Source organism: Bombina bombina, chromosome 1 (assembly GCF_027579735.1).
Source record: "Bombina bombina isolate aBomBom1 chromosome 1, aBomBom1.pri, whole genome shotgun sequence".
Classification (NCBI taxonomy): domain Eukaryota; kingdom Metazoa; phylum Chordata; class Amphibia; order Anura; family Bombinatoridae; genus Bombina; species Bombina bombina.
This window is the reverse complement of record NC_069499.1, coordinates 760,163,071-760,235,159: the sequence shown is the minus strand read 5'-3', so window position 1 is coordinate 760,235,159 and position 72,089 is coordinate 760,163,071.

Below are 72,089 nucleotides of genomic sequence, written 5' to 3'. Positions count from 1 at the left end.
GGTGGTTATGTGAAATCTGATGGTATGTCAGCCATTTGTTGTGGTCAAGATGTAATACATCCATAACTTCTTGCTTAGTTTTAAGCTTTCCATTTTGTAGGACCTTGTGCCAAGACCGGCTTTGGTGTATTGTTGGCATGTTCTGAGCTTCTGTGTTAAGTGGAGTGGTGGGTTGGATGTCGTGGGGTAGAAGGGTCAGTGGGGACTGTAGGGATGAGATAGATTTATGTGACCTCAAAATGTTATGCCATAACCTGAATGTTTCTTGGACAGTAAGTGGGTCGTTTGGCCGGACAGAACCAGCAAGTCCCTGACGTACTTGAGACCAGCATTGGTCTCCTAGTTGTGTAACTCCACAAAGTTTGGTTTCTAAGGATACCCATTCTTTATGGGCAGCATGTTTGCACCAGTCTACAATCCTGGACATATAGATTGCATATTTATATAGCTGGAGGTTTGGCACTCCCAAACCCCCTTGTAATTTATTACGGTATAATGTCTGAGTAGCAACTCTTGGGCGTTTATTGTTCCATAGGAAGGATCTGTATCTGTTGTAATGACTTATCTGGAATGGGGATGGGAAGGGTTTGAAGGAGATAGAGAATCTTTGGCAGAATAATCATTTTTATAGAATTAATTCTGCCCAGCCAAGATAGGGGCTTTTGTTTCCAGGAGGCCAGGGTAGATATGATATGTGTCTTGAGGGGTTCAAAATTTAATGGAATTATTTTATGCAAATGGGGGGTAATATAGACACCTAAATACTTGAGTGCCATGGGTTGTTGCTTAAATTGATGTGTCATCAGGTGCTGTAGCTCGCATTGTGGGGTTCCTACATTTATAAATTCAGATTTGGAGTAGTTTATACGAAAATATGACATCTTCCCAAAGCTATGTAATGTTGACATGAGTGCGGGCACCGAGGTTTCTAAATTTGTGAGAGTTAAGATGACGTCATCCGCATAAAAGGAGGTCTTGTATTCTGTGTGATCTATAGTAATACCTCTAATCCTTGGGTTGCATCTGATGTATGTGGCCAGGACCTCCATTGCCAAAATGAACAACGTGGGGGATAAGGGGCAACCCTGTCTGGTTCCATTCTCAATAGTGAATGGTTCAGATACATAGTAATTTAACTTAATCCTGGCTGTTGGGTTGTTATAAAGGGCAAAAATTTTGGTGAGGAATTCTGTGTCAATTCCAAATCTGAGAAGTGTATGCTTCAGGAAGGACCAGTTTAAACGGTCAAATGCTTTCTCAGCATCCATAGAGAGAATTACAGCGGGAATATTGTGTTTGCTAGCATATTCTATGAGATTGATGATTTTCGTAGAGTTATCCCTAGCCTCTCTGTGCGGGGTGAATCCTACCTGGTTTAGGTTTATTAGATGTGGAAGGACATTATTTAAGCGGGTGGACAGGATTTTAGCATATAGTTTGATATCCACATTTAACAAGGAAATGGGACGGAAATTTGAGGGGGTTGTGGCTGGCTTGCCTGGTTTAGGCAGAAACACAACATGGGCTTCTAACATTGAGGGTGGGAATTTTGCCCCTTGGCTTATCTCGTTGAAGAGCGTTGCCAAGTGTGGGGTTAGGTAGTCTTGAAAAATTTTGTAATATTTCGCTGAGAACCCATCTGGTCCTGGGCTTTTTCCATTTTTCAGTGTTTGTATAGCCTTTTTGATTTCTGGGATAGTGAAGGGTGAGTTAAGTTGTGTTAATTGCGTTGCAGTTAATTTGGGTAGCGGGCAATTTTTAATGTATCCGTCTAGTTCACCATTAAAACTGGGTAAGTCAGAAGTAGGGGACAGGTTGTATAGATCTGAGTAATAGGAGTGGAACGCCTGAAGGATTGTTGGTGTAGTGGTTAGGGGTGGTTTATTTGAGGGTTTTAATTCATAGATATGTGATTTAAGTTTCCTCTTTTTTAAAGCCCTCGCTAGGTATTTACCTCCTCTGTTGTTCTCATAATGAAAAAGGCTATTTGTTTTATGTGAGAGGTTCTGGTATTCCATTTGGAGGAAGTCATCTAGAGCTTGTCTGGTTTTTGTTATTTCAGTCAGAATACTTTCGTCTAGTGGGGAGTGTTTGTGTGAGTGTTCCAGTTCTGACAGTCTAGTGGTCAGATTGTCATATTCTACCCTTTGGGCGCGTCTCGTTTGGGCTTTTAGTTTTATAAATTCTCCTCTGAGCAGGCATTTATGTGCCTCCCAAACCGCGAACTGGTTGGGGGTTGAGGGAACATTTATCTGAAAATATTCCTCTATGGTTTTATTCAATTTATCGACTAAGTCCACTTTGTTAAGTAATGCGTCATCTAACTTCCATAAGAATGGTATGTCTGTATGTTCTGGCCATGAGATGTGTAGTGAGACCACTGAGTGGTCCGACCAAGCTGTAGGGGAGATTGAACATCTCTTCACCTGTGTAAGACCTTTTTGGTTAGTGAGGAAATAATCAATCCTGCTATGGGACTTGTTAGGATGGGAATAGAATGTATAGTCCTTGGTATTGGGATGTTGGAGTCTCCATATGTCGTATAGTTTATAAAGTTTAAATTGTTTCCAGAAATATGTGTGGAATTTAGTCTTATGAGTAAGGCGGGGGTTATTACTATCTAAGTGTGGTTGGAAATGTAGATTGAAGTCTCCGCCTATATATATTGGTCCAATTGAGATGTCTAAAATACGACTGAATAACCTTGTAAAAAAGGGTTTTGGATTATTGTTGGGAGCATATAAATTAATAAGAGTGACTGGTCTTCCATAAAGGAGGCCCACCAAGCCTAGGAATCGGCCCTCATTATCTGATTCTTGTTTGAGTAAGGTAAAAGGTATGTTTTTTTTCAGTAAAATGCTAACGCCACATTTTTTAGAGGGGCCGGTGCTGTGAAAGTGTTGTGAGTACGTTTGTCCTAAGTATTTTGGTGTGTGTCCCTTTCTAAAATGGGTTTCTTGTAGGAAAAGTACATCGGCCTGTCATTTTGAGATATCCGAAAGGGCCTTTGATCGCTTACATGGGGAATTAAGACCCTTGGCATTCTGGGAGAAAAGAACTAAGGAGTGTGACATTCTAGAATTATGGCTAGACATTGTCTTGATAAAGTTTCCCTGTACATTTACAATTGTCTAGACTTATCAAACAAGCATTGGCTGTAGAAAAAGTAGAAAAACATTTCCAAACAGTAACATAATCTGAGCATGTATTATCTTCATACACACAATCATAATAAATAACATGACTATGCAAAAAAACAGTATTAACATATTGTGTAATGAAAAACTGTAACATTATTAGAGTAAACAAATCTCTAAGTCTGAAATCAGACATAAAAAGAGATATAATATTGAAAAGGGGGGGAATACAATCATAAGGTCCTATATTTTTATTAAATTAAAGTCCTTGCTCATCCTAGACTAGGAATGAGGCGTAGTTATAAGTGTCCTGGGGTCTGTGTGAACACTAAACAGGGGCATCACATTGCTTCATGTAACGTCCAACAGTTTCATAATGAATGAGTATATAGATAACCTGTCTCGATGTAGCTATCTTAGGATCAGAGTCCAGCACATGTCCAGTAAAGTGGACATAAAATTAGATAAAGCAATGAGCTACAATATCTGTCCATAGATACGGGTGTTAAAAGAGATATCCAGTGTTTCTTTAATCCTCTTCGGAATCAGAGGGTTGGTTAGCCCTAGGTGAGGGTTGCTGTTGTCCGGGTTTTCCTGTTGCTGATGGTGTTTTATCTGTTTTGGACATCTTGATTTGCCATTTTGCAGGGTTAACATTTGATCTTTTGTTGGCTCTCTGTTGTTCTGTCGTTAGCGGTACTAAGTCCAGTGAATGATCAATGCCCAGGTCCTTGCTGAAGGCATTCATATCCTCGGTATTGTTGCATATCAGTCTTTTATTGTCTTGTATGACCATGAGGTGTGTGAGGAAGCCCCATCTATACGGTATCTTCTTGCTACGGAGTAATGTTGTCAGAGGAGTGAATTCTTTCCCTCTCTGCAACGTTCTCGTTGAGAGGTTTGGTAAATTTGTATAACGTTACCCCTGAATCTCACAGGTTGTTGTCGACGGGACTGGTTAAGGAGCATTTCTTTTTCAAGGAAATTCTTAAGTCTGATAATAATATCTCGGGGTGGGGCCCTGTCTGGAGGCCGAGGTCGTAGAGCCCTGTGGGCTCTAACCCATAAAATATCTTCTGGATATGCTTTTTCTTTGATAGCAGAGAAGAGGGCTTGTAAATATTCTGGGAAGTCCCTAGGCAGGATGGACTCAGGAATACCTCTTAGACGTACATTTTTCCTACTGCTCCTGTTTTCTAAATCGTCAATTTTGTCTAATAAAGCTTCAATATTTTCCTGGTGTGCAGTAGAACTTTTCTCTATACGGGTAATATCTTCCCTGATTTCTTCGGTATCTGCTTCTAGCATTTCAACTCTAGAGCCCATGGATTTAATTTCTTGCTTGAGTTCTGTGAGTTTAGTGTTAGGTTTTTTAAGGGGGGTTTGGGTTAGATTAGGGGTATGTATGTTTTTTTTTCAGGCAAAAGAGCTGATTTCTTTGGGGCATGCCTCTATGGTAATAGAGCTGTTAACTTTTTATTTTAGAATAGGGTAGGGCATTTTTTATTTTGGGGGGCTTTGTTATTTTTTTAGGGGGCTTAGAGTAGGTGTAATTAGTTTAAAATTTTTGTAATCTTTTATTTTTTTTTAATTTCGTGTTTTTTTTTTTTATAATTTAGTTTAGCATATTTAATTGTAGGTAATTGTAGGTAATTGTAGTTAATTTATTTAATTTATTTATTGATAGTGTAGTGTTAGGTTTAATTGTAACTTAGGTTAGGATTTATTTTACAGGTAATTTTGTAATTATTTTAACTAGGTAGCTATTAAATAGTTAATAACTATTTAATAGCTATTGTACCTAGTTAAAATAAATACAAAGTTGCCTGTAAAATAAATATAAATCCTAAAATAGCTACGATATAATTATTCATTATATTGTAGCTATATTAGGGTTTATTTTACAGGTAAGTATTTAGCTTTAAATAGGATTAATTTATTTAAAAATAAATAATTTATTCAGTTAAATTAAAATTATATTTAATTTAGGGGGGTGTTAGGGTTAGGGTTAGACTTAGCTTTAGGGGTTAATACATTTATTAGAGTAGCAGCGAGGTCCGGTCGACAGATTAGGGGTTAATACTTGAAGTTAGGTGTCAACGATGTTAGGGAGGGCAGATTAGGGGTTAATACTATTTATTATAGGGTTTGCGAGGCGGGAGTGAGGCGGTTTAGGGGCTAATACATTTATTATAGTAGCGGCGAGGTCCGGTCGGCAGATTAGTGGTTAATAAGTGTAGGTAGGTAGCGGCGACATTGGGGAGGGCAGATTAGGGGTTAATAAATATTATGTAGGTGTCGGCGGTGTTAGGGGCAGCAGTTTAGGGGTTTATAGGGATAATGTAGTTGGCGGCGGTGTCCGGTCGGCAGATTAGGGGTTAAAAAAAAAGAGTGGCGGCGATGTGGGGGGACCTTGGTTTAGGGGTACATAGGTAGTTTATGGGTGTTAGTGTACTTTAGAGCACAGTAGTTAAGAGCTTTATAAACTGACGTTAGCCCATAAAGCTCTTAACTCCTGACTTTTTTCTGCGGCTGGAGTCTTGTTGGTAGAGGTGTAACGCTCTCTTCAGCCAAGACTCTAAATACCAGCGTTAGGAAGATCCCATTGAAAAGATAGGATACACAATTGGCGTAAGGGGATCTGCGGTATGGAAAAGTCGCGGCTGGAAAGTGAGCGTTAGACCCTTTCCTGACTGACTCTAAATACCAGCGGGCGGTAAAAAGCAGCGTTTGGACCCCTTAACGCTGGTTTTGACGGCTAACGCAGAACTCTAAATCTAGGCGTAAGGCTTTATGTGCCATTATAGAAGTAGTATATTTTTCTATTTAACGATATAGGTATTATATGAATACAAGATAAGTCTTTTGAAAGTTATTAATAATCTAGCATTCTAATTAGTGTCTTCAGCTAACTTCATAGCGCTTCTCAAATATAAATTTCTTATGAAGAGTTTGACATCTATTTCTTATTTTGTTTTATTTCCCATATTATTATTGTTTAAAACTAAATACTTACCTGTAAAATAAACCCTAACATAGCTACAATATAACGAATAGTTACATTGTAGCTAGCTTAGGGTTTATTTTTATTTTACAGGCAAGTTTGTATTTATTTTAACTAGGTAGAATAGTTAGTAAATAGTTATTAACTATTTAATAACTACCTAGTTAAATACATACAAATTTACCTGTAAAATAAAACCTAACCTGTCTTACACTAACACCTAACCTTACACTACAATTAAATAAATTAACTAAATTAAATACAATTAACTAAATTACAAAAAAACCCCCACTAAATTACACAAAATAAAAAACTAATTAAGGATTTTTAAACTAATTACACCTAATCTAATAGCCCTATCAAAATAAAAAATCCCCCCCAAAATAAAAAAAAAACACTAGCCTAAACTAAACTACCAATAGCCCTTAAACTGGCTTTTTGCGGGGCATTTCCCCAAAGAAATTAGCTCTTTTACCTGTAAAAAAAATACAAACAACCCCCCAACAGTAAAACCCACCGCCCACACAACCAACCCCCCAAATAAAACCCTAACTAAAAAACCTAAAGCTCCCCATTGCCCTGAAAAGGGCATTTGGATGGGCATTGCCTTTAAAAGGGCATCTAGCTCTTTTGCAGCCCAAAGCCCTAACCTAAAAATAAAACACACCCAATAAACCCTTAAAAAAACCTAACACTAACCCCCGAAGATCCACTTACAGTTTTGAAATCCGGACATCCATCGTCAACGAAGCCAGAAGAAGTCCTCAATGAAGCGGCAAGAAGTCCTCAATAAGGCTGGGAGAAGTCCTCATCCAAGCCGGGAGAAGTTGTCCTCCAGATGGGCAGAAGTCTTCATCCAGACGACATCTTCTATCTTCATCCATCCGGCGCAGAGCGGGTCCATCTTTAAGATATCTGGTGCAGAGCATCCTCTTCTTACGTCGACTCCTGACGAATGAAGGTTCCTTTAAGTGACGTCATCCAAGATGGCGTCCCTTAGATTCCGATTGGCTCATAGAATTCTATCAGCCAATCGGAATTAAGGTTGAAAAAATCCTATTGGCTGATGCAATCAGCCAATAGGATTGAACTTCAATCCTATTGGCTGATCCATTCAGCCAAAAGGATTGAGCTCGCATTCTATTGGCTGATTTTTCAACCTTAATTCCGATTGGCTGATAGAATTCTATCAGCCAATCGGAATCTAAGTGACGCCATCTCGGATGACGTCACTTAATGGAACCTTCATTTGTCGGGAGTCGTCGTAAGAAGAGGATGCGCCGGATGGATGAAGATAGAAGGTGCCATCTGGATGAAGACTTCTGCCCATCTGGAGGATCAGCTTGGATGAAGACTTCTCCCGGCTTCATTGAGGACTTCTTGCCGCTTCGTTGAGGACTTATCCCGGCTTTGTTGATGATGGATGTCCGGTCTTCAAAACTGTAAGTGGATCTTCGGGGGTTAGTGTTAGGTTTTTTTTAAGGGTTTATTGGGTGGGTTTTAGTTTTAGATTAGGGTTTGGGCAGCAATAGAGTTAAATGCCCTTTTAAGGGCAATGCCCATCCAAATGCCCTTTTCAGGGCAATGGGGAGCTTAGGTTTTTTTAGTTAGGGTTTTATTTGGGGGGTTGGTTGTGTGGGTGGTGGGTTTTACTGTTGGGGGGTTGTTTTTATTTTTTTTGCAGGTAAAAGAGCTGATTTCTTTGGGGCAATGCCCTGCAAAAGGCCCTTTAAAAGGCTATTGGTAGTTTAGTTTAGGCTAGGGTTTTTTTTTATTTTGGGGGGGCTTTTTTTATTTTGCTAGGGCTATTAGATTAGGTGTAATTAGTTTAAATATCTTGTAATTTGTTTTTTATTTTGTGTAAATTAGTGTTTTGTTTTTTTGTAATTTAGTTAATTGTATTTAATTTAGGTAATTTATTTAATTGTAGTGTAAGGTTAGGTGTTAGTGTAAGACAGGTTAGGTTTTATTTTACAGGTAAATTTGTATTTATTTTAGCTAGGTAGTTATTAAATAGTTAATAACTATCTAGTAACTATCCTAAATAGTTAAAATAAATACAAACTTGCCTGTAAAATAAAAATAAACCCTAAGCTAGATACAATGTAACTATTAGTTAGTTGTAGCTAGCTTAGGGTTTATTTTAAAGGTATTTAGTTTTAAATAGGAATTATTTAGTTATTAATAGTAGTTTTTTTTTAAAAATTATATTTTAGTTAGTGGGTGTTAGGGTTAGGGTTACACTTAGGTTTAGGGGGTTAATAACTTTAGTATAGTGGCGCGACGGTGGGGGCGGCAGATTAGGGGTTAATAAATGTAGATAGGTGGCGGCGATGTTAGGGGCGGCAGATTAGGGGTTAATAAATGTAGATAGGTGGCGGCGATGTTAGGGGCGGCATATTAGGGGTTAATAAATGTAGATAGGTGGCAGCGATGTTAGGGGCGGCAGATTATGGTTAATAAATGTAGGTAGGTGGCGGTGATGTTAGGGGTGGCAGATTAGGGGTTAATAATATTTAACTAATGTTTGTGATGCGGGAGTGCGGCGGTTTAGGGGTTAATATGTTTATTATAGTGGCGGTGAAGTCCGGAACGGCAGATTATGGGTTTATAAGTATAATGTAGGTGTCGGCAATGTCGGGGGTGGCAGATTAGGGGTTAATAAGTGTAAGATTAGGGGTGTTTAGACTCAGGGTTCATGTTAGGGTGTTAGGTGTAAACATACATTTTGTTTCCCCATAGGAATCAATGGGGCTGCGTTACTGAGCTTTACGCTGATTTATTGCAGGTGTTAGACTTTTTCTCAGCTGGCTCTCCCCATTGATGTCTATGGGGAAATCGTGCACGAGCACATACAACCAGCTCACCGTTGACTTAAGCAGCGCTGGTATTGGAGTGCGGTATGGAGCACAAGTTTGCTCTATGCTCACTTCTTGTCTTTTAACGCCGGGTTCTTATAAACCTGTAATACCAACGCTGTAGGTAAGTGAGTGGTAACAATAACGTGCAAGTTAGCACCGCACCCCTCATAACGCAAAACTCGTAATCTAGCCAATTATTTTTTGTTTACTATCCCTTTAAGCAGCAATCATCAGACTGCTACTTCTTACCCAGCTCTTAGTTGGCCATGCATGAGCAGGGGGCAGCATTGCGGAAGCAGCCACTTGTACAATATTAAATGCGGGCAGCGTGTTGCTTCCCACTGGCCACAATGTTGAGTGGACAGGTTTTCGCAAGTGAACCTTGTCCCTTCTGGCTTTGCTAAATCTCACCTTTATGTTCTCTTGAGAAAAATTACACTGAATATATAGAGCAAATAAAAATGTTTCCATATTAATAGTATAAATAGAAACAAATAATAAACTACTAACCTGGTAGTATCTAACCTCCAATGCTTTCTGTTTATTTTGTCACTTTGTTTAAATTAAACAAAAATATTATACTCAAAAATAAATAATAAAATAGATAAATAAATAATAAATAAATAAAGCAAATACCACTCACACCACCTAAAAGGAGAAAAAAAGACAACCTATTTTATTAGATAAACACACAATGATATAGAATAAATAATAAACATGTCTCAAGTGTTACGATGTTTAAACTGCTGGAATCATGAAATCCTCTTGCTTGATTATTGTTTTGTGACATTAGGGTTAGAAGAAATCTAATGAAGGGGAGGACAGTCAAACTTGTTTCTGGTATTGAATAATTCAGTTGCTAATACATTGTGATAGAACTAAAAAAATGGAAAAGAGCAACATATTTTGTCAGGAAATAAGATATGGCTGAGATAATGTATACCTTAAAGGGACAGTATACACCAATTTTCATATAACTGCATGTAATAGACACTAAGAATATGCACAGATATTGATCTAAAAATCCAGTATAAAACCTTTTAAAACCGTACTTAAAATCTCCCAGTTTAGCGCTGTTGATGAGGTTAGGTTGGGACACCCAGTGAAAAGGAACTGAGTAAACGAAAATAGCAGACACTCCCCACCTTCCCCCTTCCCTGCAAATGAAAAGACAGATAACATTAACAGCCAGCAGGAATCTGTAAATGCGAGTATACATCTGGCACTGTGGGCTTGGTTAGGAGTCTGAAAATCAGCACAATGTTCTTAAAAACCAAGCAAAACTATACATTTTTATAAAAACACTACCAGATGGGCTATATATATGGATTATCTGCAAAACATTCATTTTACCAAATCTAATCTACAAGAGCACTAAATATTACGTATATCCAAAGGTGTGGACACTCTTCTCCAGTATTTGCTTGATAGGTTTCCCATTTGGTAAAATGAATGTTAAAGAAAATGTCTGTGCAATCTTAATAAAAGCAGTTCAAATGTTTATGTATAAAAGACAACACACTGGATAACTGGAACTCACTTTACACACAGTAAGATTAAAAGCATAGACTGAAGAGATAGTTAGAGCATTTTGGCCAAATGGTGATATGTCCAGGTGTCATGTCAAGACCTTTCTTTGCTGTTTTTTTCCAGTGACTCAGGCATTTCCCCCCATACAGGCCTGGGTGTAAAATCCAATAGACGGATCACATCTAAGGGGCATATTTAACAATGTGCGAGCAGACAGGATACAAAGTAGCGTATCATGTCCGCTACACATCAACAAATGCCGACAGCATACGCTGTCTGCATTTATCATTGCACCAGCAGTTTTTGTGAACTGCATGTGCAATGCCGCCCCCTGCTGATTCGCAGCAGATCGGCCGCTAGCAGGGGGTGTCAATCAACCTGATCGTATTCGATCAGGTTAATTTTTGTCCCCCATCTCAGAGCAGGCGGACACGTTATGGAGCAGCGGTCTTTAGAAACAAGGGGCCTCAAGCTCCATATGAGTTTGATAAATATGCCCCTAAATATCACATAACACACAATAGACAAAACTCTGTCCATGAATGAGTACCAGTTAGTGTGTTTTGTAGTGCGTGTGTGTTAGATATTTGCCGTATTCCCTAGTGTATTGTACACCCAGCCTGCTCATGGAAAATTTGCTTGCGTAAGAGGAGGTGCTGCCCAGGTGTGGGAGATTTACGCAATTTATTTTATATGTGTGTATAATATATTTATTTTATATGTGTGTGTGTATATATTTATTTTATATGTGTGTATAATATATTTATTTTATATGTGTGTGTGTGTATATTTATTTTATATGTGTGTGTGTATATATTTATTTTATATGTGTGTATAATATATTTATTTTATATGTGTGTGTATAATATATTTATTTTATATGTGTGTATAATATATTTATTTTATATGTGTGTGTGTATATATTTATTTTATATGTGTGTATAATATATTTATTTTATATGTGTGTATAATATATTTATTTTATATGTGTGTATAATATATTTATTTTATATGTGTGTATAATATATTTATTTTATATGTGTGTATAATATATTTATTTTATATGTGTGTATAATATATTTATTTTATATGTGTGTAAATATATTTATTTTATATGTGTGTATAATATATTTATTTTATATGTGTGTATAATATATTTATTTTATATGTGTGTATAATATATTTATTTTGCTTGTGGAATATCGTTTCTATAGAACTGAGCACTTGTGTGACATTATCAGATGGCTTCAAATGATCGTTAATCTATTTGGCGTTATGTGATAATAGCAAAAGGTGGACAATGGATTCATGAAAATGAATATGCTCTTAACTCCTGACTTTTTTCTGCGGCTGGAGTCTTGTTGGTAGAGGTGTAACGCTCTCTTCAGCCAAGACTCTAAATACCAGCGTTAGGAAGATCCCATTGAAAAGATAGGATACACAATTGGCGTAAGGGGATCTGCGGTATGGAAAAGTCGCGGCTGGAAAGTGAGCGTTAGACCCTTTCCTGACTGACTCTAAATACCAGCGGGCGGTAAAAAGCAGCGTTTGGACCCCTTAACGCTGGTTTTGACGGCTAACGCAGAACTCTAAATCTAGGCGTAAGGCTTTATGTGCCATTATAGAAGTAGTATATTTTTCTATTTAACAATATAGGTATTATATGAATACAAGATAAGTCTTTTGAAAGTTATTAATAATCTAGCATTCTAATTAGTGTCTTCAGCTAACTTCATAGCGCTTCTCAAATATACATTTCTTATGAAGAGTTTGACATCTATTTCTTATTTTGTTTTATTTCCCATATTATTATTGTTTAAAACTAAATACTTACCTGTAAAATAAACCCTAACATAGCTACAATATAACGAATAGTTACATTGTAGCTAGCTTAGGGTTTATTTTTATTTTACAGGCAAGTTTGTATTTATTTTAACTAGGTAGAATAGTTAGTAAATAGTTATTAACTATTTAATAACTACCTAGTTAAATACATACAAATTTACCTGTAAAATAAAACCTAACCTGTCTTACACTAACACCTAACCTTACACTACAATTAAATAAATTAACTAAATTAAATACAATTAACTAAATTACAAAAAAACCCCCACTAAATTACACAAAATAAAAAACTAATTAAGGATTTTTAAACTAATTACACCTAATCTAATAGCCCTATCAAAATAAAAAATCCCCCCCAAAATAAAAAAAAAACACTAGCCTAAACTAAACTACCAATAGCCCTTAAACTGGCTTTTTGCGGGGCATTTCCCCAAAGAAATTAGCTCTTTTACCTGTAAAAAAAATACAAACAACCCCCCAACAGTAAAACCCACCGCCCACACAACCAACCCCCCAAATAAAACCCTAACTAAAAAACCTAAAGCTCCCCATTGCCCTGAAAAGGGCATTTGGATGGGCATTGCCTTTAAAAGGGCATCTAGCTCTTTTGCAGCCCAAAGCCCTAACCTAAAAATAAAACACACCCAATAAACCCTTAAAAAAACCTAACACTAACCCCCGAAGATCCACTTACAGTTTTGAAATCCGGACATCCATCGTCAACGAAGCCAGAAGAAGTCCTCAATGAAGCGGCAAGAAGTCCTCAATAAGGCTGGGAGAAGTCCTCATCCAAGCCGGGAGAAGTTGTCCTCCAGATGGGCAGAAGTCTTCATCCAGACGACATCTTCTATCTTCATCCATCCGGCGCAGAGCGGGTCCATCTTTAAGATATCTGGTGCAGAGCATCCTCTTCTTACGTCGACTCCTGACGAATGAAGGTTCCTTTAAGTGACGTCATCCAAGATGGCGTCCCTTAGATTCCGATTGGCTCATAGAATTCTATCAGCCAATCGGAATTAAGGTTGAAAAAATCCTATTGGCTGATGCAATCAGCCAATAGGATTGAACTTCAATCCTATTGGCTGATCCATTCAGCCAAAAGGATTGAGCTCGCATTCTATTGGCTGATTTTTCAACCTTAATTCCGATTGGCTGATAGAATTCTATCAGCCAATCGGAATCTAAGTGACGCCATCTCGGATGACGTCACTTAATGGAACCTTCATTTGTCGGGAGTCGTCGTAAGAAGAGGATGCGCCGGATGGATGAAGATAGAAGGTGCCATCTGGATGAAGACTTCTGCCCATCTGGAGGATCAGCTTGGATGAAGACTTCTCCCGGCTTCATTGAGGACTTCTTGCCGCTTCGTTGAGGACTTATCCCGGCTTTGTTGATGATGGATGTCCGGTCTTCAAAACTGTAAGTGGATCTTCGGGGGTTAGTGTTAGGTTTTTTTTAAGGGTTTATTGGGTGGGTTTTAGTTTTAGATTAGGGTTTGGGCAGCAATAGAGTTAAATGCCCTTTTAAGGGCAATGCCCATCCAAATGCCCTTTTCAGGGCAATGGGGAGCTTAGGTTTTTTTAGTTAGGGTTTTATTTGGGGGGTTGGTTGTGTGGGTGGTGGGTTTTACTGTTGGGGGGTTGTTTTTATTTTTTTTGCAGGTAAAAGAGCTGATTTCTTTGGGGCAATGCCCTGCAAAAGGCCCTTTAAAAGGCTATTGGTAGTTTAGTTTAGGCTAGGGTTTTTTTTTATTTTGGGGGGGCTTTTTTTATTTTGCTAGGGCTATTAGATTAGGTGTAATTAGTTTAAATATCTTGTAATTTGTTTTTTATTTTGTGTAAATTAGTGTTTTGTTTTTTTGTAATTTAGTTAATTGTATTTAATTTAGGTAATTTATTTAATTGTAGTGTAAGGTTAGGTGTTAGTGTAAGACAGGTTAGGTTTTATTTTACAGGTAAATTTGTATTTATTTTAGCTAGGTAGTTATTAAATAGTTAATAACTATCTAGTAACTATCCTAAATAGTTAAAATAAATACAAACTTGCCTGTAAAATAAAAATAAACCCTAAGCTAGATACAATGTAACTATTAGTTAGTTGTAGCTAGCTTAGGGTTTATTTTAAAGGTATTTAGTTTTAAATAGGAATTATTTAGTTATTAATAGTAGTTTTTTTTTAAAAATTATATTTTAGTTAGTGGGTGTTAGGGTTACACTTAGGTTTAGGGGGTTAATAACTTTAGTATAGTGGCGCGACGGTGGGGGCGGCAGATTAGGGGTTAATAAATGTAGATAGGTGGCGGCGATGTTAGGGGCGGCAGATTAGGGGTTAATAAATGTAGATAGGTGGCGGCGATGTTAGGGGCGGCATATTAGGGGTTAATAAATGTAGATAGGTGGCGGCGATGTTAGGGGCGGCAGATTATGGTTAATAAATGTAGGTAGGTGGCGGTGATGTTAGGGGTGGCAGATTAGGGGTTAATAATATTTAACTAATGTTTGTGATGCGGGAGTGCGGCGGTTTAGGGGTTAATATGTTTATTATAGTGGCGGTGATGTCCGGAACGGCAGATTATGGGTTTATAAGTATAATGTAGGTGTCGGCAATGTCGGGGGTGGCAGATTAGGGGTTAATAAGTGTAAGATTAGGGGTGTTTAGACTCAGGGTTCATGTTAGGGTGTTAGGTGTAAACATACATTTTGTTTCCCCATAGGAATCAATGGGGCTGCGTTACTGAGCTTTACGCTGATTTATTGCAGGTGTTAGACTTTTTCTCAGCTGGCTCTCCCCATTGATGTCTATGGGGAAATCGTGCACGAGCACATACAACCAGCTCACCGTTGACTTAAGCAGCGCTGGTATTGGAGTGCGGTATGGAGCACAAGTTTGCTCTATGCTCACTTCTTGTCTTTTAACGCCGGGTTCTTATAAACCTGTAATACCAACGCTGTAGGTAAGTGAGTGGTAACAATAACGTGCAAGTTAGCACCGCACCCCTCATAACGCAAAACTCGTAATCTAGCCAATTATTTTTTGTTTACTATCCCTTTAAGCAGCAATCATCAGACTGCTACTTCTTACCCAGCTCTTAGTTGGCCATGCATGAGCAGGGGGCAGCATTGCGGAAGCAGCCACTTGTACAATATTAAATGCGGGCAGCGTGTTGCTTCCCACTGGCCACAATGTTGAGTGGACAGGTTTTCGCAAGTGAACCTTGTCCCTTCTGGCTTTGCTAAATCTCACCTTTATGTTCTCTTGAGAAAAATTACACTGAATATATAGAGCAAATAAAAATGTTTCCATATTAATAGTATAAATAGAAACAAATAATAAACTACTAACCTGGTAGTATCTAACCTCCAATGCTTTCTGTTTATTTTGTCACTTTGTTTAAATTAAACAAAAATATTATACTCAAAAATAAATAATAAAATAGATAAATAAATAATAAATAAATAAAGCAAATACCACTCACACCACCTAAAAGGAGAAAAAAAGACAACCTATTTTATTAGATAAACACACAATGATATAGAATAAATAATAAACATGTCTCAAGTGTTACGATGTTTAAACTGCTGGAATCATGAAATCCTCTTGCTTGATTATTGTTTTGTGACATTAGGGTTAGAAGAAATCTAATGAAGGGGAGGACAGTCAAACTTGTTTCTGGTATTGAATAATTCAGTTGCTAATACATTGTGATAGAACTAAAAAAATGGAAAAGAGCAACATATTTTGTCAGGAAATAAGATATGGCTGAGATAATGTATACCTTAAAGGGACAGTATACACCAATTTTCATATAACTGCATGTAATAGACACTAAGAATATGCACAGATATTGATCTAAAAATCCAGTATAAAACCTTTTAAAACCGTACTTAAAATCTCCCAGTTTAGCGCTGTTGATGAGGTTAGGTTGGGACACCCAGTGAAAAGGAACTGAGTAAACGAAAATAGCAGACACTCCCCACCTTCCCCCTTCCCTGCAAATGAAAAGACAGATAACATTAACAGCCAGCAGGAATCTGTAAATGCGAGTATACATCTGGCACTGTGGGCTTGGTTAGGAGTCTGAAAATCAGCACAATGTTCTTAAAAACCAAGCAAAACTATACATTTTTATAAAAACACTACCAGATGGGCTATATATATGGATTATCTGCAAAACATTCATTTTACCAAATCTAATCTACAAGAGCACTAAATATTACGTATATCCAAAGGTGTGGACACTCTTCTCCAGTATTTGCTTGATAGGTTTCCCATTTGGTAAAATGAATGTTAAAGAAAATGTCTGTGCAATCTTAATAAAAGCAGTTCAAATGTTTATGTATAAAAGACAACACACTGGATAACTGGAACTCACTTTACACACAGTAAGATTAAAAGCATAGACTGAAGAGATAGTTAGAGCATTTTGGCCAAATGGTGATATGTCCAGGTGTCATGTCAAGACCTTTCTTTGCTGTTTTTTTCCAGTGACTCAGGCATTTCCCCCCATACAGGCCTGGGTGTAAAATCCAATAGACGGATCACATCTAAGGGGCATATTTAACAATGTGCGAGCAGACAGGATACAAAGTAGCGTATCATGTCCGCTACACATCAACAAATGCCGACAGCATACGCTGTCTGCATTTATCATTGCACCAGCAGTTTTTGTGAACTGCATGTGCAATGCCGCCCCCTGCTGATTCGCAGCAGATCGGCCGCTAGCAGGGGGTGTCAATCAACCTGATCGTATTCGATCAGGTTAATTTTTGTCCCCCATCTCAGAGCAGGCGGACACGTTATGGAGCAGCGGTCTTTAGAAACAAGGGGCCTCAAGCTCCATATGAGTTTGATAAATATGCCCCTAAATATCACATAACACACAATAGACAAAACTCTGTCCATGAATGAGTACCAGTTAGTGTGTTTTGTAGTGCGTGTGTGTTAGATATTTGCCGTATTCCCTAGTGTATTGTACACCCAGCCTGCTCATGGAAAATTTGCTTGCGTAAGAGGAGGTGCTGCCCAGGTGTGGGAGATTTACGCAATTTATTTTATATGTGTGTATAATATATTTATTTTATATGTGTGTGTGTATATATTTATTTTATATGTGTGTATAATATATTTATTTTATATGTGTGTGTGTGTATATTTATTTTATATGTGTGTGTGTATATATTTATTTTATATGTGTGTATAATATATTTATTTTATATGTGTGTGTATAATATATTTATTTTATATGTGTGTATAATATATTTATTTTATATGTGTGTGTGTATATATTTATTTTATATGTGTGTATAATATATTTATTTTATATGTGTGTATAATATATTTATTTTATATGTGTGTATAATATATTTATTTTATATGTGTGTATAATATATTAATTTTATATGTGTGTATAATATATTTATTTTATATGTGTGTATAATATATTTATTTTATATGTGTGTATAATATATTTATTTTATATGTGTGTATAATATATTTATTTTATATGTGTGTATAATATATTTATTTTATATGTGTGTATAATATATTTATTTTATATGTGTGTATAATATATTTATTTTATATGTGTGTATAATATATTTATTTTGCTTGTGGAATATCGTTTCTATAGAACTGAGCACTTGTGTGACATTATCAGATGGCTTCAAATGATCGTTAATCTATTTGGCGTTATGTGATAATAGCAAAAGGTGGACAATGGATTCATGAAAATGAATATGTTTCTATTTTTATTTTTTGTATAATAAAACATCTGTTAAATAATATTACACACCTCTTGCTTTATGTTTTTGTGTTTGTGCTTGTACAAAGCTCCCTAGGAGGGCAAAAAGCCAGTTTTGTAACCTGTAAATACTGTAATTCAAATAACTGGTTTAGGCCATTTGCAGCATTTTGAGAACATGTTACAGAGCGTGGGACAAAGCCCAGTTTTCACACAAAAGCAAGAAGTGTTTAATGTCACTTTACAGTGATAGTAAATCATATAGATTTACTGCTTAACAGTGGAACCGTTATCATATAAACATGTAAACCGCTATATTCATTTTTATAATTGTGACTTTATATGTTACATTTTTTTTTTATTTTACCCACTGTTGCTCTTCCCTGTGCCCTTTCATTTCCCTTTTCTCTAGTGCAGTGATGTAGAGAGTGGTCCTCCCGGTCTCTACATAGTAGGTAATGCATGCTCCCGATAAATACCTAACTTTATAGCAATCATTTATAAGTGGCATCTCTTACTGAAAAGCCATTGTCATTAATCTCACAGCGAATTGGACTCTTCTTCACGGGGACTTCCATTAGGTATAAAAAGTGCATGCATCAGGTTTACATGAACGAGCACAGAAAGAACTGTGGGGCCACTGATCATACAGCTTAGCACATGCGTGTTACTGTGTGACAAGCCCGCACATAGGAAAAAGAAAGCTGTGTAGCTAAGCAGCTGATTGGGTATCAAACAATTGAAGAATGATGGGGGCTGTAAGAAGTAAGTTTGAAATAAGATTAAATTTAAAACCTTTAGAATTATTGGGAAAAAATATTTATAATTGTTCACACATTATTCTTTACAAATATGATTCACAGAGCCACTAACTTTACTATCACTTTAAGAGCTAGATTACAAGTAGAGAGCTAAATATTGCTTACCTGCAAGCAATATTAGAGCTCCACTTTGTAATACCAGCGCACAATATGGTATTACAAGTAAATCGCAATGCGAACGCGAGTTTGTGTTCGCATTGCGCACATGAGAGTGTTCTTTCATAGGCTCCTATGGGATCCTTTGTTCTGATGCCCTCGTGCAGTGAAGGGGGTAAGTAGCGCAGCATTTTTAAATTTACATGTGTATGCATATATAGATATATATATATATTTGTGTTAATATGTGTATATACACATATTAACACATAAATTTATATGCATATAAGCATATACATATATTTATATTGCGGTCTATGAGAACACATAGTTCCTATAGACCGCAATGTAAAAGCACTTTTCAGTGCCTTTTTTTTTTTTTTTAAACATCCCACTCCCACCAACTTTAAAGCCCCAAAACTGCCTAGTGCAGTTTTTTTTTACCTCTATTTTAAAGGCATTTCGGGCACTTTTAGAAAATTAACCAGAGATCTGATCCCTAGTTGATTTTCGGAGCGCTTATTTATACGGGAATCTTGTGGTAGCAATAACCAGCCACTTGTAATGGCTGGTTAATTTAGCGCTCCACTTGTAATCTAGCCCCAAGTGTTTTGAGAGAACTGCTATATACATAGTTTTGCAGTAGAGTGATAAATATCTGATAATATAATGTAGTCCAAGAGTGCTAAAAATAGACAGGTGAGTTGTGATCACATGGCATTTAAAAATGGATTCCCAAACCTCAATAATCCATCACAGACTATTAATATAACTATCAGCAACACTGAAATAGACTGCAGCAAGTTTTGCCATGGGCTCACATCGTTCTGCAACATGAGAAGCATCTGTGGCAAGGAAAATGTTAAAGTTTTTATTGATTACCTTGTTTATGGCTGTTTTCCATAGGTATAGAGATTTTAACAGCGATTGTACTCTTTCTTAGAAAAACTCAAAATATGATGCAAAGATCCTTCTCTGTGATAATGAAGGTGGCAATTGCAGGACAAATGCTATATCCGGTTTGTAATCATTTTGCCTCCATGGGGCCTATCTATCAAGCTCCGTACAGAGCTTGAGGGCCCGTGTTTCTGGCGAGCCTGCAGGCTCGCCAGAAATAGCAGCTAAAGACCACTGCTCCATAACCTGTCCACCTGCTCTGATGAGGCGGACAGGAATCGACGGAATTCAACCCGATCAAGTGTGATCGGGTTGATTGACACCCTCCTGCTGGCGGCCAATTGGCCACCAATCTGCAGGGGGCAGCGTTGCACCAGCAACTCACAAGAGCTGCTGGTGCAATGCTGAATACGGAGAGCATATTGCTATCAGGTCCGACAGACATTTCATAAATAGGCCTCTAAGTGTCGTTTGAAGGCAAACTCTGCTGATTGGTCAGAAAGTTTAGCTGTCCACGTATAAAGCTCAGGTTGAACTGGCTGCTCAGAATAAATATTAGGATATACAAAAAATGTTTAATTCCTCCGCTACTGGGAATTTCAGAGAAAAACTTGTTCAAAGTACCAGATGATTTTTAGCATTTTTGCTATACCTCCATTTAAACAGAAATAGAGCCTTTTTATTTTTATTTATTTACATATGAAAATTATATATATGTTAAAGTAGAAGGTACTGATCTAGGCCCATTTTGGTATATTTTATGCCACTATTTTGCCACCAAATATGATCATACAAAAAATTGTTAACTTTTTTGCAAACTTTGGGTTTCTCACTGAAATTATTTACATATAACTACTGCAGTCATAAGAAAAATGGTTATAAAAGCTTTTCTAGGATCCCCTTGTTAAAAAATAGACATACATGGCTTTGCAATTTTTTTTTTGGCAATTGTAGCTTGTAAGGTTAATTGTTGCTGTAGTATCGAGATTACACTCCCACACGACACCTCCTACCCCCTGATCCCTATGTGATCCCTCCCAAACAGCTCTCTTCCCTCTCCGCCCCCCCCCCCCCCCCCCCCGGTCACCACCATCTTAGTTACTGGCAGACAGTCAGTTAAAAAAAAAAATGTTTATAATTATGTTTTTTTAATTTATATATATATATATATATATATATATATATATATATATATATATATATATATATATATATATATATATACACATTTGTAGTGTAGTGGCCCCCCACCAAAATCTTTTTTTTTTTTTTTAGCATAGAGTCCCCCCCTCCCCCCCCCCCGTATTTTCATAGTGTAGGGCCCCATTCCTTCCTCTCCCCTGCCTTATAGTTTTTTTATAAGGCAGGGGAGAGGCCCACCCGTCTCCTTCCTTCCCTACCACCACTCTCAGCAGTGCCAATAGAGGATTGTTAGAGACCATATGAAGGTAGATACCTGCAGCCCACCAAAAGCAAGTCCTGGTTGTTACTTCACAACCTATACTGCTTGGGCTTCTTGAAGGTCCCATATAGATCTACGTTATCTGGTACAATGAGCTATGTACCTCATGTCGTAGCTCTACATAGAATTGACACAAGAGGTTAAATGAGTAAGGATGATTTAATTTTATGATTCTTTTTGTGTGTCACTGATTTGACTTCACGGCTGTCAGGTAGATTTTATTTTTCTGCTTACTCTGCATGCAAGTGTCGCTTCAACTGACTTCACTAACACATATATTTCTAAATTGCAGACCCTTTTTTAAATTGTACGTGTTGAAGACAAAAATATGTCAAAGATGCAAGTAAGTCAAAAACATGAAACGTTGCACACACATGATGTAATTCTTTATTATTGTTATTATTTTATTTTATATTCAGGGGAGGAAGACTATACTCCTGATATGTATCTTGGTGGTAAATTATTATTTTATTATTATTATTGTTTATTACGCAGTGCTATGATTGCTCTCTCTCCTTTCTGAGTAAAGTTTATATAGTCTGTGGTAGAATTGATTACATGTATATGCTTCTGTTGTTGGGTCTTCAACTCATTTTGGATTGGGTGAGGTAAGTGATTAAATATATGTCTGATTATTTCCTAAGTGGCTTTGCCAATAGTTTACCAGATTTGTTTCCTGCTCTGTAATACTTTTGTTTTGGAAATAACTGCTTCTTCTGAGTTTCAGTTTGAAGGTAAGTGGTTAATTTAGCTTGACAGTCATTCAGTTGTTTAAGGATATCTTCGTCTAAGAAGTTAAGTTTGTGGAGATAGTCTAGGTGGGAAATTTAATGGAAAAGTGTAGTATATGCAATTCTGTTTTGTTTATATAGTCCTAATTTTGGTCAGTTCCCTGTCATACAGCTTGTGTGTGCTTTCCATATAGTGCCCACATCTAGCTCTGGGATGTTGTTAATGGTAAAATCTGTTGTCTAGATCTTTAATTATTTTAGTAATAGAAAGTAATTCAACCTCCAGTTATAAGTCATTAAAGGTGCTGAAGGACACTGAAATATACTGTGGACAAGTGAGTGGACTAACCATGATGTATGTATGATTTAGGACTTGATAATGAAAGATAAAGCTATGTGACCAATCCATATATAATCCAACCAACAGTGTCCTTTGTGTGAGTGCAAGAAACGTGTAGTCTTTGAGGGTGTAAACATCTCCAGGAGTCATTAAGCTGCAAGGTTTTGACATTTTGCCATATACTTTCAATGAATATTGGAATTAGAGGTATCAAAAATTGGATCAAGTGGTATATAGAGGCCTCTGGTTCCATGACAAAAGTCCACATAAAAAATTCCACACAGAAAAAAAAAAAACACTGTCATAAATGCTCACCTGAAAAATACCCACAGGCAAAACTGCTCACATGAGAAATACGGACAACTGCTCACGCAAAAAAATATGCACATAGAATAATTCTCACATTATTTTGAGTTTAAAAAAACTAATTATTTGATATTTCAAAATGTATAATATCATATCTTCTCATTGTTTTACCTAGATGACCAGCCAGTGTCAATCTGTGGTAAGCCAGTTCCCTCCGCAGTCATCAAACAGCAACCAAACACTGAAATTACTGTAGTGGAGTAAGGGATTTCACAATGCCCATAATTCCCTATAACAATTTGTAGTTTTAGGCGACTGTTCAAGGGCTGCATCATGATGATTCCATATTCTTATTGGAAACTGGGGATCTCTACCTGCTGCACACTCAATGTATGTGGAAAATAAATACTTGAGCACCTCACTCCCTATCCTCATCTGGAAATGTGGTGGCAAGCTTATTAAAGACATTCCTGGGACAATGGTTAATGCAGCAAAAGATTTCAGCTGGAGTTTTATTTTGATATCAGTTTTAAATTCTCTCTTCAAACCAACATTGCAGAGTTTCTTTATGAGACTCTGACACAGATGGAAATAGCACTCTTGGAATGGCAATACTCACTGCATTCATGCAAACCTTCTCAAAATCTACTAAAACTTTTTGAGGCACCAGATTTGGAACCAACAGCTTTATGATTTCAAAAATTCTATTATAAGTATCCAAGTTCTTTTTCTGTAACAGAATGTAAATATATGGTGAATATGAGTTACCCACCTCGGCATGCCACGTATACAGTTGGTAAAACATGTTTGGAACTTTATCAAAGGTGCCATCTCCATAGATTGTATATTTGTTGAATTTGACCAATAGTTCTTTATAACCTTAAACCATAATTATATCTGGATCATCCACACCTGAATCATGAAGCATTAAGTAAAAGTTCACTTTGGGTAAAAACAAAAAACAAAAAAGTCCAGGGTTATAACTTTCTGGAAATATGTACAATTAGAAATAAAGCTTGGTAACAACGATATGCACATTAGATATAAATATGCAGTTACAGAGGCTAAACTATGTGAAAAAAGAGAAGTATATTTATTGCAAACCACAGGCAGCTTGAACCCAAAGCTCCCCCGGGAGCAGCATCTTAGTTTATCCTAGTGTCAGCATTTCAGTTTCACTTTCGAAAGGATAAAAATATTATAATAATATAATTCTGTTTAAACATTCTTACATGTAACCATTTGTCCTTGTGAGCAATTTTCTGTGTGGGTATTTTTCGTATGAGCATTTATTTATTTTTTCTGTGAGGAATTTTCCTTTGGTCTTAATTCATGTCTGCATTTATCTGGTCAACCCAAAGTGACTAACAATAATACAAAATAAAAAAGTAACCAACATAGGCACACACAAACATATATGCAGCTTTTATGCAGCTTATCTGCAAAACGCTGACTATAAAATATCACATGACCATATCTATGTAAAAAATGAACATATTTTACCTCAAATTTTCTTCAGCTCACCAGAGTAAGTGCTCTGTGTATAGTTATCATTCAGCTACTGTCATCTGCATCGTGAAAAAAAAAAGAATCAGCATCAAAATTGCTAAGCTCACATTATGCTTTAATGTGATTTTGTGGGATTTCACCATAATCTCACAAGATTTCACATTAAAGTTCCCTAAACTGAGGAGTGAAATAAAGTGACTGTACTCGCACATGCCAGATGCATGCTTCCTTGCAAGTCCTAGGACTAGCATCCTGATTGGATATAGAAACAAAAAGAAAGTGAGTGCACACGCTGCTCTAAGTATAGAAATTTAATAGAGTGCAAATAACGCAAGATATAAAGCACTTACAATGTGTATAAGGATAAAAGCTTGTAAAAAGAAATCAAACTGGAAATCCACACATTTACAAGTCCCACAGGGTACCTCTGTTCTATGAGCCATCCGATCTTGTGAGTTGGTTCCTTCCACACGATTAATCAACCAAAGGGATCTTCCTATACAGCCACTACAGGACCTTAACCTGAAGAAGAAGAATATAGTGCTGGTGGCTGTTAGTTCCAGCGTTGAAGTCCCGTTGCTCACAGTCTTCAACGTGAGTCACACTCTAGGCCAGTAGGGGTCAAAAGTTCTCTCTACACATTTCGTCTGGTCACGGTCAGACTTTGTCAAGAGTGAAGGAAGGGGCATATCCCCTACAGGTATAAATAGTATCCACCGCTAAAAGCTCATTGGTTATATTACATATTACATGTTTCTAGCACCCTTAATACCTTAGCGCCAGTACGTGATTGCTTAGATTCATCCTGATTGGATGTGGCTATTGAGGAGATTTTTAGGTAAATTAACTTCTTTTTCATATAGAGAATTTCATGTGATATTTTCTAGTCAGCCTTTTAAAGCTATGCTACAATGCTTTGAAGCAATTTCCATTCGGGTAACATTTCCCGTAAAAGCACCATTTGTTCATGGTATAAGTTAATCTAACAGGAGCAGAGATATGTTTAAATCCCATAATGAAATCAACAGAATTACAGAATATATATTATGCTTCATACATTCTTTATTATTCTGTGATCTAGCTGTTTTTTCTTCTCCTTTGTATTTACTTCTTTACAGCAGGTGACTTTTAGCAGCGTATTTACATGCACCATTCCTAGCTATAATTTACACCTCAATGTGTATGTAAATTGCACACCTGGAATTGCTTTTAAAGCACACACACAATTTAAAAATGGCATGAACACACAATGCACCACCTGCAGGTTCCTTTCTGCAGGTCTGTAACTATCAGGTTTCTTGATGATGTCACAGTCTTTGGGAAAAATCAGCATGAGTTGTTTGTTAGCCACAGCAAGAAAAAAACAGCAAGCGTAGTAGTATAAGCTTTATGCAAAATGCCAATATTGTACACGTGTAAGACAGTTATAGATTTCTACAGCAGAATAATGGAAACATTGCAAGACCCCATAATTGCATTTTTAAGAACAACTTAAGGCATTTGGGAAATCTTTTTTTAAATGGATTATCAACAAGGAATGCTGAGTCGTTAAAACACCATTAAATCCCAAAGATCGACCTAATTATTGTTAATAAGGCATTAAAACTGTAATAACCTAGAGCCACTTACAGAGGTACCACAGCAGAAAATGAAAGAGAGTTACAGTTTCTTCTTGTGTTTATTTCGTTTATTCTAATGTGTAAAGGGTAGTTTATGGAAACTCAAAAAAATTACCCGCAAAAGAAGAAATCTAAGATACATTTCAAATTAGGTCAAATATTTTACAGTGTATAGAGAAGAGTGATGTCAATACAAAACAAATGAAACACACTGGACTTAGGGTTGCCACCTCGGCCATGTTTTCCTGGACACTTACTCATGCTGTAGGGTGTGAAGGGAGGAACATGTATTGTGCTGTTCATCAGCACTATTCATGTGATGTCCAGAGGCACAATACGTGTTCCGTCTGCTTACCTTGCAGTATGTGTAACTCATAAGTGTCCAGTAAAACATGGCCGAAGTGGCAATCCTAACTGGACTAAGGAGAAAAAATTCACCCTATTCAAAAACAAAAAAAACATTTTTTTGAGCTTTTGATCTCGGCTGCACCTTCCACGACAATTAACCTTAACCTTTACAATTATCCATTTCCCTGAGTCAAAACTCCTTATTTTTGTAAGCTATCAAATGTGAACCTGCTTGTTGCAAGTTATGATGTTATGTGTGTTATCCAACCGCAATTATAGTTTTAGCCCTCAAAACTTGTTAGTTTGAGGTAAATGATATACCCTGCTCTGATGAGAATAGTCATGTGCGAGCAATAGACGGCACTGCACATGGATTTCATTGTGCAATATTAAATGCAGGCAGAAGATGTACATTATAAGCTGCCAGCTTTCTGCAATAATGTCTAATTTAATAAATCTGGGCCAAAGTTGGCCTATCCTTAAAGAATTTAGCCACTTAAAGGCAACCAAATTTTCAGTGCTTATTATTTTTATTTTAACTCTAATTGATTGAGCAATTAGCCTTTATATCTGTTTGGTGATGCAGTTTCCTAATGTCATCCAATATGGAGGGAGTAATACCAGTTTGCTTTGTTCATGTGCACAACCAAGTTACATATAAAAACTATTTGGAGTACTCAGTAATAAGTAGGTAAGTATAGAAGGGGACCATTTAAATGTGGAATTCAACATGTGAAAAATGCCCCAATAAATGTGTTGTTAAAGGGACAGCTTACACTTTAGTCATCTTAAAGTCTTACCTTAGATCAAGCTGCAAATAACACTCCTGCACCTTTTCTATATCATGCAGCAGGAATAGGAAAACGTTATTATAAAATAAATATAGTTTCTGGCCACTTTGAATGGCTACCAAGCTCTGAAATACTGTTGATGTTCCTAATGAATTGGGATGTGAAGATACACGCCTTTCAAATCCACAGTATTCATGAATTGTCCCTGGAGGACAAGGAGGAGGATAAATCTGATTGTTTCCATCTTGAAGAAGGGAACCCTGAAGAATTTGTTTAGACATTTTAAATCCAGAATGGGACAACACATTCCTTCCTTTTTTGGGACAACAAAAATATTTGAGTAGAAACTTTTTCCCATCTCTCCTAAAGGAACTGGAACAATCACAACCATAATCTGTAGATATGAAACGCACTGGAGAAAGGTCAGTCTCTTTTCTGGCCTCTTTGATGCCCAGGACAAATAAAACTGCCTCTTGGAGGCCGAGACCTGAAACCTATCCTGTAGCCATGGGAAAGAATTTCCTATACCCAAGGGTCCTGGACAGACTGGCCCAAACCCCCTGAAATGGAGATGCCGCTGGCTTGGGGGCTGATCCTTCATGTGGATTTGGAGTCAGGAACTAACTTCATGGACTGCTTGTTCTTGTTCCAGACTGGATTTGGTTTCCTCTAGAACGTTCAGGCTTGGTTGAAGAGTTTCTCTGTGCTTTATTCTGATGAAAGGACCAAAACCTTCTTACTGATCTGCTTTAATGTCTAGACTTTTTGTCCCAAGGAAGGAAAGCTCCATTTTCTACAGTGATGGTCGAAATAATGGAATATCCGGGGGCAAACACGGTCTTTCCTTTAAAGACAAAGGATAGTAATCCAGATTTTGAGATCATATCCAGAGACTAGGATTTCAGCCAAAGTGCCATTCTGCCTAGAACCACCAGACTGGTATTTAGCATTGATGCATACAATTTGTATAATTGCATCACAATGGAAAGAGTTAGCTATTTTAAGCCCCTGAATGCGACCCCAGATCGCCTCTAAGGGAGATTCAACCATAATCAACTTAGATAAAGAATCACACCAAAAGGCTGCAGCGCCTTCTATGGCAGCAATGCTTACTGCTGGTTGAAACAGCAGACCCCATTGCAGGAAAGTCTTCATAATATATCCTTCTAGTTTTCTATCCATTGGGTGCTTGAAAGCATTACTATTCTCTAGTGGAATGGTGGTTCTCTTAGCTAGGGTAGAGATAGCTCCATCAACCTTTGGAATGGTGTTCCACAAGTCTAGGGGAAAACTAGGAATAGGGAATAACTTTTAAAGGAGGATGAAGGAGCAAAAGAAATCCCAGACTTCTCCCCTTCTTTGGAAATGATAACAGCTATCAGAGAAGGGACAGGAAAGACTTTAGGAGTCCATGGCTTGATCTTAAAAATTATGGCTAATTTCTGTACCGGTTTGTCCTCAGTCAGTTTAGACTGCATTATTCCCAAAGTACTCAGAACTTCCTTAAGCAAATACTTAAGATGTTCCATTTTGAACCTAAAGCGAGAAATCCTCATTGTCCTTGTCAACATCCTTAGATGGATCAGAGGAAAATAGTTCACCCTCTGAACTAGGCAGTGATTCTTCACCATTCGAGTCCTGCAATTGTCAACAACAAATCCAGCAGAACTACTGTTCCTCGGCTCAGAAGAACAATGCTTAAGCTTTCTTTTGCATTTGCCAGAGGGTTGCATAGCTCCCAAAGCCGCAGACCTCACAGATTGTAATTGAGATGTGAAATCTGGAGAAAGAGAGGATATGTCACCCTGAGATGTTGGGACAGGTTTGTTTTGCCCAAGATCTTGAGTCTGAGGTGTAGTGTGCAGGAGAGCACACTACCGTAGACTGATTGCTAGAGCCTGCAAACGAAGTGATCGGGTCAACGCATACTAAAGTATTCTGTGAGCTAGGACCCGCAGAGTGAGACTGTAGAACAGACGTCAAGCAAGTACTGCAAAGCTGAGCTAGATGACACACTGGGCAAGATTACAAGTCACGCGGTATGGGTTTTCCATGCACAAAATGGTCCTTTCACAATCAATAACCATTGTGCACATATTACAAGTCTTGAAATGGCTTGATTGCGCGCACAATCACCTTTTACACAACAATCCTTTTCGCGCTTGAAGAGCTGTAGTTAACAGTTTTCTACAACATAAAAATTTCACAATACACTTCAAAAATACATTACAAAGTACAGCTACACTCATATTAACACTGTCTAATAAAAATTATTTAAAAAACATATTGCACCCACAAGTTATAAGGGCTAAAAGATATGAGATCTCGGGTGTCAGAAAAAAAAGCAGATGCAGGGATTTTACATTGACATACATACAAATACATAGAGAAACATGGATTTATATGTATAAACATAAGTTTAACTATGGAGATAATGAAAATATTTCACATTACAATCTTATGCACATTAAACAATATCTCAGATGGATTTTCAAAGAGATATTCGCATATAGATCTCAAGATATCTAGACATATATCTTCATATACATGTCTCGGTATAAATAGATATATCAGTCTAAAAATCATCACATACAGTTAAATATTTATTTATAAATAAATAGAAGATATTCCGTTATGAAAACATTTTCGCAATATGAAATGTTCGCATTTTCATGTCGATGTTTCTAGGAGAATACTTCATGGGCTTTGCACAACAGATTAGGGTTTTTGTGGGGGTTTTTTCTATTTGTCTTCTCCATTGACTTCTTTGGGGAATACGTTAACACACATGATTTGGCTGCTTATATTACGAGGGTTAACATGTGCAAAATAAGTTATTTTGCAACTTGTAATACCTGCGCAACCCAAAATGTGAAAAAGCCATAACGCGTGCAGTGTTTTCGCAACTGATTTACCGTGCCACTTGTAATCTTGCCCACTATGTTTAATTTACATAGCAGACATTTCTTGTTGTCAATAAGGACCTCTATGTGATTCCCTTCAGAAGCCACAACATTTTGTCCAACAGCCCCTGACTGCTCCATCGTACCTCTCACTCACAGCACCAGGAAAATATATTTAACCAATCCTGTACATATAGAAAAAGAGGTGAGTGACAATCAGGGAGACTCACTGGAATGCCTCCTGATAAAATTAAAAAGTGAGTGGCACCATTAAAAAAAATCTAAAGTCTAAAGACCGCTGCTCCATAACCCTGTCCAACCTGCTCTGATCAGGTGGACAGGAATAGCCGCAATTCAACACGATCGAATACACCTCCCTGCTGGCGGCCGATTGGTGGCAAGTCTGCAGGGGGCGGCGTTGCACCAGCAGCTCTTGTGAGCTGCTGTTGCAATGCTGAATAGGAAGAGCGTATTGCTCTCCTCATTCAGTGAAGTCTTGCGGACCTGATCCGCACTGTAGGATCAGGTCCGCAAGACCTTTCTTAAATAGGCCCCCAATCCTCAAAAAAATTCTTTACTGAGACCCAGAAATGCTCCGGTTAGGAGTCTTACCACCTCCTGCAGAGCCTTCAACGCAGTCAATCTTTTATGATCCGATGCACTGCTGAAACTTTCCTGCAGCTGGAAAATTCTGTTAACCTCCAAGCCGCTACAGGACAGATCGATAAAAGGTGCGATTCTACCCAAGTTTCTCCAGTGACGGCCGTGCTAGCACTGGTCCCCCTATAGCCGCATGATTGCTAGAGACTGCTTGAAAAGTGCTCTGGTGCTAAAAGTAAGCAGTCCGGAGTGCAGGCTGTGCTCATAAAGAACTATATTGTCCCATCACTGAGCCTCTGATGGTCTAAAACAGTACACAGTACCACCAGAACACATGCACACAGAGCATCTGAGATGTAGGCACTAGCCATTTAGCAGGGGAGCCCATGAACATACAAAGTGCAGATCCATCACTCACACTGAGCCCAAACTGAACTGCACAAGAAGGAATCCCCCAATGGAAACTAGGCAACTCAACATCACATAAATCCTGCAACATGAAACAGAGCATTAGTCCCCTGTAACTGACAGGTCAGGACCAGTATATGGAAGAAAAAGCATCACTGGCATACAGTGGGAGGCTACTGAACTTACCTACGACACCCCAGGACTGCTGAGACACTCGACAATACTGGAGAGATAAACAAAGGATAGCAAGAACTCCCTTAACCCTCTCTTCTAGGAACTATCCATTGAGGGTTTCAGTAGGAATAAAATTCTTTGCAGAGTAACTCTATCTTTGTCTACATCCTAGATGAGGCAAAGAACTACTGGGAGGGATGGAGAAGTTGGAGAGATAGTTAAATGCTCTAGTTGGGCTGTCTTTGCCTCCTCCTGGTGGCCTGGTGATGTAATCGTGGACTCACACTACCATTAGAAAAAAAGTACTTTTCATAACAGAAGTACAGTAAATTTGATTTTTTTTTCTTTTTTAAATTGTATCATCTATCCAAATCATGAAAATTTAAATTTTGAGTTCCATTAAACTAAGCAACCCGAAACCATACACAACCTTATAGCAAGCTCAATGTACCTAAAATAATATATCACATTAAATGTCACTATTATTTTTATTATTGTTATTTGTTTACATCATATAAATTATTTGATAACCGTGTTAAATTTTGATATGACTCACTGAGGAATGCACAAAAACTTCCTCCTTACTTTTGTCTAAAAAGAAAATGTTTACATCATAAATTTCCTAGTGTTTCTAGCATCATTAAATTCTATTCAGAGCATAGACTTTATTTTTCTGACTTCTCTGTGTTAATTTCCTGTAGATGTGAAATCACCTTCATTAACACATGAGCTCATTAATCCATAGTGACAACACAATTATATGCAATCACTAGATTGTAATGTTTTATAGATTACTGTGGTTAATAGACAAACGCACATTGACATTTTCTCTCATATTGTTGGACATGCTTTTCTCCCTTTAAGGATGCTTGCTATGATTATTATTATTATTATTTAGATATTGTGCTTGAAGATTTTCATATTTAAAAAAAAACAGATGGTTAAAGCAGATCTTCTTTTTTTACCAGCCCAGCATAAAAAAAATAAATACCAATAAAAAACGACAAACTAAAGAAATAAATAAATAAAAAGAATACGATGTCTGGATTTCCATATGCTCAGAAAAGAGGACTTTAATTTTTTACCTCAAGTTGCACAGTTTCATGTTGATCGCTTAATACATAACAATTCATAGAAAACGCTTTGAAAGAAACTAACACATGTTGTGTTTTAAGAACTATAAACAGTTTGTAATATTTGCAAACTGATGACTTTATATTTGGACAGGTATATTAGCACTTGTCGATTCACAGAGGTTCTGAATCTTTTTTTTTTTTTTTTAGAAATACCTAAATACAAGTGTTTAGTTGATGTGTTATTTACAGTGTTTTTAGGCTGTGCAAACAGTCGACTAGATTACGAGTTGTGCGTTAGGCTTAAAAAGCAGCGTTAAGAGGTCCTAACGCTGCTTTTTAACGCCCGCTGGTATTACGAGTCTTGAAGTTACAGGCTCACCACTCACTTTTTTGGCTAGACTTGGAAATACCGCAAATCCACTTATGTAAATTGCGTATCCTCTTTTTTCAATGGGACTTGCATAGCGCCGGTATTACGAGTCTGCCAAAAAGTGAGCGGTAGACCCTCTCCTGTCAACACTGGTACCGCATTTTAAAGTCAGTAGTTAAGAGTTTTACACTACAACGCCGTAGCATAAAACTCTTAACTAAAGTGCTAAAAAGTACACTAACACCCATAAACTACCTATTAACCCCTAAACCGAGGCCCTCCCGCATTGCAAACACTAAAATAAAATTTTTGACCCCTAATCTGCCGAACCGGACATCGCCGCCACTATAATAAATATATTAACCCCTAAACCGCTGCACTCCCGCCTTGCAAACATTAGCTAAATATTATTAACCCCTAATCTGCCGTCCCTAACATTGCCGACACTTACCTACATTTATTAACCCCTAATCTGCCGCCCCCAACGTCGCCGCCACTATACTAAAGTTATTAACCCCTAAATCTAAGTCTAACCCTAACACCCCCTAACTTAAATATAATTAAAAGAAATCTAAATAAAAATTCCTATCATTACCTAAATTATTCCTATTTAAAAATAAATACTTACCTATAAAATAAACCCTAAGCTAGCAACAATATAACTAATAGTTACATTGTAGCTATCTAAGGTTTTATGTTTATTTTACAGGCAAGTTTGTATTTATTTTAACTAGGTAGAATAGTTAATAAATAGTTATTAACTATTTAATAACTACCTAGCTAAAATAAAGACAAATTTACCTGTAAAATAAAACCTAACTTAAGTTATACTAACACCTAACACTACACTATAATTAAATTAATTCCCTAAATTAAATACAATTAAATAAAATTATCTAGTACAAGTACAAAAAAAACAAAACACTAAATTACAGAAAATAAGAAACAAATTACAAGATTTTTAAACTAATTACAACTAATCTAATCCCCCTAACAAAATAAAAAAGCACCCCCAAAATAAAAAAAGCCCTACCCTTCACTAAATTACAAATAGCCCTTAAAAGGGCCTTTTGCAGGGAATTGCCCCAAAGTAATCAGCTCTTTTACCTGTAAAAAAATTACAAATCCCCCCTCAACATTAAAACCCACCACCCACACAACCAACCCTACTCTAAAACACACCCAATACCCACTTAAAAAAACCTAACACTAAGTCTTCATCCAACCGGGCCGAAGTCCTCAACGAAGCCGGGAGAAGTCTTCATCCAAGCCGGGCGAAGTGGTCCTCCAGACGGGCAGAAGTCTTCATCCAGACGGCATCTTCTATCTTCATCCATCCGGCGCGGAGCGGGTCCATCTTCAAGACATCTGATGCGGAGCATCCTCTTTCTTCCGACGGCTACCACTGAATGAAGGTTCCTTTAAATGACGTCATCCATGATGGCGTCCCTTCAATTCCGATTGGCTGATAGAATTCTATCAGCCAATCGGAATTAAGGTAGAAAAAATCCTATTGGCTGATTGGATCAGCCAATAGGATTGAAGTTCAATCCTATTGGCTGATCCAATCCGCCAATAGGATTAAGCTGGCATTCTATTGGCTGTTCCAATCAGCCAATAGAATGCCAGCTCAATCCTATTGGCTGATTGGATCAGCCAATAGGATTGAACTTCAATCCTATTGGCTGATTGCATCAGCCAATAGGGGGCGCGATCCGATAAAGATCGTAGTTTGCGGCGCAAGCGAGGGAATCCCCGCCGCCCACAGTTTCAGCTTGCAACTCGAGCTATCCTATATACGGCGCCGTCAGAGGTTAAAGTGCTGTAAGTCTGACAAACCAGCGATGTCCAGAAATCTGCGTAAGTACAAATTTCTGGAGTTGCCAGTGACTTACGGCACTTTAGAAACTGCCGGCGCCTACAAAACCTGACTAAAGTTATTAAATCTCCCGTACTGTCTAACACGCCTCCCAAACATAGCCCGACACGTCTAACCCTCTATCCGCTATCCCCCCTCACTATCCTAACAATAAAACATGTATTAACCCCTAAACCGCCGCTCCCGGACCCCGCCGCCACCTAATAAAGTTATTAACCCCTAAACCGCCGCTCCCGGACCCTGCCGCCAGCTATATTAAATCTATAACCCCCTAATGTGAGCCCCTACCCCGTCGCCATCTACCTTACCTACCCCCTAAAGTGAGCCCCTACCCCGCCGCCATCTATCTTACCTACCCCCTAAAGTGAGCCCCTACCCCGCCGCCATCTACCTTACCTACCCCCTAAAGTGAGCCCCTACCCCGCCGCCATCTATCTTACCTACCCCCTAAAGTGAGCTTCTACCCCGCCGCCATCTATTTTAAAAATATTAACCCGTAATTTAATCCCCCTACACTGCCGCCGCCTATATTAAACACATTAACCCCTAATCTAATCCCCCTACTCCGCCGCCAGCTATATTAACTATATTAACCCTAATTATATTAGGGTTAATCTAGTTAATATAGTTATTATATTATATATATTAACTATATTAACCCTAATTATATTAGGGTTAATATAGTTAATATCGTTATTATATTATATATATATTAAGTATAATAACCCTATCTAACTCTAACATCCCTAACTAAATTCTTATTAAAATAAATCTAATTAATATTAATGTTATTAATTAAAATATTCCTATTTAAATCTAAATACTTACCTATAAAATAAACCCTAAGATAGCTACAATGTAATTAATAATTACATTCTAACTATTTTAGGGTTTATATTTATTTTACAGGTAACTTGGTATTTATTTTAACTAGGTACAATAGCTATTAAATAGTTAATAACTATTTAATAGCTACCTAGTTAAAATAATTACCAATTTACCTGTAAAATAAATACTAACCTAAGTTACAATTAAACCTAACACTACACTATCAATAAATCGGATTGAACTTGAATCTGATTGGCTGATTCAATCAGCCAATCAGATTTTTCTACCTTAATTCCGATTGGCTGATAGAATCCTATCAGCTAATCGGAATTCGACGGACGCCATCTTGGATGACGTCATTTAAAGGTACCTCATTCTACGTTCAGTCTTCGTTCAGGATGGATGCTCCGCGGTGGAGGAGCGAAGAAAGAAGATTGAAGATGCCGCTTTGCTTGAAGACATCAACGGATGGAAGAAGACTTCACTGCCGCTTGATTGAAGACATCGCCCGGATCGGATGAAGAGTTCTGCCCGGCTGGGTGAAGACAAGGTAGGGAGATCTTCAGGGGGGTAGTGTTAGGTTTTTTTTAAGGGGGGTTTGGGTGGGTTTAGAATAGGGGTATGTGGGTGGTGGGTTGTAATGTTGGGGGGGTATTGTATGTTTATTTCAATGCAAAAGAGCTGTTTTCTTTGGGGCATGCCCCGCAAAAGGCCCTTTTAAGGGCTGGTAAGGTAAAACTTTTTTAATTTAGAATAAGGTAGGGAATTTTTTTTATTTTGGGGGGCTTTATTATTTTATTAGGGGGCTTAGAATAGGTGTAATTAGCTTAAAAATCTTGTAATATTTTTTTTATTTTTTGTAATTTAGTGTTTGTTTTTTTTGTAATTTATTTTATTTTATTTTATTGTATTTTAGTTTAGATATTTGTAGTTTATTTATTTTATTGATAGTGTAGGTGTATTTGTAACTTAGGTTAGGATTTATTTTACAGGTAAATTGATAATTATTTTAACTAGGTAGCTATTAAATAGTTATTAAGTATTTAATAGCTATTGTACCTAGTTAAAATAAATACCAAGTTACCTGTAAAATAAATATAAACCCTAAAATAGTTAGAATGTAATTATTAATTACATTTTAGCTGTCTTAGGGTTTATTTTATAGGTATGTATTTAGATTTAAATAGGAATATTTTATTTAATAACATTAATATTAATTAGATTTATTTTAATAAGAATTTAGTTAGGGATGTTAGAGTTAGATAGGGTTATTATACTTAATATATATATAATATAATAACGATATTAACTATATTAACCCTAATATAATTAGGGTTAATATAGTTAATATAGCTGGCGGCGGTGTAGGGGGATTAGATTAGGGGTTAATGTGTTTAATATAGGCGGCGGCGGTGTAGGGGGATTAGATTAGGGGTTAATATTTTTAAAATAGATGGCGGCGGGGTAGGAGCTCTCTTTAGGGGGTAGGTAAGATAGATGGCGGTGGGGTAGGGGCTCACTTTAGGGGGTAGGTAAGGTAGATGGCGGCGGGGTAGGGGCTCACTTTAAGGGGTAGGTCAGATAGATGGCGGCGGGGTAGGGGCTCACTTTAGGGGGTTGGTTAGGTAGATGGCGGCGGGGTCCGAGAGTGGCAGTTTAGGGGTTTATAACTTTATTAGGGATTGCGGCGGGGGATCGCGGTTGACAGGTAGATAGACATTGCGCATGCGTTAGGTGTTAGGTTTTATTTAGCAGGTAGTTTAGGGAGTTACGGTGCTCCAATAGACAGCGTAAGGCTTACTACGGCTGCATTTTGTGGCGAGGTGAAAATGGAGTAAGATTTCTCCATTTTCGCCACGTAAGTCCTTACGCTGTATATTGGATACCAAACTGCGCTGGTTTGGTATACCTGCCTATGGCCCAAAAAACTACGGGCAAAGGCAGAAATATACGGGCGTAACTTCTAGGTTAAGCCATATATAGGATACCAAACCAGCGCAAATTTCGGCGTCGCCGGCTTTTGCGGGCGACGCTGCATATCGGATCGGGCCCAGGATTTTTTCTACCTTAATTCCGATTGGCTGATAGAACTCTATTAGCCAATCGGAATTGAAGGGACGCCATCATGGATAAAAGAGCTGATTACTTTGGGGCAATGCCCCGCAAAAGGCCCTTTTAACCCCTTAAGGACCAGCGACGTACCCTGTATGTCGCTGGCCTTTTTTTGGGAGTTGATTGTTTTATAACGTGGTCTTGCCACCAGCGTTGAGACTGCTCTATTCCACAAAGCCTTCTGGAGGGAGGGCATTAATAGCGTGTTCTTGCTAGACTTGTGCTATTATGTCCTGAAAAAACCCTTAACGACCAGTGACATACAGGGTACATTGTGGTCATTAAGGGGTTAAGGGCTATTTGTAATTTAGTGTAGGGTAGGGCATTTTTATTTTGGGGGAGCTTTTTATTTTGTTAGGGGGATTAGATTAGGTGTAATTAGTTTAAAAATCTTGTAATTTGTTTATTATTTTCTGTAATTTAGTGTTTGTTTGTTTTTGTACTTTAGCTAATTTTATTTAATTGTATTTAATTGTATTTAATATAGGGAATTAATTTAATTATAGTGTAGTGTTAGGTATTAGTGTAACTTAGGTTAGGTTTTATTTTACAGGTAAATTTGTCTTTATTTTAGCTAGGTAGTTATTAAATAGTTAATAACTATTTAGCAACTATTCTACCTAGTTAAAATAAATACAAACTTGCCTGTAAAATAAAAATAAAACCTAAGATAGCTACAATGTAACTATTAGTTATATTGTAGTTAGCTTAGGGTTTATTTTATAGGTAAGTATTTAGTTTTAAATTTTCTTTAGATTTATTTAAATTATATTTAAGTTGGGGGGGTTAGGGTTAGACTTGTAGGGGTTAATAACTTTAATATAGTGGCGGCAACATTGGGGGCAGCAGATTAGGGGTTAAAAAAGTGTAGGTAGGTGGCAGCGACATTGGGGGCGGCAGATTAGGGGTTAATAAATATAATGTAGGTGGCGGCGGTGTCCGGAGTGGCAGATTAGGGGTTAATAGTTATAATGTAGGTGTCGGCAATGTCGAGGGCGTCAGATTAGGGTTAATATGTGTAAGATTAGGGGTGTTTAGACTCGGGTTCATGTTAGGGTGTTAGGTGTAAACATAAATTTTATTTCCCCATAGGAATCAATGGGGCTGCGTTAAGGAGTTTTACGCTGCTTTTTTGCAGGTGTTAGACATTTTTTCAGCCGGCTCTCTCCGTTGATTCCTATGGGGAAATCGTGTACAAGCATGCACAACCAGCTCACCGCTAACCTAAGCAGCGCTGGTATTGGAGTGCGGCAATCAGCAAAATTTTGCTCAACGCTCACTTCTTCTCTGGTTTGTAAAAACCCGTAATACCAGTGCTGTCTGTAAGTGAGCGGTGAGCATAAACTGCTCGTTAGCACTGCACAGCCTCTAACGCAAAACTCGTAATCTAGGTGAGTGATTGGGAGGAATAGAAATACTGCAGATAACAGAAGCCTGCCAATCTTAAAGGGACACAAAACCTAAAAAAAAATATTTCATGATTCAGATAGAGCATGCAATTTTAGGCAACTTTCTAATTTACTCCTATTATAGTTTTTTCTTTGTTCTCTTGCTATCTTTATTTCATAAAGCAGGAATGTAAGCATAGGAGCTGGACCATTTTAGGTTCAGCACCTGGGTAGCGCCTGCTGATTGGTGGCTAAATGTATCCACCAATCAGCAAGTGCTACCCAGGTGCTGAACCAAAATTGGGCTGGCTCCTATGCTTACATTTCTGCTTTTTCAAATAAAGATAGCGTGAGAACAAAGGAAAATGCATAATAGGAGTAAATTAGAAAGTTGCTTAAAATTGCATGCTCTATCTGAATCATGAAAGAAAAAAAATTGAGTTTTGTTTCTCTTTAAGTTCTCTGCTCTGGTGAGATTATCTAAGAAGTTTAGTCAGGAAGAAAGGAAACCTTTTTCTCACTATGCAGTGTTCTGGATGTGTAGAAGAAACACATGCATTACGAGATAACGCTCAAAAAAGCCTCCAAAGTTTTTGCAGGATTTCTCTTTTTTTACTGAGGTTTTTGCACAGGTTTTTGCACATTACACTGTATAAAATATGGCAGTTTACAGGGAAAATAAGCATACAAGGTGTTATCAAGCTGTGACAGTACAGTGAATGGACAATAAAACAATACCTTACTTCAGGAATAACTATATGAGAATAATAACTTGTAAGCTAAGTACATAAATTAAGACATGTTTAGTAACAGCAAACAAACACATTTTATTATTAGTAGGATAAAACAAACATATATGAAACTCTTTTTTTTTCCCTTCTAATGGATTATGGCATTAAAGGGACATGAAACTCAAACATTTTCTTTTATGATTCAGATAGAGAATACAATTTTAAAAAAAATTCCAATTTACTTGAATTATTTAATTTGCTTCCTTCTGTTTTTTTTTTTATCTTTTGCTGAAAGGTTTATCTAGGTAAGCTCAGGAGCAGAAAAGACACTAGGTTCTTGCTGCTGATTGGTGGCTGCATATACAGTATATACCGACTGTCATTGGCTGACCCATGTGTTCAGTTAGAAACCAGTAATGCATAGCTGTTCCTTCAACAAATGATACCATGAGAATGAAACAAATTAGATAATAGAAGTCAATTAGAAAGTTGTTTAAAATTGTATTCTATATCTGAATCATGAAGGATTTTTTGGGTTTCATGCCCCTTTAATGTAACTACTGTACTGGCCTCTCTTGGGACAGGTAGGTCAGTAATATTACGGCAGTTGGTAGTTACGTGATGGCCACTCTTGGACCATTTGATAAATGTATAATAGTAAATGCAGAGAGAATAATGGTAAAGCAAATTAAGCTAATATGATTTTTGGGGGTCAATTTATCAAAGTCTGAGCAGACATCGGGGGTAGTTATCATTGTGTCAACTTTCCTGCCTTCGCCGGCCCAATACGCCCGCCTAAGCTCGCCTACCTTCGCCGCCGCGGACCTGAAAAAATATGCCTAAGTTATCAAAAAAAGCTGTCAAAAAGCCGCGGGGCGATGAGCAGCGGACTGTGAGAGTTATCACTCATCCGATCTCGCTGCTCTTCGGCTGTTTGACAGCTTTCTGTTCTACCCCCTATACCGGCGCCCCCGGAGCCCCCCGCAACTAAATAAAGTTACTAACCCCTAAACCGCCGCTCCTAGACCCTGCCGCAAGTCTTATAAATGTATTAACCCCTAAACAGCCGCTCCTAGACCCTGCCGTAAGTCTTATAAATGTATTAACCCCTAAACCGCCGATCCTAGACCCTGCCGTAAGTCTTATAAATGTATTAACCCCTAAACCGCCGCTCCTAGACCCCGCCGCAAGTCTTATAAATTTTGTTAACCCCTAAACCGCCGCTCCCGGACACCGCTGCCACCTACATTATACCTAGTAACCCCTATCCTGCCCCCCCTATACCGTCGCCCTCTATAATAAAGTTATTAACCCCTATCCTGCTGATCCCGCACCTCGCCGCAAATAAATAAATAGTTTAACCCCTAAACCGCCGCTACCTGAACCCGCCGCAACCTATATTAAATTTATTAACCCCTATCCTGCCCCCCACTGCACCGCCACCACTGTAATAAAATTATTAACCCCTAAACCTAAGTCTAACACTAACCCTAACACCCCCCTAACTTAAATATTAATTAAATAAATCTAAATAATATTTCTATTATTAACTAAGTTAATCCTATTTAAAACTAAATACTTACCTGTAAAATAAACCCTAATATAGCTACAATATAAATAATAATTATATTGTAGCTATCTTAGGATTTATTTTTATTTTACAGGTAACTTTCAATTTATTTTAACTAGGTACAATAGCTATTAAATAGTTATTAACTATTTAATAGCTACCTAGCTAAAATAAAGAGAAATTTACCTGTAAAATAAAAACTAACCTAAGTTACAATTACACCTAACACTACACTATACTTTAATAAATTATTCCTATTTAAAACTAAATACTTACCTGTAAAATAAACCCTAAGATAGCTACAATGTAATTAATAATTACATTGTAGCTATCTTAGGATTTATATTTATTTTACAGGTAACTTTGTATTTATTTTAGCTAGTTAGAATAGTTATTAAATAGTTATTAACTATTTAATAACTACCTACCTAAAAGAAATACAAAATTACCTGTAAAATAAATCCTAACCTAATTTACAATTAAACCTAACACTACACTATCATTAAATAAATTAAATAAACTACCTACAAATAACTACAATTAAATACAATTACATAAACTAACTAAAGTACAAAAAATAAAAAAAGCTAAGTTACAAAAAATAAAAAAAATAAGTTACAAACATTTAAAAACATATTACAACAATTTTAAGCTACTTGCACCTAATCTAAGCCCCCTAATAAAATAACAAACCCCCCCAAAATAACCCTATTCTACATTAAAAAAGTTCAAAGCTCTTTTACCTTACCAGCCCTTAAAAGGGCCTTTTGTGGGGGCATGCCCCAAAGTTCAGCTCTTTTGCCTGTAAAAGAAAAATACAACCCCCCCAACATTAAAACCCACCACCCACATACCCATAATCTAACCCAAACCCCCCTTAAAATAACCTAACACTAATCCCCTGAAGATCATCCTACCTTTAGTTGTCTTCACTCAGCCGAGCCACCGATGGAACTGAAGAGGACATCCAGACCGGCAGAAGTGATCATCCAAGGGGCGCTGAAGAAATCTTCCATCCGATGAAGTGATCCTCCAAGCGGCGCTGAAGAAATCTTCCATCCGGGCGAGGTCATCTTCCAAGAGGCGCTGAAGAAGTCTTCTATCCGGGCGAGGTCATCGTCGAAGCCGGGTCTTGAATCTTCATCCCGCCAACGCGGAACATCCTCCTTTCCCGACGAACTACCGACGAATGAAGGCTTCTTTAAGGGACGTCATCCAAGATGGCGTCCCTTCAATTCCGAATGGCTGTTAGGATTCTATCAGCCAATCGGAATTAAGGTAGGAAAAATCTGATTGGCTGATGGAATCAGCCAATCAGATTCAAGTTCAATCCGATTGGCTGATCCAATCAGCCAATCAGATTGAGCTCGCATTCTATTGGCTGTTCCGATCAGCCAATAGAATGCAAGCTCAATCTGATTGGCTGATTGGATCAGCCAATCGGATTGAACTTGAATCTGATTGGCTGATTTCATCAGCCAATCAGATTTTTCCTACCTTAATTCCGATTGGCTGATAGAATCCTATCAGCCAATCGGAATTGAAGGGACGCCATCTTGGATGACGTCCCTTAAAGGAGCCTTCATTCGTCGGTAGTTCGTCGGGAAAGGAGGATGTTCCGCGTCGGCGGGATGAAGATTCAAGACCCGGCTTCGACGATGACCTCGCCCGGATAGAAGACTTCTTCAGCGCCTCTTGGAAGATGACCTCGCCCGGATGGAAGATTTCTTCAGCGCCGCTTGGAGGATCACTTCATCGGATGGAAGATTTCTTCAGCGCCCCTTGGAGGATAACTTCTGCCGGTCCGGATGTCCTCTTCAGTTCCATCGGTGGCTCGGCTGAGTGAAGACAACTAAAGGTAGGATGATCTTCAGGGGATTAGTGTTAGGTTATTTTAAGGGGGGTTTGGGTTAGATTATGGGTATGTGGGTGGTGGGTTTTAATGTTGGGGGGGTTGTATTTTTCTTTTACAGGCAAAAGAGCTGAACTTTGGGGCATGCCCCCACAAAAGGCCCTTTTAAGGGCTGGTAAGGTAAAAGAGCTTTGAACTTTTTTAATGTAGAATAGGGTAGGGCATTTTTTTATTTTGGGGGGGTTTGTTATTTTATTAGGGGGCTTAGATTAGGTGTAAGTAGCTTAAAATTGTTGTAATATGTTTTTAAATGTTTGTAACTTATTTTTTTTATTTTTTGTAACTTAGCTTTTTTTATTTTTTGTACTTTAGTTAGTTTATGTAATTGTATTTAATTGTAGTTATTTGTAGGTAGTTTATTTAATTTATTTAATGATAGTGTAGTGTTAGGTTTAATTGTAAATTAGGTTAGGATTTATTTTACAGGTAATTTTGTATTTCTTTTAGGTAGGTAGTTATTAAATAGTTAATAACTATTTAATAACTATTCTAACTAGCTAAAATAAATACAAAGTTACCTGTAAAATAAATATAATTCCTAAAATAGCTACAATGTAATTATTAATTATATTGTAGCTATCTTAGGGTTTATTTTACAGGTAAGTATTTAGTTTTAAATAGGAATAATTTATTAAAGTATAGTGTAGTGTTAGGTGTAATTGTAACTTAGGTTAGTTTTTATTTTACAGGTAAATTTCTCTTTATTTTAGCTAGGTAAGCTATTAAATAGTTAATAACTATTTAATAGCTATTGTACCTAGTTAAAATAAATTGAGAGGTACCTGTAAAATAAAAATAAATCCTAAGATAGCTACAATATAATTATTATTTATATTGTAGCTATATTAGGGTTTATTTTAAAGGTAAGTATTTAGTTTTAAATAGGATTAACTTAGTTAATAATAGAAATATTATTTAGATTTATTTAATTAATATTTAAGTTAGGGGGGTGTTAGGGTTAGTGTTAGACTTAGGTTTAGGGGTTAATAATTTTATTACAGTGGCGGTGGTGTAGTGGGGGGCAGGATAGGGGTTAATAAATTTATTATAGGTGGCGACGGTGTAGGGGGGGGGGGGCAGGATAGGGGTTAATAAATTTAATATAGGTTGCGGGGTCCGGGAGCAGCGGTTTAGGGGTTAAACTATTTATTTAGTTGCGGCGATGTGCGGGATCGGCAGGATAGGGGTTAATACATTTATTATAGAGGGCGGCGGTATAGGGGGGGGCAGGATAGGGGTTACTAGGTATAATGTAGTTGGCGGTGGGTTCCGGGAGCGGCGGTTTAGGGGTTAATATGTATAGAGTAGCTTGCGGTGGGCTCCGGGAGCGGCGGTTTAGGGGTTAACATATATATTATAGTTGCGGTGGGCTCCTGGAGTGGCGGTTTAGGGGGTAATATATTTATTTGGTTGCGGCGGTGTAGGGGGGACAGATTAGTGGTGTTTAGACTCGGGGTACATGTTAGGATGTTAGGTGCAGACAGCTCCCATAGGAATGAATGGGATGTCTGTCAGCAGCGAACTTGTACTTTCGCTATGGTCAGACTCCCATTGATTCCTATGGGATCCGCCGCCTCCAGGCTGGCGGTTTGAAAACCTGGTACGCTGGGCCGTAAAAGTGCCGAGCGTACCTGCTAGTTTTTTGATAACTAGCAAAAGTAGTGAGATTGTGCCGCACTTGTGTGCGGAACATCTGGAGTGACGTAAGAATCGATCTGTGTCGGACGGAGTTCGGCGGATCGAAGTTTACGTCACAAAATTCTACTTTTGCCGGTCTGAAGCCTTTGATAACTAAGGCGAATCAGCCTCGCCACAAATACGCTGCGGAATTCCAGCGTATTTGAGGTTGACGGCTTGATAACTACCCCCCATCATGTATGCCGCACATCGATAAATGCCGACAGCATACAATGTCGGCATTTATCATTACACAAGCAGTTCTAGTGAACTGCTTGTGTAATGCCACCCCCTGCAGATTTGGGGGCATATCGGCCGCTAGCAGGGGGTGTCAATCAGCAGGCAGACAAGTTATGGAGCAACGGTCTTTAGACCGCTGCTTCATAACTGCTGTTACCAGCGAGCTGGAAAGCTCGTTTGGAAACAGGGGCATCAAGCTCCATTCAGAGCTTGATAATTCGGCCCCATAGTATGTATTAGCGTCTGAAGCGTTGGAGTAGGGAGGGGGCTGGGGCGCTGTAGCTTAAAGTCTTAGCAGTTAGCATATGAATCTGTTATGAGTCAAACTTAACCACTTATAGATGTCATTATAATGTCCTTGCTTTAATTAACACGAGGGTGAGCAAATCTATATATCCTCTATATATTATTCATGCTCCTAGGCATGGGTAAAATCAGGGAAATGTGAGATGTCTGTCCTACTATCTCGGCCGCAGACAGCAAAACAGGGAGATCAAAATATCCAATTTACCTAGGATCACCAAGTATAAGTTTGTGAAGATATAAAAGGTTTCCTCATACATGAAGCTGCTCATTTAACCCCTCTAGTAAGATCAAAGATATATATATACAGAAATATATTGACAATGTAATGACTAAAAGAATGGGTGTGCCTGACCATGTTCCATTATTTTTGCACAAGTTCCCATAATGTTTGGAGGGGGTTGGGTAACAATAAGTGTAGAGGTCTAAAGTTTAGTGGATACTTACATAATGCCTAATTTCCTATGGAAGAATAGAGGCTAAGGGGGTCAATTTATTATAGTGCGAGCAGACATGTTACTATGTAGCATATCATGTTTGCTGCACCTTGATAAATGCAGACAGCATACGCTGTCGGCATTTATCATTGCACCAGCAGTTTTTGTGAACTGCTGGTGCAATACTGCCCCCTGCAGATTTGCCGCCAATCGGCCGCTAGCAGGGGATGTCAATCAGAGCAGGCGGACAGGTTATGGAGCAGCGGTCTTTAGACCGCTGCTTCATAACTTCTGCTTCGGCTCGCCGGAAACAAGGAGCCTCAGGCTCCATAAGGAGCTTGATAAATCTGCCCCTAAGAACCTAATGGGTAATCCCCTCCCTATAGGTAAAACAAGACCCCGGCTCATAATACAATCAGATTAGGTGGTAAATACAGTCTATAAGCAAATATTTTAACTGGTAATGTGGATGAAAAATCATAAAAATAAAAATAAAAGGCATAAACAAGACAGTTGTCTTCTGGAGCTATGCAGCCATGTGTTGGTAAATGTTTTTAGGATTCAGCCTACCCCAGATCGTCTCTGAACTTGCGAATGTTCCATAAGGGGGAATCTGCATTGGGGACCATGTAAGGCACTGCAGTTCATCAGAGCCACGAATCTGAGGGCCCTTCCCCTGGAACTCACTTGCGTGCGGCCATTGATTTGATGTCCCTGTAGTCTAGTGATAAATTGCCGGTCTTTCGTATCCTTCTTGCTGTGAAGCCCAGATTTTTCATTGCGCAGCAGTGAGTCTAGACTAAAGATATTGTGGCCATTTCTGAGATGTAGCTGTTCCTAGGGGATCGACTGCATTCCTCCATCCGGTTGTAAAACCCTTGTAACGTTGCAGGACTTCATCATAGGTAAGTTAGTGTTTGCAACTTTTAGATACACAGGATCAAGGAGGCTTACAGTCTCTACCTGTCATGGTTCTCTTTTCCAGGGTGTTTGATGTCTTTGCAGCGCTTCTGTGTATGACGGATCTGCTTGAATGGGTAATACACAAATCAATGCACCTATAATGTTGGATGATTTCTTCTTCTTTAGATCTTGGTCAGTATTAGTTGGCCACTTGAAATCTGTGAGCAGTAGAGTAGAGTAGATCAATCCAAGTTCAGTCTTAAGGTCTTGAAAGTATTGAAAAATAAGTCCCTGCATATTCTGCTCCCATATCTCTACCGCTGCTGTTACGCCCGGTCTATTTTCTCCAACTATCTTGTGGGTCATGGTCATTGTATAGGCTGAATATGGAGCTAGTGGCTAGAAAAAAAAAAAAGAATAGTTGTATAGTGTTAACAGATTTTGTCTGTTATGCCCGGAGCTCCGGGGGGAGGGGTGGGGGAAAGAGATGTTCAAAAGTCCGGATCAGAGCCTCTCTTACTAGAAACATTGAAATGTTAACATTGTCTAAAGCAGCATTTTCTTCTTTAACAATATCTAACAATAGTTAGGTGGGATGCCACATTTATAGGAAGATAATCGGCGGATTATCTAGAACTTGAAGAGAGCTTCTAGTTTTGCGACCTTACATAGCCGCTGTCCGGACATGCCCCCCGTTGTTTTTTTTAATTCCCTTATTGCATTTGTCTTAACCATTTCTGCTGCAAGGCCATTATTTCTGTAGTACAAATACCAATTCCCAAATCCGAAATTCCAAAATCCATCATTTTCATTAATATAATTATCAAAATTACCAGATTTCGAAAGTCATAATCTTCTCTACCTGCATCTTTAACTTGTTTTTTGTGTGCTAAAGTGCAAATAGTCTATATTTATTTAAAACAATAAAACATATTGGACAGCCAATGAGCACATCTAGGCAAGTATCCCTGCTAGCCTTCCCACAGAAGTAGTCTGTATACATTGTTGCCAATGCACCAGGGAACTCTTGGTAAGATATGCGAATTATATATACAATATCTCACAGTGTTTTCTTCCACACTGTGTCTGACCACAGAATCTTCTTATGAAGCAAGTGCAGCAAAACAGAAACCACTTCTGGGCAGCTGTTTCAAGTTTATTAACTCATCAGCAGAATATAGGTTTGTTTTTTGACTTATTGAATAATATAAAACCAGCACCAGCCAGGGTAATACCCCTTCAGGTGCTGGTAATTAAATTGGTAACTCAGCATACTGGACCCTGGACAATGTCTTTATTAACTGTAAAAACAGAGGTGTTGCAATTCCGGAAAGTGGAACAGGAACCAGAATGGATAAAAATATGTTTTTATTAAAACAAACGTGTTTGAGGCATTAAACACTGCCAGCTACACAGTTCTTGGCCAAGTAGCAATAATGACCATTTACATTACAGGAACAAGAAAGGTGTTGCCTAAAGATTAACACCTTAAAGAAGTGTTAGTTTTCATAAAAATATCTTGGTTCCTGCTGTTTCAGTTTCTGAAATGGCATCATTTTCAAAGTATGACTTTCTACTGTTTATATGAAACTTTATGGTAACCGTCTTTTTAAGCTCTAGCAACACCCTTGCCTCCATATAAAGGGGCCTGTTTATGAAAGGCCTGTCGGACATGATCCGACATTGCGGATCATGTCCGACAGACCTCGCTGAATGCGGAGAGTAATGCGCACTCCACATTCAGCATTGCACCAGCAGCTCTTGTGAACTGCTGGTGCAACGCTGCCCCCTGTAGATTCGCGGCCAAGGGGCGTTGTTAATCAACCCGATCGAATTCGATCGGGTTGAATTGCGGCGATGTCTGTCTGCCTCCTCAGAGCAGGTGGTCAGGTTATGGAGCAGTGGTCTTTAGACCGCTGCCCCATAACTCGTGTTTCTGGCGTGCCTGAAGGCTCGCCAGAAACACAGGGCTTCAAGCTCCATACAGAGCTTGATAAATAGGCATTCCTATATCACACACCAAAAACAACAGTTTTTCTCAAGAAAAGCACTCTCAGGGCCCTTCTATCGAAATGCATTAGCAATGAGATAACTTACACAAAAAGGCTTGTTTCCTTTTTAGAGTTATATTGTAGTGTGCAGAATCCTGCATAGTTAAACAGCTCTCAAGCAAAAATTTGCCTTTCAAAATTCATTATGGGACCTCCCAATACTGACTAGACTTCTTAGATCATATCACCAGACCAGAGAACTTTCAAGAATTTTTCTTAATGTCTCACTGTGAAACAATTTGCCTCTCACACATACACATTAATATTCCACACAATGCTCTCTCACAGACATATAAAAGTCTCTCTTACACAATGCAGCTTCTCTCACACAAGGTTATGTAATGTAAAGGAAGGGAAAGCACAATATGCAGAGCTAAGTATTTATTACTGTCCGTAAACAAAATTTGTACCGTGGGTCACAAGGGTATCTCAGGATTAATATGATATATGCATACATTTGATGGTGGTGGAATATTTAAGAAGAGGTAATGAAATGTAAAAGGTATTATTAATAGAGCTTTTGTCTTGATCATTATATTTGCGGTTGTGCAGCCTCACTGTATATTTTGAGTGACAGCGCTATATGCATGTTCTTAAAATGTAGCAACTCCTTGTAATTGGTTGCTATGACCAGCCAAGTAAAGAACTAATGACCATAGTTACTATAAAACTGGTTCCTGTGTCATACACTTGTCAGTATTATAGAGTTGTATCCTCACTCACGGCCTCTTCTATCACAAAACAAACCAATAAAAGAATCCCGACCACTATAAACCTTAATTGTAAACCTGCACCCATCATAACTGTAAGTAAATTGAAAATAGTATATACAGATATATATAAATATATGGCACCATGACCTCTTTATAAAAATATATTAATCAAAAATAGACAAACATTTTATAGTGCTCAGTAAAAGAATTTTATCCATAAAGATTCTGATATATAAAATAATTTTTACTGACCCAATACTCAATTGAAAATACACAAAGAAAAAGTCACGGCTAGATTATGAGTTTTTCATTTTAAGCTGTGTGGTGCTAACGAGCAGTTTTCCCTCACCGCTCACTTACCTGCAGCGCTGGTATTACGGTTTTTTACAAACCTGTCGTTAAAAGACAAGAAGTGAGCGTTGAGCAAAATTTTGCTCATTGCCGCACTCCAATACCAGTGCTGCTTAAGGCAGCGGTGAGCTGGTCGTACGTGCTCGTGCAAAAATTCCCCATAGGAATCAACGGGGAGAGCCGGCTAACACCTGCAAAAAAGCAGCGTAAAACTCAGTAACTCAGCCCAATTGATTCCTATGGGGAAACACATTTTATGTTTACACCTAACACCCTAACATGAACCCCGAGTCTAAACACCCCTAATCTTACACTTATTAACCCCTAATGTGCTGCCCCTGACATCGCCGACACCTACATTATATTTATTAACCCCTAATCTGCGGCTCTTGACATCGCCGACAACTACATTATACTTATTAACCCCTAATCTGCTGCCCCCAACATTGCCGCCACCTACATTATATTTAATAACCCCTAATCTGCCACCCCCAATGTCGTTGCCACCTACCTACACTTATTAACTCCTAATCTGCTGCCCCCAACGTCGCCACCACTATACTAAATGTATTAACCCCTAAACCTAAATTTAACCCTAACAACCCCTAACTTAAATATAATTTAAATAAATCTAAAGAAAATTACTATCATTAATTAAATTATTCCTATTTAAAACTAAATACTTACCTGTAAAATTAACCCTAAGATAGCTAATTGGAACAGCCAATAGAATGTGAGCTCAATCCTATTGGCTGATTGGATCAGCCAATAAGATTGAACTTCAATCCTATTGGCTGATTGCATCAGCCAATAGGATTTTTTCTACCTTAACTCCGATTGGCTGATAGAATTCTATCAGCCAATCAGAATCTAAGGGACGTCATCTTGGATGACATCACTTAAAGGTACCTTCATTCGTCTTTAGTTGTCGAAAGAAGAGGATGCTCTGCGTCGGATGTCTTGAAGATGGACCCGCTCTGTGCCGGATGGATAAAGATAGAAGATGCTGTCTGGATGAAGACTTCTGCCCGTCTGGAGGACCACTTTGCCCGGCTTGGATGAAGACTTCTCCCGGCTTCGTTGAGGACTTTGGCCTGACTTGGATGAAGACTTCTCCCGGTAAGTCGATCTTCAGGGGGTTAGTGTTAGTTTTTTTTAAGGGTGTATTGGGTGGGTTTTATTTTTAGGTTAGGGTTTGGGCTTGCAAAAGAGCTAACTGCCCTTTTAAGGGCAATGCCCATCAAAATGCTCTTTTCAGGGCAATGGGGAGCTTAGGTTTATTTAGATAGTATTTTATTTGGGGGATAGTTGTGTGGGTGGTGGGTTTTACTGTTGGGGGGGTTGTTTGTATTTATTTTTTTACAGGTAAAAGAGCTGATTACTTTGGGGCAATGCCCTTTTAAGGGCTATTGATAGTTTAGTTTAGGCTAGGGTTTTTTTATTTTTTTTGGGGGGGGCTTTTTTTATTTTGATAGGGCTATTAGATTAGGTGTAATTAGTTTAAATATCTTGTAATTTGTTTATTATTTTCTGTAATTTAGTGGGGTTTTTTTTTTGTACTTTAGCTAAATTGATTTAATTGTTGCTAATTTAGTTAATTTATTTAATTATAGTGTAGTGTTAGGTGTTATTGTAACTTAGGTTAGGTTTTATTTTACAGGTAAATTTGTATTTATTTTAGCTAAGTAGTTATTAATTAGTTAATAACTATTTAATAACTATTGTACCTAGTTAAAATAAATACAAACTTGCCTGTAAAATAAAAATAAATCCTATGCTAGCTACAATGTAACTATTAGTTATATTGTAGCTAGCTTAGGGTTTATTTTATTGGTAAGTATTTAGTTTTAAAATGGAATAATGTAGTTAATGATAGTAATTTTCTTTAGATTTATTTAAATTATATTTAAGTTAGGGGGTGTTAGGGTTAGACTTAAATTTAGGGGTTAATAACTTTAATATAGTGGCGGCGATGTTGGGGGTGGCAGATTAGGGGTTAATAAGTGTAGGTAGGTGGCGGCGACATTGGGGGGCAGATAAGGGGTTAATAAATATAATGTAGGTGTCGGCGATGTTGGGGGCAGCAGATTAGGGGTTCATAAATATAATGTAGGTGGCGGCGGTGTCTGGAGCGGCAGATCAGGGGTTAAAATTTTTATTATAGTGTTTGCGATGTGGGAAGGCCTCGGTTTAGGGGTTAATAGGTAGTTTATTGTGTACTTTTTAGCACTTTAGTTATGAGTTTTATGTTACGGCGTTGTACCATAAAACTCTTAACTACTGAATGTGTTACGGATCTTGACAGGGTAGGGTGTACCGCTCACTTTTTGGCCTCCCAGGACAGACTTGTAATACCGGCGCTATGGAAGTCCCATAGGAAAAAAGACTTTAGGAAGTTTACGTAAGTCGTTTTTTCGGTAAGGCCAAAGAAGTGTGCGATGACCCTAAACCTTTAAGACTCGTAATAGCAGCGGTAGTGAAAAAGCAGTGTTAGGACCTCTTAACGCTGCTTTTTTACCCTAATGCACAACTCGTAATCTAGCCGTCAGTTAGAAACAAATAAACAAAGCAAATTTTATTATATCAAAAAGACACTTCAAAGATCGTAGTCAAACATACAAGCTAAATACAATGTGATTGGGCAACCACATTCATAACAAAAATAATAAAAGGACCGTGAAACTAACATGAAGCTACTTAGTAGATGGTACTATACACCTCAGAGAATGACACAGATATACCCAACAACAGATGCTAAATGCTGGAGAGGATGCGGTCAGATAGGATCACTTATACATATATGGTGGGAATGCCCTAAAATGGGCAAATACTGGCAGTCAATAATAAGAGAAATAAACAAAGTATTACATATCACAGTATAATAAATATTTTTAACCCCTAATCTGCCGACCGCACATCGCCGCCACCTACATTATCCCTATGAACCCCTAATCTGCTGCCCCTAACATCGCTGACACCTACATAATATTTATTAACCCCTAATCTGCCCCCCCCCAACATCGCCGCTACCTTACCTACACTTATTAACCCCTAATCTGCCAACCGGACCTCGCCGCCACTATAATAAATTTATTAACCCCTAAACTGCCGCACTCCCACCTCGCAAACACTATAATAAATAGTTTTAACCCCTAATCTGCCCTCCCTAACATCACCGCCACCTAATATGCCGACCGGACATTGCTGCTACTATAATAAATGTATTAACCCCTAAAGCTAAGTCTAACCCTAACCCTAACACCCCCCTAAATTAAATATAATTTTAATCTAACGAAATAAATTAAATCTTATTAACTAAAGTCTTCCTATTTAAAACTAAATACTTACCTGTAAAATAAACCCTAATATAGCTACAATATAATGAATAATTATATTGTAGCTATTTTAGGATTTATATTTATTTTACAGGCATCTTTGTATTTATTTTAACTAGGTACAATAGCTATTAAATAGTTATTTACTATTTAATAGCTACCTAGTTAAAATAATTAAAAAATACAGGTCATTTTGTAATTATTTTAACTAGGTAGCTATTAAATAGTAAATAACTATTTAATAGCTATTGTACCTAGTTAAAATAAATACAAAGTTGTCTGTAAAATAAATATAAATCCTAAAATAGCTACAATATAATTATTCGTTATATTGTAGCTATATTAGGGTTTATTTTACAGGTATTTAGTTTTAAATAAGAAAACTATAGTTAATAAGATTTAATTTATTTCGTTAGATTAAAATTATATTTAATTTAGGGGGGTGTTAGGGTTAGACTTAGCTTTAGGGGTTAATACATTTATTATAGTAGCGGCGAGGTCCGGTCGGCAGATTAGGGGTTAATACTTGAAGTTAGGTGGCGGCGATGTTTGGGAGGGCAGATTAGGGGTTAATACTATTTATTCTAGTGTTTGCGAGGTGGGAGTGCAGCGGTTTAGGGGTTAATACATTTATTATAGTGGCGGCGAGGTCCGGTCGGCAGATTAGGGGTTAATAAGTGTAGGTAAGGTAGTGGCGACGTTGGGGGGCAGATTAGGGGTTAATAAATATAATATAGGGGTCGGCGGTGTTGGGGGCAGCAGATTAGGGGTTTATAGGGATAATGTAGGTGGCGGCGGTGTCCGGAGAGGAAGATTAGGGGTTAATAATAAAATGCAGGGGTCAGCGATAGCAGGGGTGGCAGATTAGGGGTTAATAAATGTAAGGTTAGGGGTGTTTAGATTCGGGGTTCATGTTAGGGTGTTAGGTGCAGACTTAGAAAGTGTTTCCCCATAGGAAACAATGGGGCTGCGTTAGGATCTGAACGCTGCTTTTTTGCAGGTGTTAGGTTTTTTCAGCCAGCTCAGCCCCATTGTTTCCTATGGGGATATTGTGCACGAGCACGTTTTCCCAGCTTACCGCTACCATAAGCAACGCTGGTATTGAGAGTTGAAGTGGAGCTAAGTTAGGCTCAACGCAGCCCCTCAGACAACTCTAAATACCAGCGTTGTTGGAAAGGTGCGTTGGGAAAAAAAGCAGCATTAGATACGCGGGTCTTTACCGACAAAACTCTAAATCTAGCCGTTAGTCTATTACTTTAACTCCATAGTTTGTGGCAGTAGACAAATTGAAGAATTAGACTTTGAGGCCGATTTACCAAATGTCTGTCGGACCTGAAAATGGGCCGCCAGTAGGGGGGTGTCAATCAACCCAATCGTACTCGATCGGGTTGAATTGTGGCGATTCCTGTCCGCCTCATCAGAGCAGGCGGACAGGGTTATGGCACCAACTCCTACTTAGCATGTGCACAAGTTCATAGTGTATATGTAAACTAGTCTGTGATTGGCTGATTGCTGTCACTTGAAACAGGGGCCCAGAAAAGGGAAGAAACAAAATTGCCAAAAAATAATATCTGATGCTTTTTGAAATTCAGAGTAAGGGGCAAATTTATCAAAGTGAGAGCGGACATGATACGATGTAGCGTATCATGTCCGCTGCACATCGATAAATGCCGACAGCATACGTTGTCTGCATTTATCATTGCACAAGCAGTTCACCAGAACTGCTTATGCAATACCGCCCCCTGCAGATTTGTGGCCAATCGGCACACTAGCAGGGGGTGTAAATCAACCCAATCATATTCGATCGGGTTGATTTCTGTCCACCGCCTCAGAGCAGGCGGACAAGTTATGGAGCAGCAGGCTTTAGAACAAGGGGTATCAAGCTCCAATGGTTCGGGTTGCCAGGTGTCCTATATTCAACCAGACAGTCCAGTATTTTAGCAAGCTGTCCAGTAAAATCTTAAATGTTAGTTAAATGCAAAAGTCCTTATATGCCTCAAAACATTACAAATATGAAACAGAAAAAAGTGAGGGGCAGTCAAGGGGGTCAAATCTTTACTGTTTACATGTGTTACTGGCAACCAAGGAGGTATACTTATTGATATGTATGTTCCTGGCTGCCAAGGGGTAAAATGACTGCTTAGTTAAGAAAAATAAGGTAGAGCTTTGGTCAGGCACATCATGCCTAGTCACTTTTAGATTTCCAGTATTTCTGTGGAGGGCAGCGGGCAACGCTACTTCTAATATGTTACACAGTTAGCTAACATCCCTTTTATAGGGCTAGATTCCTAGTGGAGCACAAATTTGTGCTCACGCGAGTGCTTTATCTTTGCTAAACTTTTTTTACCATCAAGCGCCTAGCTGCGTACATATTACAGGTCGCAAGTAAAACTTTTACTCTCTTGCGGTCGCATCCTCGCGCAGGAAAAAAGACTTTGCAAAGTTGCAAGCGCAGGATTATAATCCCCCATAGACTTTAATGGAGCCTCATTTTGAACAAAAAAAATAACAGCCGCTAGCTTGCACAAAGCAAACGCAGGATTGCAATTAGATATATGTCTTTATTTTTATACATATGTATATCTGTATTTATATATGTATAAATGCCTTTAAATACATATACAGTTTTGCTCAAAAGTTTGGATACCCTTAGAGAATTGGTTATTTATGTACCATTTTTAAAGAAAACATGAGTTAGCAGGCAAAACACATTTATTTTATTTCTTATTGGATTCATATTCAACTGTAGGTCATAACAGAATGGCACAATCATAAGACAAAACATGGCAACAAATTAAAAAATTAAATGACCCCTGTTCAAAAGTCTGCATACCCTTAGTTCTTTATACTTTGTATTGCCCCCTTTAGCATCAATGACAGCGTGCAGTCTTTTGTAACAGTTATCTATGAGGTCCTGAATTCTTGCAGGTGGCATAGTTGCCCATTCGTCTTGGCAAAATGCCTCCAGGTCATGAAAAGTCTTTGGTCTTCTTGCATGAACCGCATGTTTGATCCCCAGAGTAGCTCGATGGTATTAAGGTCAGGAGACTGTGATGGCCAATCCAGAACCTTCATCTTTTTCTGCTGTGACCACTGGAGGGTCAACTTGGCCTTGTACTTAAGGTCATTGTCGTGCTGGAAAGTTCAAGAGCGTTCCATGTGCAGCTTTCGTGCAAAAGAATGCAAATGGTCTGCCAGTATTTTCTGATAACATGCTGCATTCATAATGCCATCAATTTTTATAAGATTCCCCCATGCCTTTAGAGCTCACCCCCCAAAAAAAACATCAGTGAGCCACCACCATGCTCTACAGTGGGGATAGTATTATTTTCGCTATAGGCCTTGTGTACCCCTCTCCAAACATAGCGCTTAAGGTTGGGACCATAAAGCTCTATTTTGGTTTTGTCACTCCAAATTACAGTGTGCCAGAAGCTGTGAGGTCTGTCAAGGTGTTGTCGGGCATATTGTAACTGGGCTTTTTTGTGGCACTGGCGCATCTCATTTTTGTTCAAGTATCGTTTTGTGCTCCTTGAAACAACCACACAGTCTTTTTCCAGAACAGTCTGTATTTCTCCTAAGGTTACCTGTGGGTTTTTCTTTGTATCCCGAACAATTCTTCTGGCAGTTGTTGATGAAATCTTTCTTAGTCTACCTGAACTTGGCTTGGTATGAAGAGATCCCTGAATTTTACACTTCTTAATAAATGATTGAACAGTACTGACTGGCATTTTCAAGGCTTTGGATATCTTTTTATACCCTTTTCCATCTTTATAAAGCTCCATTAACTTATACACAGGTCTTTTGACAGTTCCCCATGGCTCAGTATCTAGCCTGCCCAGTGCATATACGTGAGAGCTAGCAAACTGATTGACTATATATACAAAGACACTAATTGCAATTTAAAAAGCCACAGATGTGGGAAATCAACCTTTACTATTTTAACCTGTGTGTGTCACCTTGTGTGTCTGTAACAAGGGCAAACATTCAAGGGTATGTAAAGTTTTGATCTGGGCCATTTGGATGATTTCAGTTATCATTATGATTGAAAAAGGAACGAAACAACTAAGTGATAATAAATGGCTTCATATGATCACTATCCTTTAATAAAAAGACAGCTTTTGGCATTATAGTCATATTTTCAAAATCAATGCTAAAATGTCATGATTTCTGCCAGGGTATGCAAACTTTTGAGCACAACTGTATACACATATAAATACATATATACATATGTATAGATATACATGTATATGTATATAAATAAATAAATATATATATTTATATATATATATATATATATATTTATATATATATATATATACCTGTACATATATTTATACATGTGTTCCTATGGATCCCTATGTAAAAGCACCTTTGGACCGTTTTTTTCTAATACCTGACATCTCATATCTTTGAGCCCTTATAACTTTTTATTGTGATTTTTTTTACATAATTGTTATTAGATAGTGTTATTATGAGTGTAACTGTACTCTTAAATGTATTTTTTATGTGTTTTGTGACAATGTTTTAACTCGTATAACAATTAACCAGAAGTCTGAAGTTGCGGTAATCATTCTAGTGTAAATCGCAATTGTGCTGACGCGTTCGCATTTCGCTTTTAACTTGTAATATGGGCGGAATTTAATTTGCACGCAAACGGGCACAAAAACCTGATATCGCTTGTGCGCAAACTATACCGCACCACTCGTAATCTATCCCATACTGTATACCATGAGCTGTAGTGGTAAATTTTTGCTGAATCACGCAGATATTCTCACAAGATAAAATAAACTCAGCAAGTAACTCTTGTAAAGATATTAGTAGTGTTGTTTGATGAGACTAAGAAGTAATCGGGAAATGGTGTTTTTTGATTGGTGACTTACAGTGCATAACACAGCCTAGCAGTGCATCATTCTTTGTAGCTGCATAGCTTCCTCCAAGCAAATTATATTAATGTCATAATATTCATAATATAAATATAAGGTTATAGATACAGCCTCAAAACTCTCTCTGAAAAAAGTTTAACAAATGTACAAGCTCAACAAAGGTCACAAAGCATAACCTACGTGTAGATGTTTGTGAGCACATGCACCAAGCTTCTCATTAAGGTTGGACTGAGTTTATAAAAACACAAATTGGCTGTGGGTGGATTTTTCATCTGTTCCTAATACATTTACTTAAACAGATCATGTTTATATTTTTGGATGTAAGGTACTTTATTTATTGAAGACCTTAATACTTTCTATTAAGGCTATAGCATGTGTCTGAAATTTATTTATCTACAGTATATTTCTGTTTTTATTCTGATGTTTTTCATAAAAGTTGCCACACACCTGATCCTTAACTGCAGCAATAATAAAAAAAAAAAGCATTTTAAACATTCATTTAATAATATTCAGACAGTTTAGTTGAATAGATATATTTTGAACCATTATACTTAAGGGGACACTGAACCCAAATATTTTCTTTCGTGATTGCTATCTTTATTTGAAAAAGAAGGCATCTAAGCTAAGGAGCCAGACAATTTTTGGTTCAGACCCTAGACAGCACTTTTTTATTGGTGGGTGAATTTATCCACCAATCAGCAAGAACAACCCAGGTGGTTCACCAAAAAGGGGCCAGCATCTAAACTTACATTCTTGCTTTTCAAATAAAGATACCAAGAGAATGAAGAAAATGTGATAATAGGAGTAAATTAGAAAGTTGATTAAAATTGCATGCTCTATCTGAATCACAAAAGAAAAAATATTGGTTCAGTGTCCCTTTAATACAATCTTTTGAGAGCTTATATCTGCTGATTAAATCTAAAGTATCAAACAAAGGGACATAAGGGATTAAACCACCCATTCTGGCATTCTTATAGATACTAATCTCCCCCATCCTCCCCACACCTATCCCCTAGTGAAGAGGCTTTAAAGGAGAGGGTGAGAGAAGGGGGACCATCACACCATTTGTGGAAGAAGACCAGTCATGGTCATAAAGACCATCACACCATTTGTGGAAGAAGACCAGTCATGGTCATAAAGACCATCACACCATTTGTGGAAGAAGACCAGTCATGGTCATGTTTATTGAAGCTTAGTTTGTAATAATTCAAACATTTTTAATCAAAAACTGGTTAGTCGTGTCATCTGAGTTACCTTATCTACTCATCACTCTACAGGTAAACAGCCCCAATAAAGGCTCTTGCAGGACCCCTTACAACAATGGCCTTACAATGGCACAGACACAATTAAGATCATGTGGGAGAGCGGTCCGGGGGGGGGGGGGGGAGCACCACAGGCTCTGAGCTGAGACATCTTGCCCCTTCCATTGGCCCAACTTTTGATCCCTTTGGGCCCTGCCCTAAAAAATTAGGGGCTCGCTAACCCTGCCACAAGAGGAAATTAAATAAAGTGACTCTTGCTGCCACCTCTTTAGCATATCAAAAAATTCTGAATTGGGGGCGGAGCCAGCAACCTAGAGGAATAGACGCATGTTTTTAGAGCTCCGGCTCTAAATGCTCCAAAATCGCATTAGGATACTAATATAATGCAAATTAAGTCCTAAGAAACTATGGGCTAATTGCTTGACTGAAGTTTGGAGAGGGGGCCGCTTTTCCGGGCCAACGCAACAACCTGACAGTGAGTTTGGTGGCTTGAATACAGTCCCTACAGACACCAGCCATATTTATGACCACGTGGACCAACGTTATAGCTAATAATGGAGAGCGCTCACTGGATCTTATCTGAAATTGGCAAACTCCTAGAATCGTATCAACATGCGTTTACAGCCACTTTAAACAAGACGCCTGGTCCTGCAGTTGATAATGAGGCTTGATCAGAAAAATGCTTACACACTGCTGACGACGTGGGAGCTAGTGGAGCTACACCGGAGCTCCAACACTTATTGCGCACTCCTGATTCCGCTGCGAGAGCTGATGAAAGCTCAACTTGTGAAGGGTCTGAGCAACGGCTAGTAGAACACACGGTAATACAAGCTAAAGCAGGCTTGTTGGTGCTTGATAGAGGAGTGAAACTCAGAGCTGCGGAAATAGTGGAGATGTTGGGGTCTGGGATCTTGGATCCGGATCTCGGACCTCTTGCTTGCCAAATAGCTGAACAGTTATGGAACTTGCTCCCGATATCTAAACCAGGACGTTGTGGAGATTGGTTGCTCCAGTATGAAGAGAGCTGGGGAGACTTTCCTCATCACTTTAAAGCCGGAGTGGGATAGACATAGTTGAATCCTATACTGACAATCCATTTACAGCTGCTGGAACTGAGTTACTGTTAACATACTATGGTTGCTGCCTTTACTGTTTTCCCCCTCCCTACCTGCAGGACTTAGTATATGTTATTTTATAATGTCTCCAACATTTTATATTTTACAGCTAGCTGCTTCTCATAATAATATGTATATAGTTAAGACTTAACTGTTTTAAGCCTAACAGAAGTATATTACCCTTTGCAGAGCCTTAATTACTTTGAGAGCTCCCTATGCTGCCCGCATACGAAGCAAAGCTATATTTCACCATGACTGCCCTATATATGCAGATAACAGAAATAGCTAATACTAAGAGACAATATGGCCTATGCATGGCCCTTTGCAATCTAAGAGACCATATCTCTGTAACGGTGAAGACACAATGTTTGCATTGTGCTGGATTTACCATGAAGCGGGTTAACTAAGCTAATAGCAGTTTCTGTTCCATGAAACAATAGACAATGTATTTGAGATAGTCGGTTATTTCATCTTCAGGTCTCAGACACGCATATTTGTTTATTGTTATTGTTTACATTATACATGTTTACCTGAGTTATTTATTACCTAGAGGTTTCATAGCTACATAATAATAGGGGGTTCTACAATTTACCTTGTTGTAAATATACTGTATGTTTTTACTTTTAGAAATATTCGCCTCTGGTGCTCATATATAGGCTTAGATTTAATTTGATCCTCAATTCGACTGTTTAATTGGTCATATTAATATCTCGCTTGATAAGCTTCTTTACATATACTGCTATATTTGAACTTAACACTGGGCTTATTTATCATAGTCAAAAGCTCTTGGGTTATATAACTTGAGTTTAACTTCATAATGCACTATTAATTTCTCTACACAGTCCTGAGGGTTGGTATTAGGTCTGAGAATGACCCCTCCCCATGATTCTAGTCATTTTAATTAGGGTGTCATACACATGCACTAAATTTAAATTAATCCAACATTTAGGAGTCCTAATCTCCTTCCCCTTGGTGCTAATCATTTATGACCTCTCTGCTCCTGGATGGTGGGCCCGCATCCGGGAGATAGAGCATCCCTGATCCTATGAAGGAGTCGTTCAATGGTTTAATTAATTATTTTCACCCCTACCTATCTCTATTTTGTTTTAATATTATACAACTTACCCAATACCCTATTCCTCAGTATCAATTGAAGATTAAATATGTTGAGGGTCGTTATTTATATTTTGCTCACCCCACTCACTTATTCATCAGTACTTTGACTTTCATGCATCTAGGTATAGGGTATAGATCATTACATTACTTACACCTCACATCCAGCAAGTAGTTTGTATAGTTGGCTTTTCGTAATACCTTAATTAGCTTAGTGTACCTTGGCAAGCTAAATCTAAGTTGGCAGGTTAAAAAAAAAAAAAATTGGCAGGAGAGTACTCATACTCCAGTAATTATCCTAACTGTTATCCCTCACATGTACAATAATCTGACACTTCTGGAGTATGATTAGGGGCTATATTTACTTACCATGTTCAGTTCATCACCTCCTACCCCCTCCCCCCCCCCCACCTCACATAATATACCTCCTTTGCTAGGAGGCTTAAATGCGCTGTTTTTCTTGTTTATACCGCATTTCTTCTACCCTCTACATAGGTAAATCTTGCAGATTACCATTATATTCAGCTTAGTGTCCCTCATGAGCTTTGCAAGATTGTCCAGTATATATTTATTTTCATACAATCCTATATTGGTAACTACACTCACTCTATTTAACTTAGCAAGTATGACCAGCACTATACACTATATTGATGACTGTATTTGCAAGTTATATATGAGCTCTTACAATCCCCTATTCTTGGCTTTACTTATACACACATATTACCCCCCCCTCCTCTGTTTTGCTCTTTCTGCTTTTTCTAGTTACCCTAATAAGCAATACTGAGTGAGTTGTTTTATAATGTACCAACTGAGTGGAGACTTAGCGGTTCCCTAGCCCTGTATAGCACCTTCATACTTATGGTCTCTTGTACTTTACCCTCCTATACATGCACAGTTCTCTCAGATTTTAACTTTATGTTATAAAGGACACACTGACAAGTTGGATTACAAATAAATCTCCCCTTGCTTTAGATGTATGATAGTCCACTCTTTTTATCTCTGCAACTCGCCACAACTAATATACAACCTCCGCCTCCCCCCCAGTAATAAGTCTCCTAGATTTAGGAGAACTAAATATGTGGTTTCTCTTGCTTATACCGCACTTTTCATTACTCCCTTAGTATTTTTTCTCTTACATATAATACCATAACACGGAATCCATCTATTTTACTCAGATCAGCAGGTCTGATCACTAGTACCTATTATCTAGTCTTTTTATCTATAGCATTTATCAGGGGCCTTTGGTGAGACCACTGAGACCAGAACAAAGGCCGTAAGTGGATTGATATATTAGTTTGAAGGCTCTACAGCAGATTCTATCTGTTACTAGGGGAGTTTGTACTATATTATATAGAATACATAGCATCCTACATGTCATATTATATTCTGTATTTTCTTGTTAGATCTTAGGATGGTTAAGCTTACTTTCTAGAGTTATGGAAAAATTGAGGTTGATTTCATGTCACCTTGGTATATGTGCTTTATTACACTCTGAATATCCTACAATATTACATATCATAATGACCTTTTGTACTGTTACCATTTGTTTTATTCTGGCTGCACATGCAACAATTATGTAATGTTTTCATTTTATCTTCCTCAATAAAGAAAAATTAAAAAAAAAAAAAAAATCTGAATTGAAATGGATATACCTCAAATGAATTTCAATTATCTAAATCAATACCTCAAAACATTTTTTTGGACATTTTTTATAAGGCAGCAAACACTGCATTTTTGGGGTTCAAAGAAATAGATCAAACTCTTCATAAGTAAGACGAACTCCGTCTGGACGATAAAGACTTTTGCTGTTGCAAATGTTTTGGTCATGTCGAATTACAAAGCCCCCCTGCAGCCATTATTGATCTTCTAACCTCTCTATCTATCTTTTTCCTAATGCGATACCCTGACTTGTGACTAGAAATGTGTTTTCAAATAAGTCTTGCTATGATATTGGACCATCCCAACTGAACACAATGGAAACAAGGAAACAACTACTTTATGTCAGACCTCATAATGCTTATAAGCTTTAATGCAGGATAGGCACCTACGTCATTGCCTCCTAAATGCAACACTATAACATGAGGAAAATGGATACTCAGTTCACACTGAAAACACAGTGATATTAAGAATCATAGAGGCGCCACCCTGATGACTCAGGTAGTCCCACCAAAGGGCTGCTCTTCACAGGAACAATAAATCTGGATAATATATGAAGAGAAAAAAGAAGGTGCTCCAATGGCGTATTATCTCAAGGGTATAGTCCCTCCAACCACATTCAATGGCCCCAATAGGAAATATACTAACAAGCTTCAAGCACTTATCACAAAGTGCACAATAATACGGTCGGGGGAATTAGAAGCCTCCCAGCTAGCTCTCATACATGCTGTATGAGAGCTAGCTAGAAAGCTTCTAATTCCCTAGACCGTATTATTTTGCACTATAACATGAGGCCTTTATTATCTACTTTGAGCTTTCTGAATGACTTTCAAAAGCTCCTGCCAACACATCCACTTGAGACTAAGCCACTGGATGGATGTGACTTTGGGTGTAAACCCAACTGCTACCCAGTTGTGCTTGCCAAAGCTCTTATTGATGCCAAATAGAAGTACGAGTGGCCAAATTCTAGCAGGACCAGATTGATTAATAAACTAAGTTAAAGGGACACTGTACCCAAATTTTTTCTTTTGTAATTCAGAAAGAGCATGCAATTTTAAGCAACTTTCTAATTTGCTCCTATTATCAATTTTTCTTCGTTCTCTTGCTATCATTATTTGAAAAAGAAGGCATCTAAGCTTTTTTTTGGTTTCAGTACTCTGGACAGCACTTTTTTTATTGGTGGATGAATTTATCCACCAATCAGCAAGGACAACCCAGGTTGTTCACCACAAATAGGCCGGCATCTAAACTTACATTCTTGCATTTCAAATAAAGATACCAAAAGGATGAAGAAAATTTGATAATAGGAGTAAATTAGAAAGTTGCTTAAAATTTCATGCTCAATCTGAATCACAAAAGAAATTTTTTGGGTACAGTGTCCCTTTAACTACCAAACCAGCCAGAGTTAACCATGATGCTCAAACTAGCATGCAAAACAAACTTACCTAAAGGACGCTAGAACAACTAGTCAAAGATGTATTTAGAAATATTTCAGATACCATTGTTCTTCACTTAGAAGAAAATGTTATTTTTATTTTTAAATATATATCTATAGCTATATATGTTTATATATATATCAACATATATATATATATATATATATATATATATATATATATATATATATATATATATATACATATATATATATATATCAGCAGTAAAATCAGAAGCAAACCAGGATTTTTTTAAACCAAATAGTCAAATTTATTGACTTTTTGGGGAATGGAATTCCCCTTCTTCAGAACACAAAACATACACACAAACTGTGTTTAAATACAGTGAATGAAAACATACAGGTACCTCCTTCTTCCTGTCAGAAAAAGCGCCAAATCTACATCATTTCCGGAATAGGTCAGTATGACCCTGGAAATTTACAACATTCACTTCCGGATATATTGTGTACCCTCATCACATGTCAAATATAATCCGGGAGTTTCCCAACTCATCATCCGGTAAACCCATATATCAAACAGCTCACCAATATATTTTACATTATTACATTTTATCCTCAAAATGTGATTCCATATAACTCCTGTATCACACATTACCAATTCCGTGTGTGGTTTGTCACTATCCATGTCCGCACATCATTACCGGAAGTTACGTCGGTTCCGGACATACCAGAACTACGTTATAATGACATCACTTCCATTACAATTGTAAACAATATAAAATGTGTATTTATGCATATAACCTCGTAACCAGTGATGCCTATACCTAAAAGATGTAGTTGAGTATCAAATCAACAAGTAAGTATGTGGGAAATGTCATGTGATAAACAATATATATACAATTTCAAAACAAACAAAATGTTAACAAATAAATTCATATTAAAACTGAGAGGATTAACAACATTTTCAGGTGTCTTCACCCATGTATTTTTTATTTTATTTTGTTTATTTATTAATTTTTATTATCATTATTTAGCAGCATGGTACAAAAGGATGTCATTGTTGATACAAAAGTTTAAACAGAAACAAAACAGGGAGAAACCATCAGTCTCCAAAAGAAAGGAGAACATACTCCCGTATAGTAAAATTAAATAGTAGAGCTAGACTATCCGTGATATGTCCATTTGAAAACAGTAGCCCCACTCCATATAAATGCATGGTGATTGACAATGACACCAATGTACAAAACATAACTCAAACAACAACAAAACTATGCTGAAATTTCTTAATTTAAGATCACTTTGTATATATTCTACACATCTAGTGGTATCCCTCGACTTTGTATTTAACTATCAACCTTTGAGAGAAGTGCTAAGCTAAAGAGGTCATTATTAGAGTATCAGACAGGGATGCGACCACGTCAGCCATACCTCTCTAAGGTAACACTAGGCCTGTCATTCCTCCTAGGTCACTCCTGTAACTTGTGTAAAGCTCCCCCCTCCTATCCTCAGATCATTTTGGATTTCATCCCAGATGAATTTTAAATTATGGAAGAATCCTAACCTATTCAATTTAAAGAAACCGCATTCTTCCACTCTCAAGGTATCTGTTATGTGAGAGTGCCAGTCCTTTAGGGTCGGGCAGATTTGAGATTTCCAGAGCCTAGCGACTAAGGATCTAGCAGAATTCAATGCCAACTGATTAGTCGTGTTCTTAATTTACATTTACATTTAGGTAACAGGTTCAGTAGGGCCGTTGTCGGGTCTAGCTGATAGGAATCCCCCTGCCCCATTATGACTTGTAGGATATTCTGTATGCCCTCCCAAAAAGGTAACAATTTAGGACATGCCCACCATATGTGTGTCGTCGTCCCCCTTTCCCCACAACCCCTCCAACAAAGGTCCGACGAGGCAGGGAAAATGCATTTAAGTCTGGTAGGTATCAAGTACCACCTAGTCAGGGGTTTGTAATTTGTCTCTAAAACTCTAGCTGAGAATGAATATTTTCTAGTGTTATTGAAATTTTTAACCCACTCTGCTTCTGTGATAGTCTTATTCAATTTCCTATGCCAGCGTTCTATATAATCAGGAAGTTTCGAACTCTGTGCCTTAACTAGGAGTCTCTTAGCCCACGATAAGGTGTGATGTGCCGAACCTGTCATAGCGCATGTCTGTTCGAAGGGTGTGAGATTTCTTGTAAGTGATTGTTTGAGAGGGTGGTTATGGAGAAAATGGTGAACTTGGTTATATTTTAGCCACCTAACAAAAACTCCACCTAGAATGTCTGTACGGTCTGACCTGTTTTTGAGTTTGCCCTCACTGAGTAAATTAAATAGGGGAACCATGTAACCCATCTCCCAATTATTCAGGTTATTCCTGTCAAACATTACCCCCCTAATAGCTCAGCATTCGGGGACATGGGTGATCTGGGTGTTGATATTCCTGGGAATCTCTTTATCAAAGTGTCCCATAATTCAAACACATGGTATGCCTTCAACCATGGGGGTCGATTCTGCCCTGCTATCCAACATAAAGCTCCTGGAGAGGGGGAGTGAAGTATATGTGAATCTATTGGAATCCAAGCCTTAGAGACCCTATTTCTGTGCCACTCTATGATTCTCTGTAAGCCCGTGGCCTGGTAATAGGTTTCTATCTTAGGCAGACCCAACCCTCCCTCTCTGGCTGACCTGTACATAGTTGCCTTCTTAACTCTGGGTTTTATGCTACCCCAAACAAAGGAATCTAAAGCATGTTGTATCTGAGTAAGGAGGCCCTGTGGTAGGGTGATAGGGACAGCTTGAATCGCGTACAGCAATCTAGGGAGTACATTCATTTTCAAAATTTGGAGTCTACCCCACCATGAAAAGGGACGGTCCTTCCAAGTCTTTAAATCTGTCGATATAGTATTAAGTAGATTAGTTAAGTTAAGCTCTAGGAGGGCTTTCGTGTTTGGAGCAAGATACATCCCCAAATATTTGATCGCTTGTGGTTGGTGTTTAAGAGTGCAGGACTGTAAAAGGGTCTGAAATTCTTGAAGTGGGAGGGAGATATTTAAGATTTCTGACTTTTGTTCATTAATCCTGAAATTGGAAAAGTCACCAAATTGTTTGAGAACTTTCAGGACCTCAGGGACAGATGTCTGGGGTGATGATAACGTGAACAGGACATTGTCTGCATATAGCGAGAGTTTACAGTCTAAAGGGCCTACTTTAATGCCGGAAACCAGCGGATTATTTCTTATTTTCTGTGCTAAGACTTCCATGCTAATTATGAATAAGATAGGGGAAAGCGGATAACCCTGCCTTGTGCCATTGTGGATAATGAAGGGATCGGACATTTAGTCTAACCCTTGCTGATGGTGCATAATAAAGGCTCTGAATTCTACGAAGCATACCCTCCCCCAGACCCACCTCCCTAAGTGTAGCAAATAAAAAATACCAGTTTAGGCGATCAAACGCTTTCTCAGCGTCTGTGGAAATAACCGCCATATCCGTGTTTGTATGTTTAGCGTGATCTATTAATTGAAGTGATCTGATGATGTTATCCCTGGCCTCTCGACCAGGCACAAAGCGAGCCTGATCAGAGTGGATAATCTGTGGGAGTGTTCAACCTATTAGCCAGTATTTTTGTAAAGATTTTTAAATCAGTGTTCAAAAAAGAGATGGGTCTGTAATTACATGTGGGATTTACCTGGTTTGGGAATAACTGAAATCTGGGCTTCTAAGTATTCCCGGGGGAGATGTCCTTCCTTATCTATATACCTATATAACTCTAATAGATGTGGCGCTGATATTTCACCCATGTATTTGATATAGATCTACAGATCATATATGAAGGTTCTTTTACAAATATTGGCACCCCTGCATTTCTGTCATATAATGCCCCACTTCAACCAGAAAATTGTTGCAATTTCAAATGTTTAGGCATTCTCATGTTTATTTATTTTGTTTGTATTGGTATGACACAAAAAAGTGGAGAAAAAAAAGTCAAATCTGACACATTCCACGCAAAACTCCAAAAAATGGACTGGACACAATTATTGGCATCTTTTTTAAAATTGTAAGAAATAATTGCACTCCAAGTTTGTAATTTGTAATTAAACTCACCTGTATCAAATAACAGGTGCTGGCAATATCGAAATAACACAGGCAACCAGTTAAAATGGTGAAAAATGTACTCAATCTTTCTGTCGTGTGTCTCTGTATGCCACACTAAGCATGGAGAAAAGAAAGAGCAGCAAAGAATTGTCTGAGGATTTGAGAACAAAAAATGGGGAAAAGCATGGACAATCTCAAGGTTACAAGTCCATCTCCAGAGATCTTAATGTTCCTGTGTCCACTGTGCGCAACATTGTCAAGAAGTTTACAGCCCATGGCACTGTAGCTAATCTCCCTGAACTTGGACGAAAGAGAAAAAATGATGAAAGATTGGAACAAAGGATTGTTCGAATGGTGGATAAAGAACCTCAATCAACTTCCAGACAAATTCAAGCTGGCCTACAGACACAGGATACAAATGTGTCAGCTCGCACTATACGTCACATCTGAATGAAAAGGGACACTATGGTATGAGACCCAGGAGGACACCACTGCTGACACAGAAACATAAAAAAGCCAGATTGGAGTTTGCCAAAACTTACCGGAGGAAGCTAAAATCCTTTTGGGAGAATGTGCTGTGGACAGACGAAACAAAATTTAAGCCCATCATTCTACTGTTTTCAGAAAACATAATGAGGCTTTTAAAGAAAAGAATACAGTCCCTACAGTCGAACATGGTGGAGGTTCACTGATGTTTTGGGGTTGCTTTGCTGCTTCAGGCACTGGATGGCCTGACTGTGTGCATGGCATTATGAAATCTGAAGACTACCAAAGAATTCTGTGGTGCAATGTAGGGCCCAGTGTCAGAAAGTTGGGTCTCCGTCAGAGGTCATGGGTCTTACAGCAGGACAATGGCCCAAAGCAGCCAGAAAGACAAAGCGCTGTAGAGTACTGAACTGGCCAGCAATGAGTCCAGATCTCAATCCCATAGAGTACCTGTGAAGAGATCTCAAAACAGCAGTTGGAAAAAGAAACCCTTTCAATCTGAGGGACCTGGAGCAGTTGGCAAAAGAAGAGTGGTACAAAATTCCAATAGAGAGGTGTAAGAAATTCATTGATGGTTACAGGAAGCAATTGATTTCAGTTATTTTTTCCAAGGGGTGTGCTACCAGATATTAAATTCAAGGTGCCAATAATTTTGTCCAGTCTGGGCGAAGTGGTGCATTATCTGACAGAAATGCAGGGGTGCCAATATCTTTGGCCATGACTGTATATATATATATATATATATATATATATATATATATATATATATATATATATATATATATATATATATATATATATATATATATATGTGCAGTATATATATACATATATGTACAGTATATATATATATATATATATATATATATATATATATATACTGTATGCTTATAGCTATATAGCTATTTTATGTATATATTTAAAAATAAAAGAACATTTTCTTCTAAATGAAATACAAAGGTATTATTTGTATTTAAAAAAACAAAAAAAACAAAAAACATTCCATTTGTTTAAGATGGATGTTTTATGTGACAAGGTGTTTGACTGGGAAGGGCTCAAAAGGGTGTATATACAAATATATATATATATATATATATATATTTACACATATGTGTGTGTGTTTATACATGTGTACATATAAAAACATATATACCGTATATATTTATACATGCTTTCAAATATATACACAAATGTATACACTTTTGAGCCCTTCCCAGTCAAACACCTTGACTTATACCATATCCCCTTTAAACCCTTTTAATACACTTGTTTCAGTAATAAACTCATATTTTCTAACATCATCCAATATAGTGCAGTATTTTACCCATGTGCAAAAAGTAATGATCTATTATAAAACGTTTTGGGGTATTTGCTAATAATTGGAAAAATCTGAAAATCAGCACAATGTTATTAAAAAATAAGCAAAACTATTGTTACAAAAACACTCTCAGATGGGCTATATAAATGGATCATCTACAAAGCAAAAGACAAATCTAATGTACAATGTCCCATAAATGATTTTAACTGCATGAACAAATGAACAAAGTTATTTTGTTTCATGCATCCATCTGTTCTTCGACTTAAAGTGAATGTCACTTTTGATGCTAAAGTGCCTGGCTTTTAAAAATTCGATTAAAAACAGGGGCACTTTAATTCATCAAAATTTATATTACACTCCTGTTGTGAAAAAAAACTTACCTTTTAATCTTCAAAGAAGCTCCAGCTTCCTCTGGTCGTTGCAAGCCATTTCTGACGTCAGAAATGATGGATAGGTCATCCTCCAATCACTGCTTCCCCCCCGGGGGAATCAGTGTCTGATTCAACGCCGTGATTGGAGGAAGCCGGATTCCTCATTTTAGACCCAGGAAGAGGCTTTGCGACGGGCGGAGGAAGCTGGAGCTGCTGTGAAAATTAAAAGGTAAGTTTTTTCTCAACAGGAGTAAAATGTAAATTTTGATGAATTAAAGTGCCCCTGTTTTTAATCGAATTTTTAAAAACCGGGCACTTTAGCATCAAAATTGACATTCACTTTGAAGGGACGGCTTGTTTAACATATTTCTGGCAAATGCATTTTTTAAATTAATTTTAGGACTCATCTGAAAACATTGGCTGCGAATCTGCAGTGGGTGGCGTTGCAACAGCAGCTCACAAGAGCTGCTGGTGCAATGCTGAATACGGAGAGCATGTTGCTCTCCGTATTCAGCAAGGTCTGGGGGACCTGATCCACACTGTCGGATCAGTTCCGCCAGACCTTTGATAAATATCCCCCTATTAATCAATTTCCTAAATTAGTTTCATTAGGTGGTGCTATAAAAAATATATAAAAATATATATAAATAAATATAAAAAAGAATCTCCACTGGGCGGCGTTGCAACAGCAGCTCACAAGAGTTGCTGGTGCAATGCTGAATACGGAGAGCTCACCACATTCAGCGAGGTCTGGCGGACCTGATCCGCACTGTCAGATCAGGTCCTCCAGACTTTTGATAAATATCCCCTATTAATACATTTCCTAAATTAGGTGGTGCTATAAAAAATATATATAAATAAATATAAAAAATATTGCAAAAATGTTATAAGGGCTCAAAGATATGAGGTCTCAGGTGTTAGAAAAAAAAGCAGACAGATGGCTTTAACATAGAGATACATACATATACATGTATAAAGATATTTATGTATGTATATATATATATATATATATATATATGTTTATATGTGTGTACATATGTATATATGTATTTATATGTGTATATATATATATATATATATATATATATACAGTATATATATATATATATATATATACACATATAAATATATAAATGCATATGCACACGCATATGGACATAAGAACATTGGAGCCCTTTGCAGTCAAGTAGATAAAAACACATGTAAAATCATATTTATGCAATATTCATATTTCATAAAGTGTTATACTGTGTATTTACTGTAAATATTGAGCATTTCAATGTTCTTCACATAGCAGAAGATGTTCTAATTATTTATAAATGAGTATTCCTATATATAATCATGTACAACCCCAATTCCAAAAAAGTTGGGACAGTATGGAAAATGCAAAAAAAAGC